Source organism: Vigna angularis, chromosome 10 (genome assembly GCF_016808095.1).
Source record: "Vigna angularis cultivar LongXiaoDou No.4 chromosome 10, ASM1680809v1, whole genome shotgun sequence".
Classification (NCBI taxonomy): domain Eukaryota; kingdom Viridiplantae; phylum Streptophyta; class Magnoliopsida; order Fabales; family Fabaceae; genus Vigna; species Vigna angularis.
In genome coordinates, this window is record NC_068979.1 from 30048948 (window position 1) to 30117216 (window position 68269).

Here is a 68269-nt window from a genome sequence, read left to right on the forward strand (position 1 = left end):
ACTATATGAATGAAAGGAAGTCTGTGGTCACATATACATTAAATAAACAAATACATTATTGAACATAAATTTAAAAATAATAATACATTGATAATTGAAAAATAATAATGCGAATTTGAAAAGCTAATAATTGTTATTTATCATTAGTAAAAAAGAAAAAAATTTAAATGCAAATTTTAATTTTAAATTGCATTTTTTCATTTTCAAGAAAAAAAAATTATCTTAGTTTTAGCCTTTACAGGTAAGACTAACTTGATTTAATTTAAAAAAAAAATCAAAAGTGTTTAATTTATTTTAATTTTAATTTTTTTAATTATAATCAAATTAAATTTATAAAAATAAAAGCTGATTTAATGAGTCTTCAATTTGACAAATAGAAACATCATCTTGAAAAATAATAATTGACATTTATCATGTTAGATAAACAGACTAAACTTTAAATTAAGGTTGGAAACAAAGAAACAAAATTTGTTTCGCATATTAAATCATGCAAGACAGCCACCACAATTTGAAAACTCTCTTCATTTAGAAGGTTGAAACTAATATTTTCTTCTAATATATTATTTGTTTTAAGTTTTTTTGTGTACTAATTTTGTTATAGGTTTTAATTTTTCTTTTTCATTTGAAACCAATTAAATAATAAAATAAAAGAGAGAGAAAGGGAAAAAAGTTCAGTTTCACTAAAATTTAACTTTGAAAATGTGTATAAAACTAAAAAAATGTTTTTACAAAAAATACTATACAAATACTATATAAACAACATATGATAATCTTGTACAAAGTGATAAAATAGAATATATTAAAACTGTGCATGACATAAATAACAATTAAGGTATCTGTTATAATTTTATTTCCCTAAGGACCTTTTGTATTTGGATTGGAGTTCATATGCCAAAAGAAATAAATAAGTTGCATTGTCCACACAATTTATTATGTGATTTTTTTACAAAAAGTTTTTGTTTCAACATACGAACTATTCTATCTATGTTTATGATTTTTCACATCAGTAAATACAATGATAAACCAAATATACAGAATGCCAAATGGATTTTGCTTCATAACTGCTTGAATTCAGAAAAATCGTTGCACATGTTTCACTGCATTGCTCCCTTTGCTTCTCTGTATAGTTGATCAATGTGATCCTGCAAAATATGTTGAGAAAAAGTAGTGTTTATTGAGTAACATCTGATTGGAATTTACAGAAAAACATTTATTGCTGATGCATGGAAGCCAAAAACTGATGCAAATTTGGTAAAAATTGTGAATCAAACTGCTAACTAAAAGGGTTATAAAAATGATGACAACAGCACCTTATAGTACTTGAGCAATTGTGGTCTCTTCAATTTGAAGGTTGGAGTTATTAAATCTCTCTCCACGTCAAAGGGATTTGGGTCCAGGTGAATGGCTTTTAGCAGCTCAAATCCTCTGAGCTGAGAGTGTTTGTTTCATGTCAGATATAGCTAAAACAACCAGAAACTAGCAGCACAGCATAATGAACTACTATTTATACATACTTGGAGTTTCTGACCAGTGCTGTTGAGCTCATCCAAAATGTACTTTCTTGCTTTTAGATTGTCACATAATGATTTAAAATCATCACTCACATTGTGCATTACTGCCCAATCCTCAATGGCCTTTCTTTCAGGGACCACAACAGCCACCAAGAATGACTCAAAGCTGTTTCCATACACCCAAATCTGCATAACAAAGAAGTCTTTTATCAATTATTGGATCACATAAACTTTAAATTTGTGGTAAGATCTTGCTTCGACTAGAAATAAAACAAATTTACAGTATATAAGTAGATACAAACATGTGTATTGATTGATGAAATTTTCTTGTAAATTTATATCTGAACAAAAAATGAATTATGAATTCTCACTATTGTTTCTCTAGTTTTAATGAGTGTCCTGTGAATGAACCAGAATCATACCGATGCTATAAGGGGGCACTGCAAATACTTGTTTTCAATATTCTCCACAGCAATATATTCTCCTTGAGATAATTTGAAGATATTCTTCTTCCTATCAATAATTTTCATGGCTCCATTTGGTTGCCACTCTCCAATGTCTCCTGCAATGATGTACTTGTATTTGAATTCTTTTGCTTATTTACAAATCACTGAATTTTGAATAAAAAATAACAACATTGCTTACCTGTGTGAAACCAACCATCAACCATAACCTCTTTGGTCAGATCTTCACGCTTGTGATAACCAGAGAACAAGGTATTTCCTCTCAGACAAATTTCTCCTCGGGCTACATTGGAAAGTGCATCATATTCCATCTCTGGCACAGATTCAAGCCTGGCTTCAATGGTTGTCATGGGAACCCCAACTGTTCCTGTCATAGAATACACATCACCTATGGCAGTGAAACACCCAGCACAACTTTCAGTAAGACCTGCCACATCAAAATGATAATAAATTAATATGATCATGCACATGTACACAATTACATGTCACAATTATATCAAAATCATGCTAGAATTCTTTTATAGTATTTAACCATCATTTCTAGAGTTGTCAATTTGGCCTAACCCACGGATCTATTCAAGTTAACCTTTAGTCCAAACCGACTCGTCTCAACTTTCTATCTAAGTCGACTCGTTATGATCTTTAGCATGGATTGACTACCTTCCACTTTGGCCTTGATGGTAACCTACTTTAGAAGAGAGATTTGGGGATTGGACATTTTGAGGCCCCTCATTTGGTTGGCCAATAAAATGAAAGTTTCTTTAGAAGTGGATTAGGGCTGGCACATAGGCCATGAGTCTAATTGACACTTCTGCTAATTTCTATTTTCTAGTGAGTCTCTGTAAATTAAGTCCTTGATTCAGAAAGCTTTAATATGCTTTTTCTCTATAGTAGAATATCCATTTACCATACCATATCCTTGTGATAATGTAGATCCACTGGTGACCCTCATAAACTCTTCCACATGCCTAGGCAAAGGAGCAGCTCCTGATAACAGGATGCGAACACGTCCACCCAGTGCTTGTTTTGTCTATCATTGAAACTTATATTTTAGTTTAGAACCAAAGTTTATGAAAACAACACATGATGTTAAAGTGCTATTATACCTTGTCAAACACAAGCCTATCGAACAGAGGTGCTGCTTTGTGTTGTGGAAGACCCTTCTCCAAATATTTTAACTTGCTGTCATTAGACTCCAAATTAGTTTACACAAACATACAGATAATAACTTCACACTTGAGTTTAATGATGAAACATACTAGTTGTAAGCATACTGAAACAATGTACTCCGCAGTACTCCTGCTGAGGCAAGTCTGCTCTTGATACCTTCAATGAAGAGCTTATTTATTGGATAATGTAGTCATACAAAGATCAGAATTTAATAACACTGTTTAAGATTTTGAATCTGGTTTAAATATGGTAGTCACAGAACCAAAGATGATCATAAGAAGCATTCTTGTTTTACCAGCACAAATACGATCATAAACTCTAGGAACACCACAAAATATAGTTGGTTGAAGTGCCTGAACATCTTCCAGCAAAAACCTGACATCCTGCATGAATCAACAAGAAAAATCCCTAAGGGCATTAAAACAGAACATTTAAAGAAAGAGTCAAAAACTAATTCCATCAGGTGAATCAAAATCTTACTCCTTGCCAAAATCCTATTGATGAGCCCTTGGAGATGCAATAGGTTTCCATTATTTGATCATATACATGAGCAAGAGGAAGAAAGGAGAAGTACACATCGTCTTCTGCTGCCTAAAAATATTACATTGTCTTGTCACTGTCAGTTATCAGAACTGGGTTTAAGAAATTATGTTCCATTTGAAAATTATTGTGACATTTGTCAAGATGGAAGCTAAAGAAAGATTGGGGTGACATAGTTCCCTGAGTCAATATTATAATTTATATGTGATGAAACTAATTAAGCTTCAAGGAAAATGGTTCTTACCACTCTGTCTGTTAACATAAGTATGTGATCAACAGACAACACTTCAGCCATGAAAGCCTCATTCTTAATAACGACGCCTTTGGGATCTCCAGTTGTTCCACTTGTGTACATTATTGTGCAAATGTCTGTCTTCTTTTTCAATGGTAAATCCCAATCCAGACATCCCTAGAACAAGGGTTAAAAGGTTAATATCTCAGAATACTCAGAAAAGAAGACTCATGATCTGTCTTTGAGCACCAATTGAAAACCAGATTTAACATCTTACCAACTGGAGAAACTCTTCCCATGAGAAGCAGGACACACCATGCTCCTCAGCTTCCTTCTTTTGTGCAGTTGAAACACTTCCAAAGCTCACAATTGCTACACCAATAATTAAAGCTCAGTCAGCATGGAATGGAGGTAAGAACCTTAATCTATGAGTAAATAAAACATTGATGCTTCACCTACTTTTAAGATTTGAAGAACACTGCACAATACATGACAAAATCTGTGGAAAAAGATGTTAGTTCACTAGGAAGCTTCAAGAAATTCAATGGATAACTTTCCAATTACAACTGCTTTCTATAAAATACAGCATTGAAAAGGACTTGCAGCAGGCATGACATATTTCCAAGACCTGACTTTACATTACTGCTCTAAGCAAGTTGCTGATAGTAACATCATATAATAGCTTATGTATACATTTAATTAATCTAATGAAGTTTTCATCACAGTTTATGAGGAGACAAGACCAAGATAGTTATGTGTTCAAAGTTGCATGCAAAATATGACAAATTAATTGTTAACCTATGTAATGATGATCCTTCTATAGCAAGCATGTGGACTGGGGGGTAAAATATGAGGAAGAACCAGATAAGATAATTCTAGTGAGTTTGAAGGTTCAAGCAAAGCCATGTCATCAAATTATGAAACAGAAAAATTATCTGTCACACTCAATGAATCCAGGATTACTAAGCAAATATGGTAATATTAGAAATAGAGGAATTCAATGTTTTGGAAAATCTAGAAGTAGTAAAAGAAAACTGTGCTCAAAGAACTAGAACATACTGATTGAATTTTTTTTTCCTGAACAAATGCAATTGAAACTTCAGCATGATTTATGATAAACTCCACTGCATTAGGACCTGGTAAGCATAAAACCAAGGCAAAGCCAAAGTCAATTACTAGCTTGCAGAATTACAGTCTGAATGAGTGTTGAGCAAGAGAAACTTGCTGATATATGCTCCAATTTGTGTCCACAAAAATGTTTCAAATGGTAAAAGCAAACTAAAACATTTGTTAAGTCAGAATACACATACCAAGGGTGTCATATAAGGGAACATATGACACTGCACAACTATTGCAAGCCTGCAAAACAGCAAAGTGGAATCAAGTGAAGTCCCATCGGAATATCAACTAAATAGTATTGCAATTACAATTTAAGGAAATTTTACATTGTAATTCAATCTCAATTATTTAGGTAGAATAGTTTGCTTACTTTTATGATTAGTAATTTAAAGCAATACCAATAATGATTTTCGATTGGTTGATGACATACTGGAATAAAATATAATTAGATATTATAGATAATTAGTTATTTAGTTTCCAATATTCTAGATAGTATATGTATTATATATATAATCAATTGTTTAGCTTCTTTCCCTCTTGATATGGTATAAAAGTCATTTAGAGTCTATCCTAATGGAGTTTATTAGGTCTATCATGTTATCACTATTAGGTTGGACTGCCCACAAATATATAGTTTCATGTTTGAGATGTATATGTTTTTGTTTTAAGTGTTTATTAAAAATCTTACATCGATTAAAGATGAGACCAATATACACTAGGTATAAACCACACCTTACAAATCAGTTTTATAGAATGGAGATAAACTTAAACTTTACTTTTTAATATGATGTATCTAAGCAAAATTATGTTATGGCATTGGAGTTAAACTCTAAGATATGAGGCTTTATTAAACGAAAAATAATTTATGATGATACTAAGAAAGTGGTATACCTCCATTGCAATGATCCATTCAGGGCAGTTGGATCCAAATATGCCACATCGGTCTCCCTGTGATTTAAAACCATTAGTTAGACTATCAATTTCCCATTATTCAGTGATTCAATGCAATTATCTTGAAAGAACAAAGAATGTTGCAAACTTACTGGATCAACACCACGGCTCCTCATGGCAAAACCCAGTTTCAAGGCAGCATCATAAACCTCTTGATATGTAAGCCATACATAGGAACCCGCCTGTAAATTCACCTCAACGCTCACATGATGTTTTAAAAAATTTGAGGATAAATTAGTTTTCCCAAATAATTTAGACTCTCAGAGCTATCCATAACAAGAGAACTTGTCTTCATTTCCTCAAGTTAGGTAAAAGGTGACATGTAAGCATAAAAAAGTTTAACAATCAATGAAGAGAGTACTAGTTCCATTAGTGTGTTGTGTCACTTTTTACATAAGGGAACAATGAACAAAAATAGGAGATTTTAATTCTAAGTTCCAAAAAAATGGAGTTGGTACCTTAGATTCTGTCTTCTGACGCCTACCAAGCATTTTGCTGTTGGGGTTCCTCTTAACAGAGTCCCTGCCAAATGAAGCACCAAAACTGAATAAGAATTGGTGTATTGCTTTTCTTTTCTTATATAGAAAATTCACATAAATATTCATTTGATACAATTTTGGCGGAAGAACTGTACATCTAACTGATAAATTGAGAAATTATAGTAAAGAAAATTAAAAAAAAAATACCTAAAATTAGCAACAAGAAAATATACATAAAAATCAGTACTAGCACAGATGGATAAAAGTATAATAATGTTACTTCTTAACATGGGGCAAAAAAAAGAAACACTTCCATTCGAATTTTGCTGCTCTAAACCGAGTAAGGATTAAATAAGTGAACAGATTCATTGATGAAAAAAAAAAACTTTGGCATTCTAACACAGTCATCATTTGCCATGTAAGTGCATGAATACTGTATGTTAATTTTCTCATCAGGGACTATTATTACTCACTTTACCCTCTAAAGTAAGTTACTCAATTTAGAAGAGATTCCCTGAATGTGAGCATTGTGATGTTGATCTATGTCATAAACACAACAAAACAGATAAAATTTTCCTACAAAATGACTTAATGCATCACAGACGACAAATGATTTAAGAATTTGGAGTGTCAGATGAGATATCAAAATGTAGTATTTAGTAAAAGAAAAGTAAAGAAAACTGTGTTTGAGACCTGAAGAAATCCCAAGGTGATTCCAAATGAGAAGGAACTTCCAAGAGAGCATCTTTAGCATAAATGCTCCTATAGACAGGACCTGCAGATGGTTTTCCATCAGTTGCAGGCCTTCCCTCTTCAACTTTCACAGTGAAAGTCTCTGGCATTGTAAGATGGAAAGGAATGTGCAGGTGTGTTGTCTCAGAACTTTGTCTAGGGGATGATGATGATGATGATGATAATGATCAAAGTGGAGTTATATGTGAGGTAATAAATACAAAGGGGTGTGGATAAATCAAATTTCAAAGGAAGAAGAAATGCATGTGAACCGGCAATGTGGGGGTTGAGCCAGAGCAATAAATTCAGTGTTTACTTTTGCTATGCATTTTCTGAACAATTTTTTGTAGCTGGTTTAATGCTACCTTCTTTCGGCTCTTCTGTGACTTTTCTGTTTGCATGTTTTCAACAACACAACCTCTGTAGACATTTATATTGGAAGCAAAAATTTGGTGAAGCTAAGAGACAAATTAGGAAACACAAACAAACAAAATAAAGGGCATACAAACTTTTGGTTCTCCTTAAAAAGAAGAAGAAAAAATGTTTAATATAAGCTTTTTCTTTAATGGAATGTATTTATAAACTTTATAAATGATAAATATCTCTTCTTAGTATAGAAAGAAACTCATGGTAAAAGTTTAACTCACACTTATAAAGAGACTAATGGAATATAAATATAAGCTAAAAGTCTTATAATAAGCAGAAATAATATAAAAAGAAAAACATAAATATTATGTTTTAAGTTTTTATATTGAAAGTAGAGTAAACTTTTTTATGGAAAATTCATATATTAAAACTAGTAAATATGTTTTGGAGGTCTATCCCAGTAAATAAAATTCTAGCTGATATAACTCATTCTCAACTAATTTTTTCATTCTTGAAAACTTGCTAAAGAAATATGATCTGAGTTTTACTTATGGCAGGGAGATGTTGGTTTCATTTGTGTCAATATAAAAGTTTAAAAGAATTATAAAACAGTGACAGGAGTATTTGAAGTTTTAAAATTTTAACTAGATCTTTCTTATTTTTACCTTTTTTAATAGAAAATTGATATTTATACATAAGAAATTTATTTATTTTTATTTCTAGTTTTTAAATATGTTTATACTGTATTGTTTATATGCCTATTGTACTATTTACAATATATATTTCCATGATATTGATAGAAAATTGTTTTTGGATATTCATCATATATTATACTATTAATGACCATCATTAAGCATTTGTCTGGACAAAAATGCACCCTCAAACTATGCATCACCATCTTCATAATTTTGGTCAACATTTAACAGTGTTAACCAAATTTCATAAATGAATGGTTAGTTGGTTATGTCTTCTCAATAAACACTGCCATTTTTCATTAAGTACTCTACTCTTGAGAATTTCTTCAGCAAAGCATAAATACATATATGCACTCAGTTTTACTATTTAATTGAATTATAACTTTGGGCTCTTTAATATTTTATCTACATTTTTTATTTATAATTTTACTCTTTCCATTTTCAAAAAGTCATAGTTTTATTCTGATATTCAGTTTTACATGTTTTATTCCTTTCACTTTTCCCCCAAAGGGGACATATAACTCGTATATTTACTTAAGATATCATCAGGAAATAATTTAAATAATTAAAACAAAAGGTGAAATATATACGTTTTAAAATTTTTCTAAATTTGCTAGTTTTTTAAATGCAGAGATGAAAATAATGAAATTTTTAGAAAAAAAAAAACAAGAAAAGTGACGTTCATGGCAAGAAAAAGATCCCCAAACTCAAAAAAAAAAAACAAAAACGTTAAAAGGTTATTTACATTTACCTTAATGAAATAAATAAGATATATTGACAATCCATTTAAACATATAACCATATATAAAAATTTCCCCTAACTTATAAATTATCTATTTATATTATCATATTATTACAATATAATTGGTAAATAGTAATTTTGATGGTTAAACTATTATTTTTCAATTATATATGTAGCCACAGTAATGCAAATAAGGTGTGAGAAACTTATTTGTTTCAGGTTATTTATTTTTAGTAGAAAAAAGAAATAGATAGAAAGTATAAAAGTAAAATCAGGTAAAAGTAACTTCAATTAAAAAATATATTTAGTTGAAAATAAAGTGAAGAAAAACTAATTAGACTTAGTTATTTTCAATTTTATGATATTGAATTCATTACCACCATTTTCTCTCTCTCTTCCACCAAACCAAACAACATCATTAAGCTTGTGTACTCAATTAATTTTTATTGCCAGCTTTGTGCAACATTACTTCCATTTCCCAATTTGCAAATTCTAAGCAAGTTGGTGAAGATGGATTGAAAAATTAAACCATAATAGAAATGTAGTCATTGGGTGGTAAACCATAGAAGAAGAACAAAAATAAGTTTGTTGGGTAATGTTAGGTTAATGAATAATTTCATGCATGCAGTTGAAAATTGGTGTGACAAAACATAGATTAGGTGGAATATGATATAATTGGATATGATATGAGGTGGGGGAAAAGTTGAACATTAGTTTGGTGGCCAATTGAAAAGATAGCCATTCATAATTCATACCTAACTTTGTGTGCTACCATTAATGTTCCATGCAACATTAATTACCAAAGGCATGTAGCACCACAAGTGGTGGGTAATACTAAAAATTGCTCATATGCCAATTTTGATAATTTTTATGTAAGGATGTCGAAATTATGGAATTATAATTTGTTGATTAAGAAGTTAAAAGAAAAAATAACTACATAATATTTTTTTAATGTTATTGTGGCATGATTTTAATCATTTTTGTAGTTTTAATTTTTTTAGAGCATTCATATTCAATAACTTTTTTGTTTAAAAATATTTTTTGAAATAAATATCTAGACTTTGGTACATTCGTAAAGTGGGTCAAAATAAATCAGATTATGATGTTAATTTGAGTGGTAAGAGAAAAGGACAAAGAGAGGTATGAATAGCGAAATCTATCACTTGGACATGTAATTTGGGTTTAAAGGCCCATGAAAAAAAGTTAATTACTTTATATAGTCCTATGTTTTTTACTGCACTCCTATTTTTCTAAATACCTATTTTGCCCTTTTTTATTTATATATTTTCAGAGCTTAAATTACTCCATTTTTTTGTTGCTCTCCACTGATGCACTTGAGCTATTGGTCTGGACATTGTTTTTGAAAAAAGTATTTTTAGATATGATGGTTTAGCTAATTCGTGTGGTACCATTTGGTGTTTTTTTATTAAACGTATTCAAATAGAAGTAAACCTGTAATTAGTTTTGGAGTATTTTTATGTTGTGTAGTCACGAATTGTGCATTCTAAAGGATGCAATGTATTTCTTATTATACACTCGGTAATCTATTTTTTTAAGTAAATTTTATATTTTGAGTTTACCAATCTAAAAAGTACAATCTATATTCTAGATGTGCAATTATAAATACAATTTATTTATTTTTTGTTTTAGTTTGGTCCATAAAATAAAAGTTACAAGTTCAACATAAATGATTATGCGATGACATAAATAATTATGCGCTTGAATTGTGAAGATAATTATATTTGACAAAAATGGATAATCTTTTGGAATGAAATATCAAGTGAAGTTTATATATTGACCTGTATAGATAAAATTCCTTAAATCATTAAATATGAGACATTAGCTGATAAATAATTAAATGATATTGAAGTACAATCTTCATAACAAATGATGATGTAATTATTTTATCGAAAATATGATAAGTGGCATTTTTTTATGTCTTGTGCGTATAGGTTATTAGTATGTGATATAACCTACTTGAATAGGTATGTGGAATATCTTTTAAACTTGTCATCGTCGTAGTATGATAAAATCCATGAAAAAAAATGTGTTATTAGGTTGTGAAAAAGGTAAAAAATATAGGAGTTATAAAATCAATACATTTTAAACAAGAAATTGCAATCCGATTATATACTTTTATGCAATGGAAGAGAATGAATTGTAAAGTTATTATGTGAAAATCATACTCATGAAGTGATGGATACATTAATAAATAATCTATGTTTAATTAATGTATCAATACATTTGTTAATATTATTATAGCATAATTATGATCTCTATTTAAACTTTATTGATTTAGTATATTCATCATTTTAAGATATTCAAGTTCATTAACTTATGCTTAAAATATTTTTTTAAAAGTAAATATTTAGACCGTGCGTTTATGAAGTGAGTGCAAGATGATTCAGTTGTCCAATATACTTGCATCACATGGCTTACTCTTAAGACAAAAAAAATAAGTTTGAACGGGTAGGAGAATAAGAAAAAGAGAGGTGGGAATAGTAAAATCTATCATGAGAATATGGACTTTGGGTTTAAAGGATAGAATTGAATATGGGGATTTCTTTTTACACTACCATCGTTTTCTCGTGCATCTCATGCTACCACCCCATTATTGCCCTCCACCAAATGTGTTGCTGCTACTATTGTGAAAGGTACAATAATATTTATGTTTTTGGCTTCTCTTTCGAATACGGGTCAACATTAACAGTCTGAGTTGTATTATGTCGTTTAAAATCCAAATGCTATCTAGAAAGTGAATTCTGACGTTTAATAGATAGTAATTAATACAATAGTTAATGTATGTAACCTACAAAGGTAATAATGTCGATTGTGCGTCTTTCTTTGTCTGAAAAGTCTTCTGGAGGAAGCGGTTGAGAGTACAAGATGATGTATTCTCTTCATCGATGTCATTATCAGTGGCCTCTCCAGTCTAAAGATCAACTAAGCGAAGTTTGGGCTTGGTTGGCAGCGTGACTACAACTACAAATACAGATAATGAAACTGACAGCTCTGATAGTGCTAAGCTTGTCACTAAGATAGACGTTAATATTGTTAACGAGGGGGTAAATTGAACCTCCCAATCGTCCCTAGCTACGATTGGGCATTCGCGACGTTTTTTAGTACATAACTCATTTTCGCTGGGGTTAAAAATTGATGGACTGAACCAAGCAAACATACATAATCAAAGTTTCTTCACAAGTGAACTAATCACTTCTCTAATAATTAATTTGCACCACACTTGAATTGATATATACAACATCACCTCACTTCTCAATTTATAGTGAATCAATAAATTATTGTATGGTTGAGCACAATGTAGTCCATCTCAACCAATATTTACAAATCACATTTTTTTTAATTTACATAAATCCAAAGATTTCATATATAGTATATCACTTGTAAAACAAGATAAGATGATCAATATGATATAGACAGACCATATAAGAATTTCTCCTTCCAAATGTCAAGCTCGCGAGACCAACGATCCTACAATGCCGGCAATAAGAGCAGTGGGATCACCTAGCACTGCCGACACCACCACCTGAATAGCCACTCCGGCCACCTCACAACACTTCCTCACCCTACCACCTTTCCCCTTGTGGCAACCACTCTCAACGACACTCTTCAACCCCCTACCTTCATGCCAACTCTCCACCACCATCTCCCTCACACACGCCACATGCAAGTTATACCTCTTGCATGACGACCTATAGCTCCACCCCCGCCCCTTCTGCCCGCACCGGTGACATGTTGAGCTCACCGTCCGGTACAAGAGCAGTCTTACCTCATTTTTATCACTACTTTTCTTATTGTCGTCACTGCCTATAACTGTTGGCAGCTTGGCACAACAAGGATGGAGGTCGAAACCACATGAGAAGCAGTGGTAAAGAAAGCCTTTAACAGGTTTCTCGCAGGCATTGCAATAACGGGGAGTGTCACCAGGAGGATGAGAAAGAAAGTGGAAGGAACATTTAGGGTAAAAAGGGTGGAAAAGTGAAGGAGAAGGAATGGAACAGTGAGTGTGAAGGTCGAAGTCGCATAGGGAACAACTATAGCGTGAGCCTATGCCTAGTTCCTTGCAACCATCACATTGGAAGGGGGATTCGGAGTAGTCAAACATTAGCTTGTGTTGTTTGTGGCTGAAGTGAGATATCTCGTTGAATTTCTTGTTGGGTGTTGTTTCATGGTGATCATGATGGTGTTTCTGGTGTTTAGGGTTTTGGGAATTGGACTTGAATGAAATGTACATGGTTAATTTGAATGTGATGTTTTGATTATGGTTGTTTAGGAAAGTTTTTGGAGTGAAGTGTGAGAGTGGGAAACCTATATATACACACAAGGTATGAAATGCTTTTATGAATGAATTTGTGGTCTTTAGTAGATGAAGGTGATGGTGAAGATAGAAAAATGGTGAGGTGAAGGGAATCCATGCATGAAGGGAGAAAGAGGCGGACATAAGGCATATCATTATTTAGGTCTTGTGCCCCACAAGAGAATATATCCCTAAGTTTTTCTTTTCTTTTCTTTAGAGGATATATATTGATATTCTTAATTAACCATAAACCTAATGTTCGAAAGATTAGGCCAATAAATTTTGTAATATATTATATAATTAATGACCGAGAGAATGAAAGCGTGGATGTGTGATCCTACGAGGCATGATATGCACGCAACATAAAGTTTTGAAAGAAGAAAAGAACGAAGGCATAAATTCTTTATCCCAATAATTTAACTTTTATAGCTTCGAACCTTCTAACTACAATTGGATATATGCTTTTCATGAAGACAAATTTTAATTTTAAAAAACTTCTTTATCGTGAAGCTAGCACTTCTTTTTTCTATACTGTCTTGAAATTTTATGAATATTGCAAAGAACAAAAAATAAATTAAGTGCCAAAAACAAAAACAAAAAATAGTTGTTACGACAAAATATACAATTATTAAGGTGATAGTTTTTTATTTTTTTGAAAATTATAAACATACACATTGTAATCTTTCTACACCTTTCTAACATTTAACAAAATACCAATGTTTTAATTTTTTTTCTTAACTTGATTCCTCTCATATTTTATATTTAAAAATAAAAATGATCTTTTATTAATGTTGAATCGGTGTAGAATAAAATATGCAGTCATTTTTAACGTGGTTTTTCTGAGAAAAAAAAGGGTTACAACTCCCATACACGTATATATATATTTGTTTAAACTTCACAGAAACTGAATTTGAATTTAAGAAATATAATTAAGTTAAATAATCATATAAAAATTTTATTATGAAAAAATGAAAAAGAAACTGTTGACACGTGTCACGAGGAGAGTGGTGTTTGAGTAGTAGGCGAGATGAATGATTGGAGAGAATCTATACACTGTCTCTTTAAGAACAAAGTGAAGAGAATAAAGTAACCTAGCTGAACAAGAATAATTAAGGAGGTTTTTGTTTTTGTTCCTCTTTTATCTACTTTCATATTTTGACCATTGTTTTCTTTTACCTCTCAAACAAAACAAGCATTATGAATCTTCCAGAAAGTGCAACTCATTTGTTTTGATACTTACTTCATCCAATTGCACTTGCAGGAGAATCTTACTATGCTCAGATAGGTTGAAAGGAAATAAATTTTGAGAGTGAAAACAAAATATTTTTTTAATGAATTATTTGTTTATTCCTAAATTATTTTCATTATGTTTAATATAGTTTTTTATTAATTTAACCTATAATAAATTATGGTGGGTACTAGTTGGTTAATTTTTTACTAGATCTTGGTATAATTCAATTGTTAGTTCACAAAATTCATGTTTGAACATGGGACTAACCCATATCTTCTGCTTCATTCTTTTTTCTTTTCCTTTACTATCTTACTCGCCCTATGTAACCAAATATTTGGTTTCGCAATGTGTTATATAACATGGTGAATCAATATTTGTAAGAAAAATTTGTACTGAATATATATATATATAAGACAATATACGTAAAATTATTTTAATTACTTAAAAAAATTTCACGAGACATATATTAATGAAAGAAAATTAAACTGGTCCAAAAAATTGGTTATTATTTGTTTAATAAATTATCACTTCTAAAACAAAAGGTCCATGAATTGATCTTGACCCACGTAAATTTTGTAAATATTGACTTTTTCTATAAGAGACTTTTTAATCATGTGAGTTTTTTTATTTCCAACTCACATGGATCAATGCCAAACTATGAAAGAGAAATCAAATTAACGAGTCTATGAATTAACATGTAAAAAAAAGGAAGTACGTAAATGTAAGACGGACCAAACGGTGGATCAATTAAGCTGTCTTACCATCCCAATTACATATGTATAAGAATATTTTTATATTAAATTGTGGTTTTGACTTTTAATTTTTATCTCAATATTTTTCTCTTTTTTTCCACAATTTTAATTAAGATACTTTAAAAAAAATTGTCAAAACTTTAATTTCACAAATAGTTTATTTTATTTTTATATTTTATTCTATTAAATTATTTTTTATTGTAAAATAATTATTTTAAGGTTAATATTCAATTGGTTTAAAATTAAAAACTATGTAAAATTAGAAATTATACTAGAATACTTAATTTCTAAAAGTGTAAAAATATAAATAAAATAAAATCACATTAAATATTAAAGAGAACCACCTGGGAAAATAACATGATTAGAAAGCTATATAGAAAATGTTTAATATTAGGAATATGTATGCAATGGTCCCATGGTCTAGTGGTCAGGACATTGGACTCTGAATCCAGTAACCCGAGTTCAAATCTCGGTGGGACCTTTTTCTTTATTTTTCACTTTTTTTCTATTTTTTTTTGTTCTTTATAATAAACAAAGAGAGGGCTGTTACACAAACTTTTGGGAGAAATAATTCAGAATACAGAATTTAATAAATAACAATAGCAGAACATTATAAACAAGTATAAAATAAATTACATTGAAAGTTTATTTATCCTTTTTTTCTAAGCTTTATGAGCATCAAAATTTAACGGTCGTTATCATATATATAAACTTCACTTATTTCAAAAACATAGTTTTATCATTTGAATACACATCCCTTTTGTATTAAAAAGTAATATATATTAATAAAATTATAACCATGTACTCAGTATTTAAAGAAAAATTAACTATACACTATTGAGGATAGTTATAAGAAAATTATTCAAGTTACATTGTTTATTTTTAAAATTATACCTTTATTAAAGATTATATATTATATAAATTATCATAAAAAAATATTATTACTGAGACATAGAATTGAAGGAGGCAAATCCTAACAAAAAAAAAAAAGTTATTTTAAAAATTTCTCTTAAATGTAAAGACTAAAATTTTAAAATATTCCAGTTTAAATTATAATTACGTCAAATGCTTTTGTCAGTAGGTGAGTCACACTCCATCAAGCTCAATAACTTCTAAACTTAGAAAATAATGAATTTGACACAAGTAAATACATAGTCTGCTCGTAAGTAAAAGACGTTAATTCTTGAATAGTTCTCCTGTTAGGCATACAACATCAAATCTCTGGTTCCGCAATCAAACTTCACACATATCTAGACTCTCAATTCAGAGTTTATTCAAGCATGAATATTTAGTTCAATTTTTACACTAAAGAAGGCAGGTTTCATTGTTCTTGTGAAGGAAAACTAGAGAAGACGTTTAATCCAAATAGATAAACTCTGCTGTTTTATATAAGGAAAATAACTCATTTGCTTACAAAAAGACCACAAATTTAGATTTAAAAACTGATAGAACATCAGCAGACAAGTTGCAACTTCAAGATGTACAATCGGAAGTTTCAAGAATGATAACAAACTTTAAAAGAAACATATACACTGAAATTATATCTTAACGTTTACAAGAGAAACTAAAAAATGTTCTCCAGTTTATTGGTCATAGATGGTAAATAGAAGATACAAACAACACAATCAGTTATATCAATTCCTCTCTATGATCTTCTCCAAACATAAGTCAGGAAACTGAAAACCATCCCTGCTAAATTTACTCACCAAAGAATGAATTGTGCTTTCTTTTAGTCTATATCCTATTCTAAACATGAACTCTAAAACAACCAAAATGTCATCCAACCTATCTTCTTGTGATAGACTGTTAATCAGGAACTCAAAAGTCTGTTCCTGGGGTTTCAGCTTCCAACTCGGCATGTTTAGCAACCACTCCATTCCCTGCAGAGAATCTCCTTCTTTGCATAACCCAGTTATAATATAATCATGCGTACTGGCTATTGGTTGCAAATGCTTATCCTGCATATCCTTCCACAGCCTAATCGCACCCTGTGTGTCTCCTTCTTCACATAATCTTTTAATAAGAGGATTAAGAGAGGAAACTGATGGCTTTAATCCCTGTGCCAGCAGTTCATTCAATAATTTTCTTGCCTGAACCAGCTCCCCATTATTGCACAGGCCTTTAATAAGAGAATTGTATGTAATCAAATCACGAACAATGCCCTTCTGAACCATTTCTTCAAACAAGCTATGTGCTTCATCTGTCCTTCCATGCAAACACAAACCTGAAATCATTGTGGTATAGCAAACTGTGGTTTCTGCATAACCTCTGCTGCACATATCCTCAAAGATCTTCCTTGCCCCAACAAGATCACCAATCTTAAAATACCGATGCATCATTATATTATAGGTGTATTCATTTGGCTGAAATCCTTTTTTAATCATCTCAAACCACATTTTCCTGGCTTCCCCAGGCATTTCCATCTCACAGAGACCCTTGATCACAGTTGTGTACATAACCCTGTCTGGGAAATATCCTCTGTCCTTGAGATCATTAAATACCCGGAAACCCTCAGAGTTCTTCCTTTTCAGGAGTCCATTTATGATTTCTTGATAAGTAAAGATATCGGGATTGCATTGTCTGGCAATCATAATATGAAGGATCTCAGATACTCGAGCATATTGTCTCTCCTTACAAAACCCCCTAATAAGTGCATTGAAAACAACATTGTCAGGAAGTAAGCCATTTTCCAGAAGTTCCCTAAGAAGTTCATACCCTTTCAAAGCTTTGTTTTCTGCACAGAATGCCATTATCAGATATCCAGCAGTTTCCACATTAATGCTAGCAGCAACACCGGATTCCGTCATCTGTTCATACAATGTCCAAACAAAATCAGTCCTCCCAGCCCTCCAGCAACTCAAGAGACATGCATTCCAAGTTGCTACGGAGGGGCAAAACCCAACCTGTTTCAACATATCAACTGCTTCTTCAACCATCCCAGCCCTTCCGAGACCCTGAATATAACCCTCCAAGGAAGCAGGCTCCGGAGTGAAGCCCGGGTAATCAAGCAATAACTTTGCTGTTTTGCAGGCTCCAGCATCCACAAGCGAACAGAAGAGGGCACTGCAAGATGATTGGTCAGGTGAGAAACCACAAGAAGAGCACAGCCAGTGAAAGAAACGGAGGGAGAGGAAGGCATTGTTCTGGTGGTTAAGATAAAGGAGGAAGAAAGAGGGTTCAGAAAAATTGAAAGATGGATACAGGGAAAGAAGGGTGTCCTCCCATCGGGCCTTTGTTCGTGTAATCCTACAAATTTCATGGATAAAGTTGCAATCTTTAGCATCGAGGTTTTCGGTGGGAAGATCATGATACCCTAGTTTGGTCTCTGAGGAGAGGTTTCGGAATTGGGCAAATCTTCGACAGAAGAGGGTCACAGAAGAATACATTGGAGTTCCCCTCACCATTGTCATCGTCATGAGATTAGTACACGCAGCTCAAAAAATTAGTATAAGAGGAAGAAACAAAAATCAAATGAAAAAGCTTGGTGGAGCTTTTCGATGGACCTGAGCTCCATCAGACTAGCCCCTGCCCAAACCCCTGAACAGGAGGGGGTTATGAGTGTAGAAGGTTCCTCCAACTCCTTGCTACCATTTCATTATTTATGAACTTCAGTGTTCAAACACACAACCATTGAAATTTAATCCATCAGAAGTAGATTTGTTGTAGCAGAGAGCTGAGAAATCTGCTATTGAATTGAAAAAGACAGATTACAGTTCTCAATTCAATTATCCATCTGCTTGACAAGATCAAAGTCAAAATGAAGCATGTATTTAGTCCAGAAAGAAGATAATTTTTCTCAAACTCAATCAGAATCAATTAGCATACCCTAATATTATCATTAAGCCAAATAACTTTTCGGACTCCAAACTAGAATAATTAACAAATTGAAATCTTAGGAATTCTCAAGACCTGAATAGTGTTTTACCCCAAAAATTAATTGCATCACAGAAACCTAAAACTTTGTTCACATAAAGAGGTGGCTGGAAAATTAAAGCCATGTTGATAAATACTGAAACAGCAATGCGAAACTTGCATGAATGAATAAAAGCTAAAATATTTCAAAATCTCAAGGCGTAGAAGGTGGATTGCTAAAAAAAAATGCATTGAATCAGAAATAAAAACACGAATGGATTGAGAGAAGGAAACGAAAGTACCTTTGTGAAAGAGTGAGTGTTGCAGTGAGAGGGAGAGGATCCACCGTAGACACGAATTGCAATGAGAGGTTAACGGCTGAGATGGATTAAAATACGAAGTCTAAACACATCATGGTAGTTTTTGTTTTTGCTTTTTTAATTTGATTGTTGTAAAATGAAAAAGTATTTAAATACAAAAATAAAGATAGTTATTATTAACTCTACTATGTTTAAGTCTTTATTTATACCGTGAGACCTCGGAAAAATGCATCCAAATCAATGCATCCAAATCCTCCTGTCAGTCATTTAAAATGTACCTAAAACCCTTTGCGCGGACGCGAGGTGTCAAGCGAAGTGGATCCGAAATTCAGTTAGTGGAAAACAGGTGTCGACTGAAGAGGGGATGTTCGTTTTAACGAGAGAAGCAAAAACCTGATTTTTCTGAAAAACTCGTTTCACTCACTCTGCATGCACCTTCTTCCCCAGAACTCTGAACTTTCCATCTTCTCTTCCTTTTCACTAGAAACTCTATCTTCTCTCTAAGAAAACTAACATTTTCTCTTCTCCGATCATCATTCAGAGACCGTAGAAGCGTTCCCGGCGACCCAAGCTTCATCTTGAACCGAACAAGTTTCAAGTTTGAGCTGGTAAGATTTCTCCCCTTAGTCGTTCGATCTTTTGTTACATGCAAAACCAAGTTCTGGTTGCATGCAGGGGTGTAGTCTAAGTTATTTTTGATTTTTATGTGGTTCGGTTTAGTTGGAAGAGTTAAGTGATCGTTGAGGGTAGAAAGCTGTAGTCGGACAAACCAAAAACCTACTTTTAGGCCGTTCAATCACGTATCCAGGTAAGGGAAGCTTATTTAATTTAATTTGTATGTTGTTGAACTGCATGAACGTTCGTTTACATAATGATTGGGAATGAATTATGATTGTGCTATGTTCTGATGTATGAAATATATGGAATTTCTATGCTTGGATTGTATGAACGTTCGTTAGTTGACTGAATGAATATGATGCATGATGGTTGATATGCTTGGATTGTATGAAGTATGAAAAGTGATTATGAGATGAATGTATAAAGTTGTGAAACTATATGAAATAAATGAGTTGGAATATAAATGATCCTGATATGATTTCCCATATGAAAGTGTATGTTCGTTACTGAACGGTCTTCGACCGTTCGGTTCTTCTGGTAAACATAGTTGAAATGGGATTCTTTCATTTGGAGAGAATCCTAGTTGAGGACGAGCGTCCTCGTGTGGTAATACTATGCTTGAGCGTTTGGCCAAGCACAGTTGTATCTGGGTGTCTTGGGATAAACTAAATTTATATATATATATATATATATATATATATATATATATATATATATATATATATATATATATATATATATATATATATATGTAATGGCATATTCTCGTTGTTCGTAACACTACTTCGATAGTATCTTATTCTATTTATCAAGCCTTTTATTATAAGTTCATTAGTGCTCGATCTTACACCAAGCGCACGTACTGAGTAGTGCTCGGTCTTACACCAAGAGCTCGTACTGAGTAGTGCTCGGTCTTATACCAGCGCTCGTTCTCGTTTCTTGTATAATCTATCGTGATGAAAATAGCGTTCGTTTAACTTCAATAGAATTTTCTTCTCTACCGTGCTCGGTCATTTACTGGCATTTGGATTCCTTTATGTAAATTCAAATAAGCTAAACATTCATAAACGTTCGGTTTCTTCATGTGAATGCTTCTAAGTATTATTATTGGAATATCTTGAAGTATCTGTATCGAGTGGTTCCAGCATAGAGTCGTAGCCTTTGGCGAGGTCTTTTCAGAGTTCGGTCAGAGTTATCAAGAGTCAGTTCATATAATTGATTCACTTTGAAATGAACGTTCGGTTCATTCGTTCCTTGCTATATCTATTACACTCGGTTTCTCTCTCAAACCAATAGTAAACCTCTCGGTCTTATTCTATTATGGAATTGGAGACCTATTTGTCTCGTCTCAAGCGTTCGTCCTCGTTCTGAGTGAGGACTGAACGTTCGGTATCTAGTGTCTTTATAAATCTTTGAACAAAGATGAAATTTAACTTATTGGCAATGAAAGATGAATTTGAGAAAAGTGATAATGAAAGATGGAATTAAAAATGAGATATGTATTAGTGAAAGATGAAGAAAATGTGATATTGAAATGTTATGGTTTATGGACGAGCGTTCCGGGAAGGAACGACTCATGTATAAATATTGGAATTGGTAAAGTGTGACTGTGGGCATGCTAATGCTGGCTGTTCATCCTGATGTTTCGTGGGTACTCGTCCTCACGTAGAGGAGGGTAGGTCATGTGTGGAAACGGCAGGAGGTCCCGTCCTTAGGGGTACTTTGGATGAATAGGACTAACCTCGGGTGGCAGCTGATGAGAGTATTCCAGTTACTACATCACCCGGGTGCACGAACGCCTGTACCTACACAGATTTCATACAGTCCGGACAGTCAGTCTAGTGATAGGCTTTGTATGATACGTACGTTGAAATTTATCTGGTGTTGGATTATTTGAAATGTATGTCTATGCATGAATTAAATTACATAAGCTTACCTTGTGTTTTATTGTGTGTCTCGTCCTTGTACGTCCGTCTTGTCATTGCAATGATCATCCGGGTGGATGTGAGCAGATAGAGACGCGCTGTTGGAGGATGCGCTGGAAGAAGAAAACTTGATCGAAGTGGAAGTAAAGGACGAACCGTAGTACGTTCGGTTAGTAGATAGTAGTTATTATGAGGTGATCGTTCGGTCACCTCCTCTCTTTTGTTGTTATCTGACCGTTCGGTAATTGTCTTTTGTAAACCGTTCGGTCATGATTTCTCTTATCTTGAATAGTTCAGTTGAAAATCTTATGTAAGGTCGTTCGGCCGCAAGCGTACGCTCGACTCTAGTGTAAGACTGATTTTGGATTATTATTAATGTGATTATTCTAATATATGGTTTATTACTGTATTTTTGGGATGTTACATATACACACAAAATGTATCTTCAATCTAGTAAAATCATAAACAATAACATAAATATCAATTATTATTTTTTAAATATTTAAAAGAACAAATGTTGAAATGGTAAATTATTGTATTACTAAAAGATATCCTTTTCATCCTTTAATGTAAAAATTTCCAGCTACTTTATTGAGAAAAAAAAATGAGAGATATTTTATTGTTTTAGAAAAATTGAACGTGTAAATATATATAATATTATAATTTACAATTAGTTAATTGAATAATTAAATAAGAGAAACTAATGAGTCAAAATATATAGTAATTTTTTCTTAAATGCCAAATTAATTTTATACATAAAAGTAGGTAAGTAGCAGAATAGAATAAAAATACATAAAAGAAATTTATTACTTAAACTTCTTATATCTTGTAAAATATTATCTTGTTCTGAAAAACATTGATATTTAACTGACTGACACATTTATAATGTTTTAAAACAGAGTGCAAAAAAAAATGGTTCACTCTTTCTATGTATGCTTTCTTACTATAGATTCTTAATCATAGGCAATATAATGTTTTCTATAAATTTGAAGTGTGTTTTCTCCTTAATCATACACAATATAATGTTATTGTAAATAATATACATTTCTCTAATTAATACATTCCAAACTTTATCTTCATAAGATTGGATTCTAACAATTAAATTTTAAATACATTTTAGATCATCCTAATTAAATATATTAGTATATATTTTTTCTTAAGACATAAGAAATACATATTATTGTCATCATCTTATCTTATATTATTATAATGACGAGTGTGTAAAAACAAACAATTGAGTAGTAAACAATTAGCATTGCTAGCCTATTCTATTTCTTTATTTTTTTGTTCTCTTACCAATTAAACTGTAAAACACAAATATTGGAACTTATAACAAAACTTGGATCAAACAATGTGCTACACACAAATGTATATATCTCACAAAATAATAATAATAATAAATACATGAATTGGTGTAATATTGTCTCAAAAGAATAAGTTTTAGCTTCCTACACAAACCAAAGTACTACATGTCAGCAATTTTTCCATTATTTACAGCATAAACACAACTTTCATGAATCAATAATATCTGGAAATCATGAAATTTCACAAGAAACAGAAACAGAACCAAATGAACTGTCTTAGAAGCAAGAGTTACTGGAACAGTTGTAGCTTTAAGTGTGGGGAAGCTTTATGATTTTTTGTAGAACCACAGTTCTAGCTCTTATAATGTCCCTGCTACAATTATCAGTTTGTCCTCCTAAATCTTCAACATTCTTCATAAAAACTTCCAATTTCTTCTTGATCTCTTCTATTGCAACCTTCACAGCATCATCCTCAATGGCAAATTTCACATTCTGCAAAAGAGATTCAATCTCAATTTCCAACCTATCAATGAGGACCCGAATGTTGTCCAAGTCCTTTATAGCAACATAGGTTCCAACTTGCATCGAGACAATTACTTCCTTCTGTCCTCTCACAACAGTTTCATAGTTCTTCAACAAGGAGTCAATCCACTTTCCCATTGAACCAATTGGGACTGCAGTAACAGCAGCTAGAGCAGCTGCAACATGTGGAGTAGCAATTGCTGCAGCCACAATTGAACAGATCAACACAGCAGCAACTGTAGCCACAAATATCATACTTGATACTTTCCTCCCGGTGTGGATTTGTTTAGCTTTCTTATCAAGCTTGCTTTGTCTCACTCGCAATTTCTCAAGCATTAGTATCTGCTGGTTGTAAATAGATTGATACATTTGGAAGAATTCTTCACTGAAAGGGTCACCAGCTGCCTTGAAATTCTTCAGTTCCTGTAATGTCCTGATATAGTGCTTCTCTCCCATCTCAGTTTCCTCTTCAAATTGTTGAAGGGCAACAAGAATAAGCAATTGGCTATCCCTGGCTCGTTTCAGGCACTTCTCCAATGCAGTGCAAAAATCTAGAGTCTGCAAGCTGTTATCAAAGTACTCCTCAACAAGTTCAAACAGTTCTCGATTCTTCCATATATCTTTCTTGCAGTCTAAGATCACCTTGACAACTTCCTGATTCATTTCCAGAAGGCACTCTGTGACTTGTTTCAGAGACTCAAACGAAAGGGACCGAACCTCAACTCCAACTGCTAGAGTATTCATGACTTGATTTGCTCGAGCTTGGACTGTGGTATCAAAAGACTGCAAATCAGAATCAAGTTTCCATGCATCCTCATATGACCTCAGTTCAGTTGCCATATCTGTATTGAAGTTAATTCCGGATGATGTTTCATGGGTCTTCTTGCTCACGTGTGACCCCATTCTTTCAATTCAAATGATCTAATAAAGAACACGGAATAACCAATTTCAAACTCAGTACCTGTTTATCAGAAGAAAAAATTAGTTCCATCAAGAAATTCCTTAACTGATAGCTAAAGTTCAAAGGTGTCCAGTTTGTGATTAAAGGTGCACAAATAATTTTGGCCTAATCCCACTAAAATTTGAGGGTAAATCCAATCTATTTCAAACAAGCTAATATAAACATTGGTACATACATGAGAAACCCTAGCATATCACAATCAACTTCAAACAAACCAACTAGTGGATACAAATGCTATTTCAGATATTTGCACCCATAAGAAACATTACCACATCACAATCAACTTCAAACAAACAAATACTCTGTAGAATTTTTTTCACACATTAAAAACTTCCCAACATCACCATCAGCATCAAACAAATAAAGAAACCCTTTACCACACAAATCACAATACTCCATTTACAAAGAATTGTGCACAATTAGAACAAAACAAGAAGACCCAGATGACCAATTTTGCAAAGTACAAACCTTTGAGAGCAATTGAAGACAGGAATTTGCAGGGAGTGATTACTTTTGATCAAATGATAGATTATGGCGTCACCCTTTTGATCTATTTCTGAAAAGGGAAAAGAATTTCAGAGGCTCAATGTGGGGAATTTAAGACCTTGAAGAAAGCTGAACACCTGTTACTTATTTACCACAAATTTGGGAGCTTTGAGATGTGAGCGAAATAATAACTTGCAAGCATAAGAAAAATTCTGCACAAACGCGTGAAGCAAACCAAAACAATGCACCTTCTTTCCTACAAGCTGCTAAGATTGTACTCTTAACGCGCAAAAAGCATTGAAGAGAAACAGTGACAAGGGTTCAGGAAAACAGAAACAAAGTGAGTAGCACAAGTGTGAACGTGGGACTTATTGAGTAACATAAAAAGTGAAACAACACCTGGAATCTTATAGTTTTAGAGTATTTGTTGAGACATGTTTTTGATTTAGAAGACCCCTCTAAAATCTTGTTTTTATCCACGTGACTAAAATATTTTATTATGATAAATACTTTATAGTATACTGATGAAATAATTATAAACAAATTATTTTTATTGTTTTTTTTTCTTTTTCACTAATATAAATGTAAACAATTTTAGACACATATAATAATAATAATTTAATTAGATAATAACAAAATATTTATATTATCAATATTTATATATAATTAGATTTATTTCCTTTTATATCAAATGTCAAGAAAAAAACATCATGTTTGTCAATAAAGTTTGATGAGATTATGTATTATTTCATGAAAAAGACATAAATGTTAGCTTTATCTAAATAATATTTCGTCCCCATTATCTGGAAACAAACAAAAACATTAAATTGTTCATTTAATTCTGGATCTAACCATGATTAAATAAATGGAACATTCTAAGTTATACATCAAAATCTGTTATATTAAGATGGTATTAGAGAAAAAAAGTACTAGATAAAAAGGAGGATAAGATAACATTCCAAATTGATGCAAGACCCGTAGAAGTTGAATTTTGGAAGCATCTCAACTTAGTTACTTGCTAGCCAAGACAAATATCAAATTACACCATACACTCAAATAAAAAGTAAAATAAAACAATAAAGTTTGAAATTATTTTTAAGTTTTTAATTAGCTTTTTATTAATGGTATTTTTAGATTAAAATGAACCTCAAGTTGATAGTTGTTATTTTCTTATTTCTAGTTTCAAGACAGTCCTATGGCTAATAGATGGGTAGATTGAGTCTTAGAAAATTTCATTACAAAAATATTTAACTAATTTTACTTCATTAACAATAATAACAATAATAATAATAATTTTAATTATATATTTATATATTAAAAAATATCATTTTTTACATAGATAAAAAAACATTAAAAATGTCAAATGAAATCCTCTTTGTTTTAATTTTGATGAAAAAAAATAATTACTTTACATGAGTATAAATTTCATTTTTTAAAATTAGATATAGAATATATACATATTTGTTTCCTTCTTATAGCTATTTTTAATTCTGTAAATTAAATTTTTATGTATATATATTTGATTGTTTTTATTTTTATGATTATTTAATCTTTATAAAAAAAATTATTTAATTTTTTATTTTATATGTCTAAAATTATAATTTTGTTTTCGTGATATAAAAAGGAAAATGTATATCATGTAGTCATTGAATACATAATAATATTACATTCTATTTGTATTTTTTTTATTTTTTTAATAAAATTATGTAATTAATATTATATATGGACATACTCGTTTACTATAAAAATTGGAATGAAATAAAATTTTATATCCATTTAAAGATGAAAATAATTTTTTACTTTAAAATTAACCATAAATACGTATTGTAAATAATAAATTTGATATTCAAACAAAAAAATATTAAAGACTTAATTAGTTTTTTTGTCCTTATATTCAACATTTAGTGTCTCGTTAGTATCCGTTTTTAAAAATATCTCTATCGTGTTTTCATGTGATGTAATTGTATCAATTAAGTCTTTTTTCTTAAGTTGATAGAAACGGAGTTAACTCCGTCCTGATGTGGTAAAAAGGTCTATTAATTCTTTCTCTATACATCGATAACTTAGATACAAGTAGTTAAATTAGGTGATAAATATTAATTGAGTTTAAGAAGAATATATCTGCTTTGTCTAAAACCAACAAACTAAAAAATGATCTTTGGTATTATTTATCAACTAATAAAGAGTTATATAAGTTTGCTAAATTTTACATTATTCTTGTCATAGTTTCTCAACTAATAAAGAGCTGTATTAGCTTAAGTTTGTATTAACTCTACATTGATCCCATCACCCTTATATGAATTCACCAATCAAACCTAAGTTGCTCAGATCTAACCAGAGACTTTCACCATTAACAATCCAAATTCTTATGAAATTAAAAACTTCATTCAGCTACTTAAAAAAATTAGTATTATTATTATTATAAAATGAAAAAATATTTTGAATATTAATAAATTGAAATCCATGACTTTAATTTTATTAAATTTATTATTTTTATATATTATACCAAAAAAATTAGTTATAAATGATCCAATATTCTAACTATTTAAAAAGATATACATATTAATTATATATACGTTATGAATAGTTACCTTTTTTTAACTCGAGTTTCTTCTCAAATACGTTATGATAGAGGAGTGTTGAGTTGAATGAATAAGATTTAGCAATGAACATTTAATATTATCATTTTAATCTTATTAGTTTATTATAAAAAATAAAAATTATTTTGAATATTAATAACTTTGAAATCTATGACTTTAATTTTATTAAATATATTATTTTTTTATATATTATACTAAAAAAATTAATTATAGAGAATCAAATATTCTAACATACTCCAACTACTTATATAGATATACATGTTAATTATATATAGGATATGAATAGTTACTTTTTTTTTTCTTAATATTTCTTCTCAAACTTCTCAATGATAAACATCTTCTTGTCTTATATTATTTGCTTTAGTATAATTTACTTTTTTACATTATGTTTTTCTGTTGGAAGTTCTTAACTAGAAGTAAGACAGTTTAAAATATATAAATAAATGTAAATTTTATTTTATCTTTATATTTAAGAGAAACTTTTTTATTGTAAAATTTGTATTATAAAAAATAAAGTAATATTATGAATAAAATAAAAGTTAACTTATATATACATAAGATTAAAAAACCTAGTATATATTGTTACACAAATAAAACATAATCGACTTCCCAACAAACGTCTTTACTTTAATTTAAAAGAAATAAAAATTGAAATTACGTACACCAATTCTTGATAAATAAGTTAAACCATATTTTATAAAAATTTAGAGTCAATTTGTTTATGCTTTTTGAAAAAACATTTTTCTAATAAAACAAGCAAAAATCTTATTTTTGTTTATGTGCCTGCTTAACCTACTTATTTAAAAATTAAGTAATTTTCAGTTTATAATAAGTAATTACTATGTGCTTCCTAAATTAATAAAAAAATTACATATTTCAAAAATACTTGTTTAAAGTTTAAGTAAACTCACCCTTAATATCTTGTCATTAGTGCTTATTTGACATGAGAGATTTTTCTCCAATTATGAAAAAAAAAACAATATTATCATGATACACTTTTACATTTGACACATAATACATGCATAAAATAATCGTAAAAGTGTAAATTTTTATATCTTTTTAAGAAAAAAGAGAATAAAAATAAGTAAAAATAGTGTCAAATAAATGTAAAAAATTTAGGTTGGTCAAATAATCATTTTCTATGAAAAATTGAGCTGACACAGCAATATATCTGACATAGATTAGATTCCCAATCAAAGAAAGATTACAAGCAAAAAGTAAGAAAGGGAAAGAAAAAAGAAGCAACAAAGAGGCATGAGCTTGAACATTCAAAATGAATATGAACAGAAAATTTTGCACTTGAGGAAGTGCACTTGCACAGATAACTGAAAGCAGTAACAATAATTTCTTTCCAGTGATTGAGTTACCAGAAAGGCAATGGATACTCTACAGCACAGAGAAGAGTTACTGAGAAGTGAACTGCTCTTCTAACTTTTGCTTTAGTCTTCCCTTTTTAGACTTCTTTAACTCCCATGGTGGCAGGCACCCTTTATAGTGAGAGTGCATAAATAATGAAGACATTGAAACTTCCTTATGAGGCATTGAGATTGATGACAAACAACTGAAAGCAGTTCTCAGTCTTCTTTTCTCACTATCACACCCTTGAAAGTTTGGATCATGCTCAACAGTGGAAGTTTTAAGAGCATCAGGGAGTATGCAGTTGCAGAAGGAACCTGCAAGGAGGACAAAAACTCAGTTCTAATAATGCATATGCTTTGCAGAACAAAAAGTGACACAATCTGGAGTATAAAAATATGCCACATACCTATTCTTGCCAGACGATTGACCCATTTTGGTATAGAACTTCCTGTTAGCTTGTAACAAATATCCTCACAGAAATGGTTGCAGTTCTTGACAATCAAATGATAAGTATCACCATTGTAATTTGCAGACTGACGTTCCATGAACTCTCTAATCTGGAAGGGATCTAAATTAGTAGTTCCCATGAATATGGACTTCCTAAACTTAAAGCCAGGACACTGCCGAGGTTCAACCTCAAAGACACCACTTGTTGGATAGTCATGAGCGCCAAATGCATATTCTACTCCATAAACTGTCAGCATAATAACTTCATTTTAAGAAGCTTTCCGGGAATCCATGACCATAGTCTTTATTTCTCCAAATAAAGCTTAAGCCACAAATATTCACATAGAAAAGTTATATGTACATGCATAAATACTGTTAAGAGTTCAAGGTGAGTTTGAATTCCCCCATTATGTAAAAATGAGTAAAGTGACTAATACATGTTGAAAGTCTCACATCGACTAAACCAATTTAGAATATATAAGTGGATGCAAACCTCGCATTTCAAGCTGATTTTGTGAAGTTGAGTTAGGCTTAAAGTCTACTCCTAAATATGGTATCAGAGCCAGGTTAGAACCTATGTTAACGATATTTGTTGTTTGTTGAGTATATATCATTTCATCCGCTATCGGACCACCCATTAATGTCTAATCTCATACTCGAGATGTATATACCTCAGCGTGAGGGGGTGGTTGGAAGTCTCACATTGACTAGGCCAATTTAAAATATATATAAGTGGGTACAAACCTTATTTTACAAGCTAATTTTGTGAAGTTGAATTAGGCTTAAAATTCATTTTTTAACAATATATATAAGTAGAAGGACTCCTATACCCATTATCTTAAAATTTTAGGTTTGAAGTGATATTTTAGTCTCTTATATAGGTTTGTTCATAACTTCTTGGTACCAAATCTCCTGTTGTCTCTTCTCATGAAAAACCTCACAGATATAATATACATAACCCCCTTCCTCAAAATATGAAGAAGTATCAATGTATTATAATCTAGCAAAACTCTAGGCACATATTCTTTTCTAAAATAATGAAACAGTTTTGGATTTTTTGAAAAGGTTTTAACAGTCAGCTAACCTTCAACACCAGAGTGGAAAATACCAAGGCCAGCCCAATACATATAACCATTTACTGTTGTCAAATCATAGACATTGAGATAGACAGGTGTGTTCCCTGGTATGTTGCCGGCGGATTTCACTTTAGAGAATATGCAGAAGGGGGTCACTGATTTGTCTCTAAGACGAAGACGCACAACAGAGGGCCAACCATTTTTGAAACCTGATTTCATTGTAGGAGTGAACTCAGAAAGCAGTCAATATCTATATCCTACCTGCATAAACATAAATACCAACAAAAATTCATTTTCACAAAGACCATGTTATTGACAAAACATCAAAACTGAAAGCACATCATTTTACTCTAGACAGAATGCTTTTACCATTGAGCTAGGATTTCAACTGATAACTATGTATTACAGCAAAAAAATGGATGACACTTATTTTTTCTTGAACACATTAACTGAAAGAAAATGGATCTCTTCAACCATATAGTTTTCTCCAGTTAACATCATTCACCAATCTGTTGCAATGATACTTTCACATGCATGTCTTCCATTCATGAAAAATGTTCATAACACTTTCTAGAGCATGGACGAGACTCGTTTTTCCCCCTTTTGCCATGTTCAACATCTTTTAATCAAACTGACATCAGTGAACATTCTACTTACTGAACATAAAAGAATTTGCAACTTTTTCTTCATTTTCTTTCATTGATGCTGTTTGCATTAGGCATGAATGAAGAAAATAATCATTTTCGTCACATTTTCTAGTTTAAGGTTTGTTCTTCTGTTCTGCATGTCACTTTTAAGCTATGGAGCAAGGAGGAGATTACAATTCAAGAGACAAAATATAACATTCAAACATTGAGACATGCACCACAATGGATAAAAATAATTAGCATCAGGAACTCGGGGCAACCATGAAATTTATATTTGTTTGTGTTTACAGACATATATAGATATCAGAGATATCAGTTAACCAGTAACAATTTAAAGGATATTGCAACAATAACAATGCCTTTTCTTTCCCACTGAGTGGCATCACGTAAATGAATTAAATGATGCAATAATGATTACTATGAAATAATGTATATGGACAAACCATTAACCTTTATATCCTTCCTAATGGTTCTTCACTTGGACGTTTTCTTAGTCTCTTTATACCTCTATCAATAGAACTACTTTCCATAAACACTTCAGAAAAGAAAACTAAGAAGAACAAACGAAGTGAATGCCTCCATAAAAGCTTTATGATAGAACTCTTACAAATTAACTAATACATAAACTAATCTGAGCTCACCGAGAAACTCATCCTATTTTCCTATTTTTTTCTCTACTAAAAGTGTTTATGGGGAAGTCTTCTGAAACAAACGTTTTATAAGTCATCTCCACACATGCTCAATTTTTTCTCCAATGCATTGATTCTCAATCCCATCTTGTCTAATATAACTAATACTCTCTTCTGCCACATTGAGCTGATTCTCTTGTTGGCTCCTTTTATGAGAGTGTTAATGCCTAAAAGGTATAGTTCTGGCTTAAAGGGAAAACTGGAGATGTCTTCTAGCTGGTTAATTTGAGGCTTTACTTGTCCACAAGCTGGTGAATCTTCTTCCTACTTTCATTTAAAAAGTGGTCCAATTCACACGCTTTAAACAAATGATATTAATGAGTTAATAACAAGAATAATAAAGTTTAGTTAAATTGAAAAAAAGAGAGGATCTGTGAGGTATAGATAAATGTACAGGAACAAGTATGAGTGTGATGAATCTGACCAACATTGAAGGACAAGACACTCAAAGTGAACAATTTCAAGATATTGGTCAATAAATTAAAGTTAAGTTGAGAAATAAATAAAACAGAACTCATTCTAACCAATTCAAAATAGATTAAATGGAAATCTGCGGGTTAACAGTAACAAATGTGCCTGAATCTGCAAGGATTGCATAGATCTGATGTGACTTCTGCGTTTTATGAGCATTACATGGACATTTAATGTACTTCTACTAAGAACAGCATAAAATGCAGCAACATAACCAATTCAGAAGAGCTATCAGCAAGAGAGATCTTCCATATTGAAACACCATAACAGCTTCCACTCGTCTCTGAAAGCCTCCACAAGACTCTCTTTAAAAACATAATAATAGCATTAGACAAATACCAGTACATTAAGTTTGAGAAATATTCTTAATGGGAAGACCATCATTATCCAGAGGTTATGCATTGCCAACTATACCTGATACTTATACTACATAAAGTCAGTTTGAGCTACTAACTACTTTAATACAACCCATTAGCACCACCTATACCTTATTATCTCTTGACTCAATGCACACTATGAACCCTGGTTAATCTTAACAACAACCTTCACTGCTTGTCCACTAGTTACAACCACTTTATTTTTTCAGGGGGAAGCTCATCATAGGCTTTACAAGGGGAGATGCAGAGGGGATAAGGAAATGAAAAACGGGGAGAGCCTGTTGCTAGAGATCGAATCCAAAAACCTTAAACAACTAAATCTACTGGAGACAACTTACCATGTTTTGAACTGAAGCTATAGGTTCTCCGGGCTTGTCCTTGCTTCAACTAAGACCATAACATTTGAACTTATCTAAGAGCTTTTGGAACAACAACAAAACTTATGTATGTAGCAACTACTAAGAGTATGGATGTAACATCAAGAATAGAATACAAACAAGTCAAGGGTTCAATTTGAGCGTTTTCATCGGATATAAAGTGAATTTGGAGCAAATACTACATGGAAAAAAAATAAGTAATTTTAAAATCAGCTCCAATCTGACAACTGATGTAATGTAACAAATACAGATAAACAACCTCGTTAAGCCATCCCAGATTCCACAAGAAAAATGGCAATAACCATTTTTTTCCTTTTAAATGAAGCCAAATGATGGATTCATAAATCATAACATGTTAAAAGTTCCAACTTTCAAGCAGACAAAATAGGAACAAACTGATGAGTAAAGTTTACATCTTTGAATATTAATAACATAACTGAAGATCTAACTGGCATCTGAGGTCAACTTCAGTTACAGGAAAGTGGTGGGAGAAAAATTTAGCAGAATACAAGGGAGAAGGAAAACCGCAGGCCTCATATCAGATTCCAAAACCGAGTAAAAAGAGAAAAATAAAAATAGACAAGGGTATGAGGTATGTATGAAGTAGCTGATCTTCCATAAAACAAAAGGGAAAAATAAAAGAATTCAGCTTTAAACAAGGAAGGAGTGAGTGAACAAAGTGGACCAATGCAGGAAACATGGAAAGAAGAGAGGCAGAAACAAACCTTTTGTGCAGCAAAGGGTAGCTGAAAGAAGAGAGGATGAAGTGAAAACTCCTTCAAGTTGAAAGTTTGAAAGAGCCATTGGTTGTCTGAGACAGAAAAAGAGAAAGGGGGAGAGAATGGAACAATGTTTGTGCCTGAAACTCACACATTGTCTTGGCTCTGACAGAAGTGAAGGGTGTGTATGTATTGTAGTGAAGTGAGAGTGCAGACACAAAAACTGGTTTGTCTGTTTTTGGTGCCTAATGAGGAAATGTAATCATTCATAAGTAAGCCATTTCTTTTGGAAAATGGTAGGAAGTTCATGGTGGGGTTGGCTTTGGGTTCATCAAACCCATTTTCCAATACAATTAATAGTGGGTTGGATTATAATCAACAATTGAATACTCAAAAAAGAAAAAAAGTGTTTTCAAATTTAAAATTTTCTCTGTTATTTCATTTCTATAACTTTCAAATATTTATAGTCTAAAGAAATCAAATCAAATTTTAAATGTAAAAAATTGAGGCTAAGATGATAAGATGTAAAAAGGCCTTCATCTGACATTCTAATAATATTAGTTTGTACTAACATTTTTGAATTATGTTTGTTACACAATAATTGTTTCTTCCCCAGAGTAAAGAAAACCTTATTTTCTTTTTTATATAAAATATTAAGCTTGTAGTAAATTTATTATTAGAACAAAAAGTGGATAGAAGTTTTAAATATGACATAAAAAAACTAGTATTTTAAGAATGGTTTAGAAATTCATAAATGAATTATTTCTTATTTAATGTGTGATTTTTTCTAGTTTTTATTTTCTATAATCAATTAAAATTAAAAATATAATATATAATTACTCAATAAATAATAAGTTAAATTAAATTTTACTTACACTTTAAAATGGAGATGAATAAGTAAAGTAAAAAGATAAAATAAAAGTAAGAAGCAGGGAATTTTGCAACCAAAAAGTGGGAATAGTGAAAGAAATTGTGACCAGACTTGACACTTTGACATTGACTGAATCATGGCAATGCTTTGAACAATGGAATGATAGATTACAATCTTTCTCTCTCCTTATTCATTTCCTTTGTCAATAACTTCATTGGTAACACAAAAATATTTTTTAAAATCAATGATTTTTAAATCCTATTAATATTTTATCATTTGTTTGCATAGGTAAAAGAAAGAAGAGTGAGAAAAAAATAGAATAAAATAATATGTTATTTAAAAACAGTCCAAATAAAAACTATAAATATTTCATTAAAAATATAAGGGTCAAAATGAAACACAAAACCTCCTAAATATTAAGTATTTTTATAATAAGCTATACATATATTATTAAAATTTAGAATATAATTAATAAGGACTGGTGACTTTTTAGTCCGAATATCTGGTATATTAAAATAATAATACTTTTTGTGTATTATACATATAATTGGGGCTTTTTGTCTGTATGTACAAGTTGTAATAAAAAGTATTTGAAGAAACAGCTGGAATATGATTAATTTATAAAATATATTCAATCGTCCTTTTAATAATATCTTATTCTTCTATCCTCCACATGTTGCAGGGAATCCTATGATGATAACAACCTCACCAATTTAAATACAATTGGTTTTTCAATAATTCACCATTCAAATGCATAATTTATTTCTATTACTTTTTTCATGTGTTTGTGATATTTTATTGTAACCAGCACAAATTAAAAAAATAGGATAGGATTATTGATTTATGTTATTTTTTTTAGTTTAAGTTATGATTTTGAATTATTATAATTATCAGTAATCTAATAAAGCAATTTTTATTTTTATCGTGTCCAAAAACACAAGGTTACTAACCTGTTTACGTTACTTTTGCAAAAGAGTTACAGAGATTATTGAGATACAAAATCTTTTTATCATATTTTACTAATACATCAAATAAGTTAGATAATTTTTTTTTTAATTTTATTATTACAAAGTTTTTTGTTTCAATTTTGTCAAATTATTTCAAATTTTTTAATTTTATTTTTAAAAGAAAACAAGTCAATATAATTATCATTAGTGAAATTGATAGTGCCAAACAGTAAATGTTATTTGTCTTTATATAATATTGTGAACGTGAATGTAATACAATAAATTATATTAACTCGTTTAAAAATAACTATTTAACATAAAATAATAGTTGAACTCTTTCAATATACTATATAATTTCATTCATTACGATTTTTTAAACTTACCAAACCTTTACTTAATTTTTTATCGTGTGGAATTATTAGAAGTTTGTTTAATTGTTGTGATAAGATAATAGAATATAATAAAATATAATAAAATATAAACTTGATAAATATTAATTATATTTACGTGTAGGAGAGGACTGATTGAAGTTATCCTTTGTGATGGAAATAATCTTAATTCTAATTAAGGACACTACTTAAACATGCATTACACAAATCTGACCATAACTATGACTTAAAAAGGTAAAACGTGTATTAATAAGCATGTTAACTAGGTTGTTTTTCCATAATTTTAATAAATATGAACACATAAGTTTCTAATGTAAAAATAAGAGACATCATCTAAAACTAACAACAAAGGACTCAAGAAAATTTAGTTACCAAAAGAGTTTATTTTCACAAGAAAATAATATTCATCAAACAAAATTCTAACAAATGGATAAGTGTTATGCACAAAGGACGAAATGTATTTTGAACCACATGCCTAAGATTATAATTTTTTACTACGAAGGTGAAATAAAAAAAAATCTAGGATTCTCTAAATTATATAGTACAAAGCACAACCTAGATCAATTCTCAAAGGACACATAATAAATTATATTTAATTTTTAGTATTTTTTTCGTACAAAATAAAATTAAGGGTTTAGGAATTTAAAATTGAAAAATGTAAATTGAAAAAAAAAATAAGATTAAAAACAAAAAGTAAAAAATAGAACACAAATTAATCCACAATTTCAAAGAATCAAATAGTCTAGAAATCATAGTCTTCTAAATATTCAATCTTAGTTTGAACACTTAACTAATTCAACCAATTGACTAAATTGATTATATAAATTAAATTACAATATCATTCAATTCAATTCATATTTGCTTATAAACTCAAGATTCACTTTATTCCTAATTTGAATTCTAATTTCAAAAACACAAGTTGATATCACATAGTAAAATCAAAATTAGCGAAAAAGAGAACAAACTCGATGCAAATAATAACGATAGATCCAATAACTCAATTCATATTGTTTGATCTTGATTTTTCTATCTTTTTTAGGACAAAATTTGACTTCTAATAGGATTTTACCTAAACCTTAATTTAAAAAAAAAAATCTGAACCAGTTATGGGCATAATTTGGACTTTGATCAAGTTAGAAGTCCAAGGGTTACTCCCTACACCACCCCACTTTGCTCCCTGCACCACCACATTTTTTTAAAATTCCAAAACTATCCTTTATATTTTAAAATATCCTACACCCACACCCCTTTTTTTCAACGGATGTCAACATCCGTTGAAGAAACAATTCTTCCACGAACGTGCTACATCCGTTAATAGATGTGGTGACATCCGTTGCCTTTTTTTGTTTTTTAGTTTTTAGTTTTTTTATTTTTTTGTTTTAAATTAATATATAAAAATTATTTAATTATTTTAAAATTATTACTTAATTATTTATAAATTAATTTTATTTTATTTAATAAATAATTATTATTAATTTTAATTTATGTATTATTATTTAAATAATAATTAAAAAATTTATTATAAATATATTAAAACCGATGTGCCATAACGGATGTGGCGACATCAGTTGCTTTTTTTGTTTTCTAGTTTAGTTTTTTTATTTTTTTGTTTTAAATTAATATATAAATATAATTTAATTATTTTAAAATTATTACTTAATTATTTATAAATTAATTTTATTTTATTTAATAAAATAATTATTATTAATTTTAATTTATTTATTATTATTTAAATAATAATTAAAAAATTTATTATAAATATATTAAAACGGATGTGGCGACATCCGTTGCTTTTTTTTTATTTTTAGATTTTAGTTTTTTAATTTCTTATATTTTAAATTAATATATAAATATTATTTAATTTTTTAAAAATAATTATTTAATTTTTTAAAAATTATTATTTAATTATTTATAAATTAATTTTATTTTATTTAATAAAATAATTATTATTATTTTAATTTATATATTATTATTTAAATAATAAATAAAAAACTTTTTAAAAATCTATTTCCGTTAACGGATTTGGCCACATCCGTTGAAGTTTTTTTTTTAAAATAAAAATAATAAACTAAAATATAAAATATGTAAATGGATGTTACGGATGTCAACATTCGTTGAAGGTGAAACAGATGTTGACATCCGTTTTATAGAAAAGCAAATAAGGTATAGGGAGGTGTAAGGAGCGATTGGTGGTGATGGAGGGAGCAACTATCTAGAAGTCCAATTACAAAAGTCAAACCCATAAGATTTCATTACAAAAGTTTAGCAAATCAATCTTAACTTTTAAAAATCATAAAAAATAATAGAAAAGTCCAATGGAACTAGAATTAACAAAAAAATAATAATCTTTACAAAAAAAAGTTGTGGTTAAAATAGTAAGCAAATGTTAGATAACCTAAAAATTACAGATTTAAAGCAATTATTAAAAATGAACTTAATTTATTACTATGACATAAAATAAACTAAAAAAAATAAGACAAATAGAAGTTGGAATCACCATATAATAAAATTATAATTGTGTGTATGAAATATGTTTTTTTATCAAATCCCTCCACAACATTCTATAAATTCAATACCTGAGAACAAGTTATTTGTATAGCAAAATGTTCTCATTAAAGCAAATATTTTTTAAGTCAATTTGACTAGATGGAACCATGTCTTTGTAGTAGTTATTATGTTAAGTTTGTATAATTAAAATTTAACATATTATTATTAAAATCATCCAGCACCCTTAAAAGGTAGAGATAAAGATTCAAGTTTCTCAAACTCATCGAAAGAATAAAGTTACAATCAAGGAGGGGAAACATCTATCTTTTGGTCTAAGGTCATCTTTTGATGATCCTCGTATGGAGAAAGGATAAAAATAAAGGTTAAAATAATATAAAACTTGATGATTTTGATTATGCTTAAGGAGAGCTTGGTTAAAACGAGGAAAAAAAAGAAGAAGAAACTTAAGCTAAGTGAGTTCTAGTAAAAGTTTTCAGAAAGTTCAATAAACAATATATGTGACGAGGAGTTCAAGAGAAGAAGAACATTTAAATCCCTTTGTTTCTTTTACCTTATAGTTCATTTTCTTTATCTTAAAAGTCATTTATGAAAACATGATATGGTGAAAATGCGTTTTTAAAAATACATGTTTAAACTTTATTGTTAAGCACCATGAAAAAGGCAAATATTGTTAAATCCAAGTTCAATAGATTATTTGTTTAATTTTTATTGTGTGATTAAACAACCAAGTGTAAAATATAATTTCTTAAAAGTACTTAAACTAGCCTAACAAATGCAAGTTGTGTGGTTTGATATACACACATTATTTAAAGTGTATTTTGTCTTACATACTCAAAAGTTATGCTGCCTTAAGCATTTCATAACACGTCAAACTTTAATCAATGCTTATTTTATGCTTGTAAGAGTTGTACACTTCTTCATTCTATTGAGAGTGTTACACCTACGTATAACTTTAAATTGACATTATCTCGAAGTGAGACTTCCAACACACCCCTCTCACGCTTAGGTATATACATATCGTAAGAGACTATACATTAGTGAGTGGTCCAATAACGAGTTGAATGATATGCCCAACAAAAATAAATCTCACTAGGGTAGGTTATAACCCATTACTTACTATATTAAGAAGTGGACTTTAATCCTAGCTCAACCCCATAAAATTGACTTGTAAGGTGAGATTTACAACTACATATATACTCTAAATTGGTCTTATCTCAGTCGATGTGGGACTTTCAATAGATAGTATCACACAATGTATTGCCATCATCAAGATATACCGAACCACATGTTGAGAGCTACTTCATGTAAACATTTTTTATGGAAAAAAGGAAACACGACAATGTTGTGAAGTCAGCTAGTTATGTCAAACCCTATGCTTTACTCGAAAAAAGAAGAAATAAGATACTTGCCAAAGTATATAAAGCTTTATCGGGCTTTAAAGGTCTTGCCAAATAAGTCACACACATTCATTGCCAAGTCAATAACATTTAATGTCCTTAAAGCATGCTCATATGCAAGAACAAGTCAATAGAAAAAGAAGACCTTCACAACAATTGCAAAGGGTTTGCAATAACTATTTTCTTTTAAGCTCTTTATATAGAAGATCTTTGTAAAGAAAAAAAGCTTAAGTATTGGAACAAAAGCGAGCATAGTATCTTAATATATCCTTAGCCTTTGTAGTTGTGAGAGAGAACATTGTTTGTGTTTGGAAACAACCTATAAGACTGAACCAAATATTATATTCGTCTTAAGACATAACCTATCTTCTAGTGACGATTTAGTCATATTTTATATCACTTTCGTTATAAACATTTTAGGTTTTTAGTTATGAATGACTATTGTCCAAAGAATATGCAATTTAACCAACAATGGATGTTGTCTAAAGAATTCTCAACCTTAGCCAAGAGTCATTGTTTTTCAAAAAAGTACTTAGTTTTAGTCAGAAGTGGTTGTGTATTCAAATAAAACTGGAGTAGTTTTAACCAATAGTGATTGTCTTTAAAATAATATTCAATCTTAATTAAAAGTGATTACATTCCAAACAATATTTTGTGTTTAACCACTTAGGCTAAGGTGCAAATGATAATTATTTTTTATTTTCACAATGTTAGTCTTTTTAGTGGAACTTGATAAGATGATGATTGAGAATTGAACATAATATTACACTATCATATGAATCAATATAAAAATAACTTGCATAAATATTTTTATCCTCCATCTCTTTATATTGCATGTCATTTATCTATAACTGGTATTAGAAAGCAATATTTGTTTAAATTTTTTTTGATTCATTTGTGTACTGTATAACCGTTCGGACAACCACAAATCGAGCGGTCGATCATCCAACAACAGTCGACCGGTCAGGGGGCGATAATTAATCGATAATTAATTAGAGCAATAAAAGTCATTAATGAGCAATAAATGTCAATAATGGGTAATTAATGAAAATAATAAAAGTCATTAATTAGTAACTAATGGGTCAGACTTATTTGGAAACTCATTACAAGGTTTGTAAATATAAGTTTGACTTTGAAGTAGATGATACTTTTTTTTTATAATTCATTTCTTATCACAACATTATTAAACAAAGTCACTAACTTGAGGGTTAGAGTGCTTCCTAAAGGTAACTCCTTAACAGACCGAATGACTCAAGAGGGTTCAAAGACTACTTGACAATCAAAAGTTGGAATCATATGATTATTTGGATAAGGAGGCAGTCTCTCGATCTCCTAAACCGAAACAATTTGTTAAACTTACAGTTGTGTCTAAGATCTCCTATTAAATCCTCTTAAGAAAATTGACTTAATACATATTTTGATATCTATTTTTGTGAGTTTTGTTCAAAGTAATCCTTAACTTTTTCAGATATTTAATGTTATCCTAAACTTTTTTGTTTAATTTGTGTTATTTTTTTTTCAATATATATATATATATATATATATATATATATATATATTAATTAATTATTGTGTGTTTATTATTAATCTTATACCAATTCTCACAAAATATTTATTTAAATCTAAAATAAAGTAAAAATAAACGTATTTTAAATAGATACACAAATTGTTTGAAATAAGTATAACGTAAAAATTAATTAAACATACAATACAATATGAAATATTTTAAAATAGTAAAATAAAACAAATATTTCGTATACTAATATTAATATGTCGAACTATATCTCGAAGTAGTAAAGTATATAATATAACAGATAAAATAAATTATATAAACTAAAGTTTATTTAAATTATAATATAAGTAAATGCATTTGTGCAATTGTCAATATTTTACTTATTAAGATTAAAAATAAAAATTTTACCTTATATAAGACAACTATATAATAAATAATAAAGTTACGCTGTATGAACAAATGAAAAATAATATCTTATATATGAATTTATTTATAACCTAAACAAGTGGCCGTAGATATTATTGAAAATGACGGTTTGATTTTCGCTCAATTGTAAAAGAAAAAAAAATTATTTCATTATGAAACAAATTTTAATCCAATTAATGAAGAACCATATAATTTTCTCTACAATTCAAAATAATAAAACAGTGCTTCCGTTCTATTTTTCTATTTATTTATTAATTAATACAATATAATACACTCACTCACAACACACTAGTTTGTGTTTCGCGCCACACAGGTCTTCGTCTTTCCCTTTCTTCTTCTTCTCCTTCTTCTCTCTCTTTCTCTCATGCGCTACTCTTTCAGTTCTGCTAGATTTGAAGCTTTCATTTCACCTTTTTAGATTTTAATTGCTTCAATTTTTTAATTTGTTTTTGTTTGTTTCCCCTTATTGTTATTGTTCAATGATTCAAACGTGTTTGTTATGTGCTTTATCTTCTCGTCTTTTCTATGCTATCTTTTTACCCTTTTTCGTCTTGTAGTTTGTAGAATTTATTTTATTGGAGAATTTCCGACAGTGCAATTTTCATTCTGTGAGCATCTTTGCATTACAAAAATTTGGGAATGTGTTTGCATTTATGTTCTTGGTTTTTTATGGCAGTGCAGTGTTTATTCTTTGTACAGAGGGTTCCCTTATTATGCCTGTCCGTGTTGAATTGAAAGGAACAAAAGTTTGGGGGCAAGGGAGAGAACATTTTCAATTTTATATTTTTTAAATGGAAATTAGTTACCTTTATTATTTGTTTGGATATTATTTGGGAAGCGTTTTGAAGAGTTCATTGGGCCTATGGAAATAGTGTCATAACCTTGTAAATTTTTTTATGCTTATTTCAAAAATTAAGATCCTTAATTTATTATAGGAAGCTTCGTAGTTAAGCTTATAGTTGTTTTATAAAAGTTATGTTTGGATTAGCTTCTCCATAGATCCTTTTCGGGAAAAAAATGATCAATTTGACTTATCCATAAGCTAAATTAGCTTATGCACAGGTTTTTTAAAAAATAGAGAAACTACAAACACACAAAAAATAGAGAAAATATATATGAGAAAAACTTTCACAAATTAGTACATGTTGTATAAGCTAATTTTTCTTTTCATTCTTTTTATCTTTAGAGAGCTTATTGGGAAGTTCGTTCAAACTAGCCTACAAGATTTTTCACATAAGTACTAATGAAACAGTTATTCTCTTTGTTTCTTGAAAGTTTGAATGGATGAAACTTGATCATCCATTATCTGCCAATGCCAATTTGAGTGGGTGTGTTCAATTAATTGATGAAATTCAACTTTCAATCTAGTTTACCAAATATTTCTTGACAATTATCCTTCTGTAGAAAATGCATTCGAAGAAAAAGGATCGTGGTCTTATGTTGTTTGTATTTTTCTTTAGCACAGCTTGCTCACATGTTTAAATTAACCCGTCCATGTTCATTTATGGATTCTCATTCACTTGGTATTTTATTTTTAATTTAAAAGTGGTTGTTCATATTGAAAGGTACTGAGTTAGAAGCTTCTCAAGCGTGATGGGAACACAAAAATCTAATATGTTTGATACAGCTTACAATTATTTGGTGCCTGAAGATGTCAGTAATCATGCCAATGCCATCTTAACCAATTTTCTTTTTCTGCAATCTGATTTTAGCTAACATTCTAATTTATTTTATTCTATTTTTTGTTTCTAGCAGGAAATTCTTGACAAGCCAACACACTGGACTCCTATGCAGGTGAAAAACATTTTCCGGTTGGAACCAATTTGTGTTAGTATTTAGATCATTCATACTTGGTGTTTGTCGCGTATAAAAAAGTTGACTGTGTAAATCTCTTTTAAATAGGCATATAACAATTCTGCGTCTACTCCGATTCCCTTTTTATATCAACACGCAGCTGGTTACATGCCTCTCTACATGTGGCCAAACCAGGTAGTGATATACGTAATATTTTCCTATTATATCAGGTTTCTTTCTTTGCCTATGACAAAGGGACACGTTTCTCATAGGAACTGAGATACTAGTTAGTTAATAAAGGGGCCATTTATGAATTGGCTAGCTAATTATCAGGAAAATTATTGTTTTTGTACTAGAGCAGTTCTGTATTAGAAATTGCATGATGGCAGTTACGCATAGAAAATAATTGTTGACAGCTATTTATTAGGAGTGTATATATATGTGTGTGTGTGTATTTCATAGTAGGTTTTGTAATTAGGAAAGGTGTAGTTATTTGTGGTTGGTAGCCACTCTCTATAGGAGACCGTAGTCTCCGGAATAGCAAGTGTTGTACTGAATTGTGTGTTATTTCAGTGTTCAATACAATATTTTATCAGTTTATCAATTGGTGTTCTATCAGTTTCACCTTTCATTTTTACATTCTTTGTTGTTTGGTCCAGGCAAACAGCACAGTACTTCAATCTAATGTTTTGCAGGATCCAATGAAGCTCTCCAATAAACCTACAGTATCTGAGGTAATCCTAAATCTTTCAATAAATTTATACGGAGTACATAAAATATTTTTTCCAACCATAATTTCTATCAAATTCTAGTTTGCAGTTGGTGCAGGTTTAATAGAATGTGTACTCACACTCTTGTAGGATTAAACTTAATTTTTCCCTCTTACAGCAATTTCCATGTTGATCAAGTGTATCTTTTCATATATTCGCTGATGCATACAGTACAACTTCTTTTTCATTTCGGTCAGGATGCTGTACTGGCCTTTTCAGAAATAGTACACAGGACTTTTGGCGAGCAAAACCTAAATTCAATAAAAAAATGTGCTAGAAACTTACAACCTAAAAGTTTAATACCTAAGGAATCAAGAGGAGATCGAAGCAAATCTTCGATACTGAAAAACAAGGATAGAGTGTTGTGCAGGTACGTTTTGTTCTAGGACTATTTTTATCATATTTGTCCAAACCTAAATAAAATATAAAATATTATTTGTGCCACAGTGAAGCATATGGAAACAAGGGATCACTACATGAAGACCTTGTCACTGCTAATGTATGTCGTCCTATTTTTTTTTATTGAGGTATATTTATATGGCTGAGGAATGCAATATGTGTTCTATTACTGCTACGATTATAGAACATTTGAAAACTGGTTACTTAGTAAAGCTTAAAAATTCACTTTTTTATTGTGTAGTTCAAGATGCTTAGAATCTTTGGCTGAGAAAGACTGATGATATCCTTTATGTTGCAGGATTTTCCTTCAACTAAGAAGCAAGACTGTAATTTGATGCTTGAAAATGGTATATATTTTAAGACCATAATTTTTTCTCTTGGTTATTTGAACAATGGAAATTCATGTTTTATTATCTGATATTTCAAAACAAGGAAGATGCATAGAAGGTTTTTCTTAATGAAATTCATATTAATTCTTAGAATCTGGCTTTTTGACCCAACGCGACTTCACATTTAACTTGTAAGGTGAGGACTGCTTAATCCCTATTATAAATAATACTTTGGTCATATCATTAGGTGATGTGGGACTAAACACATTCCCTACCCAGCACAATAAAGGTGCTGGAGGAGACTGCAACGAAGGCAGCCCAAAGAAATGTAACTAAGGCAGTTTTCCAATACTAACAGTCCTTCTCATTACTCTGCAGCAAGTTCAATCCAACTGAATCAGGATTTGGAGACGGGCCTAGATGCAATTGGCACTAACACTGAACTAGTGAAGTTGGTAAGCCAAACTTATATAGATTTTACAGTCTGTTTGATTAACTTTTATTTGTTAGATTAGCAAAAAGCAAGAACAATCAATTTATTAATATAAATTGCAAAATCCCTTTTAAATTATTATGCTGAAAATATATGCATATATAAAAAGGTTTTGTTGATGTAATTGTGCTTTTGTATCTTAAACTACATATTCAATGTTGAAATATATTATGAGCGAAACCAAAAGAAAGAAAAGGTTATCTTTGACAACCCCCTAAACAAGTGCCCTTTAAGCTTGAAACATAGACAATTCGTCGGTTGATTCTACCATGTGATCGGAAGATATCATAATGTCTTGGATAAAACTCAAGCATTTAGACAAAGCCACATGAATGTTTTTTCACCTCTAACATTGATATTCCACACTTCATTCCATTCAATTGAGCCTTTCATGTGAAAGGCTATTTCCGTATTACTATTAGCATTCTAGCTGCAAATGTGCATGTGTTTAATTCTTGACCATGTTACCGTGTCTACTATGTCATACAGAGGTGTCTTTCTTTTGACAGGAAGAGGATGAAATAAGAAGAGAAAGAAAAAGACAGTCGAATAGAGAATCTGCTAGGAGATCAAGGATGCGGAAAGAGGTACATACATACTACTAAAATATTGTGGATATAAATTATGGAGATATGGATAAATTAGAAATGTTATATCTGTTCAGATTTGTTGGATCAAGGTAAGAGGAACAAATATGAATCAGATCAGATTTATTATTTAGCAATATCTTTATTATTTTCTTTTTTGTAATTTGTAGGATATTTGTTTCCGGTTAATGTGTGATTTATTTTTCTTATTTGTAGCAGATTTGATCTGCTTAAATACAAGTTGTATCTTTTGTTATTGGGATCAATTAAATAAGATAATATTTAATTACAGATTTTGTGGATCTGTTGTTGCTATATCTTTAGAATTACAGAAAAATATGACATTGTTCTATGAATTCAAGAATAATTGAAAAGGTAAAATGAAGTTTCTGGTTCATTTCCTATGTTTTTAACTTAAGTATTGCTTGGAAGTTTTTCGTCTAACCTCTGTACCCTTTTCTTTTATATTCCCTAAATAAATTAGTATCTTTTGTAATGATCTAAGCATGATTAAGTAATCGAAATCAAATACAATAATTGTTTTAATTTAAACAATTTGTCCTAATCTTTTTGCCTACTTCACATTTTATCTCCATCTAGTTTCTTTTTGTTTTGTTGTTTTACTTGTGATCATAGTTGTCAAATTTGAGTTAACTCATAAATTCCTATAGTTTTATGATTCCAGGTAGCATAAAACGAGTTAACTTTCTGTCAAACTCTTTTTTGGATAAAGTCTTGTAAATTTTGCAAACTCATGTAAATTTGTATAAGCTCTCGAGTCAAGAAGTGAGTCAATAGATTTCAAATCTATTGTAATTTTTGCTTACCATGACTCAAAGAAAATAAGTCCTTCTAAAAAACTTCAACAACTTATGCTTTTCTGAATTTATATATAACTTGGTGTTTTATGTAGTTTGGTCTTATTTATTACTGATAAACTATTACACTTTATTATTGTGATTTTATATTTTGTTTTATCATGAAATTGAAATGTTGAATTATTAGTCATGTTAATAATAGTATTTTTTGTTAAGCCTATTAAAAAGCTTTTTAATATTATTTCTTCTATTATGTAAACTCTTCCGAGTTTGAGTCAACTCCACGGATCTAGTTTATGGAAGCTTACAAGTTCATGTAAACTCTTGACAAAATTACAAAAAAGAACCCACACGCCTTTACAAGATTCATAGGTTATTTTGTATTTTTACAACCACCCCACTTGTTAAAACGTGGGACAGAACTCTTCCAAACAATATTTCTGAGCTTTCTAAAAGCCAAATCATATCTTCAATACAGAAGTAGCAATTTTTTACTTGTGCTTTTAACTGACTTTTATTACTTTTTTTGTGACATAGTATTGGTTTCTTTCTGGAAACCTTACTGTTTTCTTGAAGTTTGTATTCAATTTCATCTGCATTTTGGCAGAGAGAATGTGAAGAGTTACAAAAGAAAATGGAAATTCTTAAGGATGAAAACTCCATGCTCACACAAAGGCTCAAGAGTCTTTCTGAGGAATGTCTGGAAATCTGCAATGAAAATGATGCCATAGAGGTCCATCACTTAAACTTCATCGCCTATTTGTTGAATTATTTACCGTTCATTCAAATGTAGTATTTAGGTCCTTTAAAAGACTGTGGTCCTTGTTTAGTTAGAAGATCCAAAGTCAATGAGATTGGCCTAACACTACATTCCTAACTCATTTTAAGGCAATGAAAATGAGTAATTTTCACTTTTTTGGTTCTTGCAAATCTCGTTTCGTTATAATGAATGCGGGACTTTATGACGTGAATTTCCTATATTCTTTTCCCTCCGGTTGACTTACCATTAGTATACTCCCAGTCCAGCGGGAGCTTTTTGAGTATTCCCAAGATTACGAACCAAGAATTAAGTCTTGGCTAATGATTTTTCAATATGGTTAAGCACCAACCAACCAATGTCTCCAAATCTCTATCTAGCTAAACCATTATCTTTAATATCACTTATGAACCCAAAAGCCAAAAAGATGTCCATCATGGGGCTTAAGAGAGAAACCATGATATATCTTGTCTAAAAGCCTTGTACGATGATGAGTCTGTATTTTTATCTTACTCACAGGGTCTTCACCTAACCTCTGCAATTTTAAAAGACCAGTTATCTTGCATTATGGTCGTGCTCTTTCTCGTGACTCTGGCTGAATTTGCCCTCGTGATGATGCCCACATTCAGTTAGTTTCTTAGATAACAATTATTTAATCACCAGCATTTGATCATTGTTTGCAAGGAAGTTAATTATGAGTCTTGAATTGATGACCATGTTGGTATATTATTATTATTATTATTTTGTGCATTTTTTTCCAAGATTACTAATTTGATTGTGATATGGTGAAACAGGAAGAGCTGGTTAACATGTATGGAACAGAATCAATATCATATCTGTTGGACATGAAGCCACGCTGACTCTGTTGCTGGTTAAGGATCATTACAATTGGTCAAAGTATATTGTTTTATTTTATTTTTATTAGGGCAAGTTTTGAGTTCTGACCCTTCTTGTCTACTTGGCTTAAGGAAGTAAGTATGCTAAAAATAGGGATTTCTATAATAAGAACACAGCGTAGGTGGAATAAGGTATCAAAATTCTTGAATTAACTTCGTCTAAATTTGTTGTTAAATAAGCTAAACCACCCTAATTATTTAATTTTCTTTTTATTTAATATATATTTTAGGTTTTATCTGTATTCTTAAGTTGGTCTTTAGACATTATTTTTTTTAAAGCAATCTTTATACATGATTTGGTTTGTATCGTCACCCATTTCTACACCTATAGTACATTTTATTGTCTTTCATAACTGAATAAACCTATGTAGATGCAAGCCTTAAAAAAGGGAGGTGTAGGAAGAAAAAAGAGTGGTGTAGAAGACATCCTAAAAGTGGGTCTTAAAAGACTTGGGTTACCAAGTAAGAGAAGTGGTTAATTTTCTAATAGTTTTTTGTGTCATTTTGTTTGGGTCAGAATCAGGTGAATGATTAAAGGGTGTATTTATCGAGAAAATAGAGATGGTATGTAGTAGCTTCATATGTTTCCTCAATAGAACGCCCAAATTGCAATCTTTTTTTACGTAGTCTGTCTGAAGTTGTTTTTCTGTTAAATAAAAAATAAGTAAGATTGTTTGGATCCACTTCCAAATGGACAACTTAAATATTAAGTTTTTTCTAATCAGAGTATTTTCAAACTAATCTTAAATATTTCTCGAAGAGAAATTATTCATTAAAACAAAAACAAAGACTTTGCTAACAATAAAAATAACTAAACTAAAAAAAAAACTTAAACTAAATTAAATGTATATGCGTTAGAAAAAATTCTCGTATGCCAAATTTGATAAGTTGTCATTGATGCTATCAAATTAATACGAAATTAATTTTCAAATACGACTCTTATAAAATGCAATGCTTAAAATTAAAAGTAAAAATCTATCATAATGAAGAATGTTGTTTAATGGAAGAATAAATAAGAGACTTTAAAACAAATATAATAAAATAGTCTAATTTAAATGTTTTCTCAATATAGATTTATCATCGATTATCCACAAATTATTGTTTATTTGATCATTGTTTGAGTTTCAAATTAATTAAAATACATTCTTAATTAATTTGAAGGCGATCTTACAATTATCCAAAGTAAATTCTCAATCAAAAATGAGATTATTCACAAAAAATTTAATGGAAATACATTGTCTGTTAAATCCTGTGTATAATCATGTATATTCTTTAATCTCCTAACCAAATTAAAAGTGAATTCTCAATTAATTATTATTAAAGTTTTTACCATTAATGAAAGTACACAGATAGCATTCAATCATAAAAAAGTTTCTAAATTTAAATCAAAGTACATTCTTAATCAAACCTAGAAACCATTAAACTTAAAAATCATTACTTTTGACGTGATTGAGAGATGAAAAACATATAAGAAAGACAACTTAAATCAATAATCAAAAGAAACAAAAACATTAATTCAACTTAACCTAAGAAGAAATTAATTCAACTTAACCTAAGAAGAAATTAATTCAACTTAACCTAAGAAGAAATTACCGTGGAACAACCCTAGAAGCTTAACTCTCTGTAGATGGAGTGAAATACATGATGAAAATAAAGGTGGAAGGAATAGTAAATTTGCTAAGTATAGAGTGCTGAGTGTTTAGTTCCCTTTTTGTTTTTCTTGTTCTCTTTATATAAGACTTGATTGAACAATATTTTAATTTTTCTATTAATAAAATCTTTTATGTGCAGTATCTTTTAAACAATTAAAAAACTTAGATAATTATAAAAATATTTGAAAGATATTTTCTATTGATATTTTCATATTTAATTATCTTTTAAAATATCTAAAAGATTTTTCACACTTAATCTTGTTTAAAATTCTAATTTAGCTCTTCTGATTTCCAAACTCAATAAATTTACTTATACAAATTTTATTCAAATCAATCATTTAAACCAAAATTCTATAAAAAAAAATCGAATTTAAATAATAAATATGCACTCGTAAACATTCGTTCCTTTTTCATTCCTTTATGTCTTTTGTTGTCTCTATCCCTCAAAAGTCATAACCAGTTTTCGGGATCCAAAAATACGATATCGCACTCACCAAGTGATCTTTCCAATCACATTCATTCCATCCACTTGCTCCTGCTCTAAACTAGATGTACACCATACAGTGACATGGTCATCTGTTGCATATGGTTGAAAATATCTTGAAGGCCAATATTTTACCTTAGAAGAAGCTGAAAAATCATATACTATATTATCCATTGCCCAAGATATCATCCAAGATGCGGATTGGTCCCATATGACCCAATTTGTTAAAGAAGCCTCGTACTAGCACATTCCAAGTGACAATATTGGGAAATATTCCACTATTTAACATTTTATTTAGATAAACAACTGCCTCTTCAATGCTTAACCAATTGCATATGCCCCACAAGACGCTAGTGTGTGCTATTATGTCGGAACAGAATTCCTTTTCCGCTGTTATTTTATCCAAAACCTGGATGGCAGTTTTAACCTTACCCAGTTTGGAGTATGCATAAATAACTATATTAACCGTAACTGCATCTGGCTCCACACCAGTTACCAACATTCTCCCCAAAACCTGCAAAACCAATTCCTGCATTCCATGACTAGAAAATCCACACATAATAGTGTTGTAAGAGACAGAATTTAGCTCCACCTTCCTCTCTTCCAAATCTCTAATAAGCTCGCAAGCTTCTCTAAAACCCTTTGCGCAAAACAGGCCATCCAACAATTCGTTATAGGATCTTATATCAGGAAAACATCCATAACTCTGCATCTCATCAACCACACGCAAAGCCCATTGCACTCTCCCTCCACGACACAAGGCCTTAATAAACGTGTTGAATGTAACAACAGTAGGAGGACAACCATCAGAAACCATATTATCAATAAGCCGATAAGCCTGGTCAAACATAGAATTCTTACAAAGAACATCCACCATGGAGGTGTACACCACCACATTAGGCCGAACCCCACGATCTATCATCCTGTTCCACGTTTCAGAAGCGCCCTGCAAATCGCCAGCCTGCGCAAACCCATGAACAATTGTACTATACGTGGTCACGTTAGGCCTGCAAAACCAATCCTTCTCCATCTGATTACAAACCATCACAGCCTTATCCACATTCCCATTACAGCACAGCCCATACAACAGCGTGTTGTATGCAACAACATTCGGCCGAACCCCCTCCAAAACCATAAACCTCCACAACCCAACCGCCTCCCCCACTCTCCCTCTAAAGAAATGCCCTTTCACCAAAGAACTAAAAGTGTGAGCATTCGGCCTGCAACCTCTCCTTACCATCTGCCCGAAAACAGCGAGCGACAACTCAACCTCCCCAATATCCGAAAGGCAACTAATGACACTAGAGTAAGTCAAAACATCAGGATCAATCCCTTTCCCCACCATCTCATTCACCAAACCAAACACCTCCCCAATTCTCCCCTCCTTGCACAATCCACAAACCAAAGCATTGCAAACAGACACCATATTCTCCACCCCATATCTCTTCGCCGCCTCCCACGCCTCATCCACCCGACCATCCCTACACATCCCCGCCACAACAGTTGTGTAACTGACCTTATCCGGGACACACCCTCTCTTGGACATTTCCACAAGCAGCTTGCAGGCACCATCCACCTTCCCATTTTTACACAGTGCCTTCAAAAGAATATTGTAAGTAAACACATTAGGCTCCAACCCTTCACCCTTCATGTTCTCATAAACAGCCCCAATGACGTGAAACCTGTTTTCAGCTTCACCAACAAGCGCATCGAGCAAGTGGTTGTAAATTTTCACAGTGGGCTTACACCCAAACTCCTTGATCCTGTAAAACAACTTCAGAGCCCGCTCGCCCAACCCAGCTCTCTTGTAAGAGTTCAAAACGCATATGAACAAGCCCTCAGAACAGGGGACGCCTTCGATTTTCATCTGCTGAAGGAGATAGTGAATGCTGTCGATTTCGACGTTGCTGCTTCCGAGTTTCTCGATCATGATGTGGTAGGTTAAAGGCGTGTGCTTGAAGACCGTGGAAGTGGCCACGTGCTGGAAGTATTGGAGAGCACGCGTGACGTCAGACTCGCGGCGAAGCGCTTGGGCGACGTGGGGCTCGGGTATGGGGGAGGAGGGTGGCGGTTCGAGGTGGCGCGTGGGGAGCACGAAGGGGATTGACGGTTTGCGATGTTTTAGTAAGAGGGAATAACCGTCTTTCAAGTACATTGTATGTTTTTTAGGTTAATGAAATCGAAGAAACCATAGAGAACAGAATGCAAACTTGTGATCGGAGACACTATCGCGGCTGCGTTTTTATGGCAGGGAATCTTGGAGAAGTGAAGCACCCATTGTTACTCTGTTGCTGCACCTTTTTTTTTTTCATTCGAATATGTTTATTTAATGCAAATATACTTTTTATTCCTAAAACTTTTTTATTATTTATAATTTTACTGAATTTTAAGTGGTTATTCTTTTATTTTAGACATAAGTGAGCAAGATCAGAAGAAATTGCATGATATTTATGAAAAAAATAATTATAAATATGCAACAAATTATTGTACTGTAAAAATATGTAGATAACTTGTAATATTTGATGTTATTAAGATACGGTGCAATCACTTTCACTATTTAGATACTTTATTTTTATTTTCTATTTTTTAAATTTAAAATATAATTAAAAACAGTATATATATATAAACACGAAATAATGAAATTCTCCTTTACTACAAACCAAAGCTGTAAATATGGTAAAATACATGAACTAAAACTAAAATTGAGTATGTACATTAATTTAATATTGGATCGAAGAGAAAAATATCTTTCATTAATTTCTTTAATCAATAACGATTTAAGATTTATCTAGACAAACTTTTCTGTAAAATCTTACTAAAAGGGAAACAAATAAAGTTAATTTATGTATTAGCTAAAGCTAATATAGCCCTCTCATAATATACCAAATAAAAATTAATTTAAAAAATAAACTTGTGAAAAGAATTATTTTCTTATTATTGTATTCATAGAAAGGTGAATGCTGCATAATTATTAGGAAAATGGTCAACATTAATGGTATCAATTTCCTATTGAAAAGCAGAGCATTTTCCACGTGTTTGGTCGCAGATGCAAAGTTCTAAAAGTCACGTGCTAATTCAGAATGCTAGAATTTAAAGGGCTGGAATTTCACTCCGGGATACCAACGTCTGGAACAAAAACATAAGCGGAATATGAAAAAAGAAATGTCCTAGGAAGAACAAAGATAACAGTAACAATCTCAAGCACCAAGCTAAATTATCAAACATTGTCTCACATGGAATGAACTCTCGTGTCTTCAAAAAAACAAAAAAATATGACCCAGTTGGGAACACAGAGCCAAAACTTTGACTACAGTATAATCTCACCTTGACATGCACCATGTCGGATCTAACTCTTATTTCCATTCAACAACTACTTCCATGGCTACAAAATGAAGAAACTAAAACCTTAGGCCTGAAAATATTGGAAAAGAATACAACTTCCATCTGCTCCTCTCAAAGGGCTGCCAGACTGTTCGTAGAAGTGGTTGACATGGCTGCCAGAACTTCGGTCACCGACGCCATCACGCTGAGTGCCGCCTTCAAAACCTCCTGAGGACACCCTGGTTTTACAATGGTTCGGACCTGAAATTTTAAGTAGAAATTCGATCAGAATGAGAAAATAGTGTTACCTATAATGATAACTATCATACTGTCATATGAAGATTTCTGATGGGTTGATATAGTTTTTAAAGTGATGCAGCATAATAGAAAGTAAACTCTAACAATGTTACACCTCATACCAACAAAACATGCAGATCAAGAGTTAACTTGGTACTCAAGAACTAAGGTCCTAACTCCATAAAAAGGTAGCAATGAGCATCAGTTAGCAGTCATAGGATTTGAGGTTTTGCACAATGAGTTTTAATTCACTACTTAACATGAAAATTTTGGCTTGTCCTCTAGTTCTGTTAAAATGGAAAAATTTTAATAGGCAAGACCTGTTCAAGGTACTCCTGAAGCTTTTTAATGCGGCCCATGTAGTCCTGGTCTTCAACAGAGAGAGTTATGACTTTGGCATCTGCACCAGGACCATCAAACTGAAGTGGACCTGGATTTCTGTAAATATCATCCATGAGAAAGCTTGTTGCATTTTTTCTCAACAGCCTGCAACCAATTAAAATCATGCATCAGAGAAATGCCCTTAATAGAAACACTACCAAGAAATGAGACCAAGCAAGCTGAGGTGAAAGAAAACAAGTGTTGCTATTATCAAGTACATGTTTAATCAAGTTATGTGAATTTACTGATTTGCATATAAAATCTCAGCAAAAGTCTTATATTCCATATGAAGGTATATATGAACACAAGCATCACACATGACAAGAAAACTTACTCATAAGCTTTGCCTCTCAAGTCCACGGTAGCTGGATGAATAGCAGGTTTTCCAATTGATGTGGCTCCTGGATTTGGAGACCATCGTTTCACAGTCATCATAGCCTAAAGTTCACCAGAGGCAAAATAGATTAGTCTCTACCATGGAAAGCATTGATATATTACACAAAGCTATCATAAACAACCATAAATTAAATAATACAAGAAAAATAATGGTAAGAATGACATACTGCTATTGGAGCAGCCCCACATCGCCACTTGTTTACAGGATTCTTCAGGTTAGTTAGGGTTGCCATGTACCCATTAAGACCTGCGGCAAGTATATGGTAGCAGATGTGTCCAAGGACCTGCAATGATATCAAAGGTTATTAACAAAAGTGGGAATTGGAAACACTTTCAAATGAAATTGACTATAAGAGCTAATAAACAAAGGGAGATTACTGAATCAACATACATATGCGTAATCACAGTCAAATTTTGATGGAAGAGATCCACGAGCTTGATAACCAAAAAAGTGGCAAATGGCATTGAACTTCTTTCCCTTGTATGTACCTTCTTTCTGTCAAAAGGAACAAGAAAATATTTTAAATATCAAAGCAGCAGTGGAAAATTTACCATCAACAAAATGAAATTAATCAAGATAGTAATCATATAAAGTATGGCTCAAGATTATATCATTCATAACTGATAGTTGACCCTTCATGATAATTTTCAAACAAAACTAATATATTACAAAAATGACCAACCATTTGATGTAACAGAAAATGTTCTTATTTCATAAATATCAACAGGAATAGAAAAGAAATAAAAAAGTTTCATGGTAAACTGTGACAAAGCACGTGGTCAACAGAGTGGGTTGCCTTCTAAATCAAACTATGCATCACAGAGATCACAAACAAATAAACTCATTATAATGATCATTAGAAGTGCAAAGATGATGGAGAGTCAAGTAAAAGGGTATTGGGGAGAGAATGGGACAGAGATTGAGTGACCATACCAGGCGCTTGTTTATCTCTGCTTCCACAAGATATGCTAGTAATTTCTCAGTTTCAATCTGTAAATCATTACAAAGAACAAGAGACATAAATGAAGGAATCTGAAATTCCCTATCAATTCATACAAAGAGAAAAGTATCTTGTTGTGATTATTACCTGTGATAACTGTGCCGAGTCATCGGATTCAGGGTAAAGGAGCAACTGCAGCATTGAAGATCATTGTCAGATTTTCTATCATACACTCTAGAACTAAATTGACACAATGCCCACCAGTGTTCAGCATGGTAAATGAGTTTACCTGTCGCCGAATAAAAGGAGGCAAAAATTCAAATAGAGCAGATGCCCATGGTGAAAGCTGAGAAGATATCTTGTCAACAGCAACACCTTGTCTGAGTAAGCCATGAATTTCCTGAGGTACAAAAAAGGTATCGGTAGGAACAGATTAGATTAAGGTTAATCTCTTCCACAAGAGATGAGAATTGCAAAACTAATATATAAAAGCAATGAGAGAAACTGTCATTTTATGATACTTCAACAATCTACAATGTATACTTGACTGACAGATATCATTCTGCTTTGTGCTCAGGCGAAGCTTAACCATCGAGAAAGAGGAGTTTTTACCTTCAAGAGTGCATACACTTCAGGAATGCTCTCTATCAGCCCTTCTGGTAGGAGGATTACTCCATGGTATTTGTCTGAGAAAAACAGAGGAATGTGACATTAGACCTCATTACATACACATATATAAAGAGGCAATTCAGATTGTTCAAACCTTGCTCCGCCCTGGTCTGAACTGCATCAGTAATCTGTTTTGTTATTTCAAAAAGGGTCAGCTTTGATGCAGCAACCTCCTCACCAAGAATTACCTGCATAAAACGTATGAAAGATAACTGTCAGCATGGAACTATAACACAATACGCATAAATCATGTGAGACAGCAATACTCACCATGTTTGGATGGGACTGGAGAGTGCATTCCAATGCAACGTGTGAGGCCTTGCGCCCCATAAGACGGATAAAATAATAATACTGGAAAAGAAAAGTCATTCAGAGAGGTACATGAAAAGAAAACTAATGAAAGTAACAATGCCTACCTTTTACAAATTTATACACACGCGCACACACAATGATATCAAAGAAAATCATGCAAGATACATTAGACTCATTACCTTCTCTGCAGAGAGTGCATCAGTGCAGACATTGCTGATGAGCTGAGAATTCACCTGAATAAACAGAAAATAAAATTTTACTGCCACTTCAATTGCTCATTATTTCATAGCATATGCAATCATTTTATCAAACAAAATGCCCAAAGAGAGGGGAAAACTCCTAACACACATGGCCGTGTCATGATGAAAATAATCATGCCATTACCAATTTTAATGATAGATGGTATACAGTGTCAACATTACCAGTTACATAAAATCATGTTTTCCATACAAAGTATTTAGAATAGTAAGTATGCCGTGGTCCACCACATGCTAATGCAAAAATAATATTTATATTATAAATAAAGGTCTTAATCACAAGAAAAATACCTTACAAATTGTATCAAAACCAACATTGGTCTCCACAAACTGGTTTTTAAGATCTCCGTTAAGAGTCACAGGTACACCAACCACCTGCAGAATCCAACTAATCAATAAATTGAAAATTTAAATGAAATTAAATGATGTAAACAACAGCTCAATTTTAAACAAATTAAAAATTAATTAATTATGAATATAAAAAAGCAATACCAAACGTAAAGCTTCGGTAAAGACCACTCCAAGAGAACATGAACAAAATCCAAAACAATTACTAAAAATACCTTTGTGGAGCAGTTGGCTACAGCAAAAGTTTCTGCAAGTTGTGCAGCATCCGTGTTTGATGTCACCCCTGAAAGATAATGTATTTCAGCATTTAGAAACCCCTCCTGAGGATGTGATGATAATGATAATAAAGGATACATGAAGGTCCAAGATGCTTAAGCATACCTCCGATTATGACAAGGCCGTCGAGTTTCAAATTTTTGCATGTAGCAAGCGCAGCATTAACCTGCTCTGTAGTCCTAATTTGATCTTTTGTCCGACCAAGTAAATCATAACCACCTGTGAAACAACAACCATAGAATGACAACAAGGAGCTAATAACACAAATGACAAACTAGTGGCTATTATCAACAATTGCACTTGCCACAATTGACCAATAAGGAGCTAATAACACAATAAATTAACTAATGGCCATCATCCAAAACTTCACTTGCCACAACCAACCTTGGTTTTTGTATGAGGAAAGAACAGTGTCCGTTATCTCGAGAGTTTTCTGGGCGAACAGACCTTCTGAACCACCTGTAGATGGAAGAAATAAGGAAATGCAGACCTGGTTATTAATTTGTCAAACAAACAGCGGCATTTTATGGTTAATGTAAACACTTTTGTTGTGTGTAATACATAGCATTAGATATAGGAATATTCAAAGTAAACTAAACACAGTTAAGACGCCCAATTACAATATTATTTTACCAAAAGAAAAGCTGAAGATCCATCGAGCAAATTAAATTCAATTACCAAGAAATCCAAGCAAAACACTGTTGGGATTGTGAATTTTGAGAGCATTGTGGAGACCCCAGATAACATTGTGTCCTCCAGGAGATTGTCTCCCACAAAAGACAACTCCCACCCTACAACAACACAATCAATATTAAGAAATTCATGACAAAACAGATTCACAACAATGGCTAGGAAACATAAACATGATAAGCAGACACAGACCTAATAGGAGGGAACTCGGTTATGATCTGAGCATCAGGGACTTTGGCAGTGGCCCTGAGAAAGTGAGCCAAAGGGTGTCCGTAGGTGTGAGGAAAAGCCCTGGCGATGGTGAGGGCGTCAGTGGGGTCAGCAGTGGTGGTAGCATCACCAAATTCAACCCTCACAGTGGTTCCCTGCACAAAAAGCCAAAAGGGTCATCGTCCAAATGAAAAATAAAAATCAAAACTTTACAAACCCCACTGCTCCCACAACCCCTGAAACCGACAAGATCTGAAACCAGCCAGCACCTGCAGGCAAGGGGGAAGCTCCGGCTGGTACAAAGACCGAATCCTTTGGAGATCTGAAAGCTCCCTGGGAATACCATAATCAGAATCCATGGATTCAACCCCTTTGACGCCTCAACAGAGAGAACAAAAAAAACGTATGAAACAAACACACTACGACGTTGTTGTTGTTCTAAGCTACTGTGTGAGTGTAACTATTGTTGTTTGGTGCAGTTGTTGAGTGGTGAATGTTGGGTGATGGGTAGGGTACCCTTTTAAGTGCACCTACCAAACTCGTTTTTTTTCTCTGATTCTTCAAAACAAATGACTCCTCTATCCAACAAGAACTGACCAACCAAGCCCACCGAATTCGGGTCTTTTTACCATATAGCTATTCGAATATTCTCCTTATTCTCATTTTTTTTTCTTTTTTTCTCTTCTTTTTTTTCAATAAATTACTCTAAACAAGTTTGGTGAAGATAAACAAAACAAACATAACCTCTTTCTGGTATGTTTATCTTCACCCTACCTTTCTTTTGTTTAAAAAACACTACTTTTTGCCTTAACTTTTTCATTCTTCAACAAAACCTTTTATTATTTAAAGATATAATTGCATTGTGCTCTCTTAGAAAATTATTGTGAAAGTGAATTAGGCAACTTCCTTTTTTAAGAGTAATAGAAGTAAATTCCATTTTCACCTCATAATTTGTTTGTCTTATAATCTACCTTGTCTTTTTAATGTTCATAATATTTTTTCTTACAAGCATATAAAATGATTATTTTGAAACAATTAGCAAATGATTTGTTATCATTGAAGTTTACTTAGATATATGATCATTTTATAATATACAAGTAAACGTAAACTTCATCTATAAATTTATTTATGAAATTCAATTAGGTATAAAATTAATTTCTTAAAGTTATATATATATATATTGAATGATTAGATTAATTGTATGATAAAACAGTATATAATTCAAGAAATGGTAGATTCTTATCTCTTCTAAAGAAGAAATTTTGAAAAGTAAAATTATAGTTTCCAACTTTAAATTTCGGAAAAAGTTAAAAGAAATTCTTGCACTGGGAGTAGAAGAGATAAAAATATCAATGAATATTTAAAAAAAAATACGTGATTAATCTATATTAACATTCTTAATTATTTTTAATTGAATAATTTATATTTTATTAAACTAAAATAACATCATTATTTGATAATATGTAATCAAAAGTGATTATTTACAAAATTTTTATATTATTTTCATATTAAAAATGCAGAGAAACAAACACTAAAAACCTAATTTAGGAAAACTCATTAGAATCTATTTACTTTTCATACCATTTGGCCATTCATGCAAAGCCACTCTTAAATTTTGAGGTTTTTTTTTCTTACCTTTATTTCCCACTGGGTTGTGCTTTTTGTCATTTTCCATGTACAAGAAAAAGTAGGGAGAGAAACCAAATTTACTTTATAGTTTTGAAAAGTAAAAAGTATGATTAAAAAGCGTAGGCATTTAGATCTGAAAAGGGTTGTATTATGCAATTTATGTTAGATTCAGATTCCTTATCTTGAGAAGGAATAATGGGTAAAATTTGGTATTTACTTATATTTTACATCAAAATTTCTTCTGCAAAGTTAAAAGGTGGTGGCTATTCTTGAAAACATATAGAATAGCAAATTTGTACATTTGCTAGAAGTATAGTATTATTCTATTATTCTAGTTTAACAAAAACATCAAACTATAAAAAAAGAAGCAAAGGACGGTCCATAACTATATTAATGTTTTCAATGACATAATGAATGAAAAGGATGTCAACAATTTTATTTGAATAAAATAAAATAAAAACTGTTTTAGCACTGAAAAAATAAATAAAATATCAGATAAAACTAAGAAATGATGAAAATAATAATTTATATAATTAAGGCTATATTTTATAATGAATTCAAATGAGTATTTGGTTTGAAAGAATTCAAATCCAACGTGAGTGACCGATCAATAGTGACACCAACGGAAAGTGAAGAAATAAATGTAATTTTCATGGTGTTGACTTAAAATGATGGATTAGGTGCATTCCTTCTCTCACAATTTTATATTGGACTTTTCCCATTAAATGTTGATACTTCTTTTTACTATTTATAATGATTTTTCTTATTTAAATAAAATGATATTTTATAAAAAAATACAGTTAATTCATAAAAAAATAGAAATGTACATTATTTTATTTCACAATAAATGGTGTGTACTTACTAGTATTTCAGATATTTATAATTTAAATATGTTATACATTGGTTATTATTAAAAAATTAATGATAATTATGTAAAAATAAAATATAATAAATCAATATATATATATATATATATATATATATATATTATAACTAACAACAATATATATTACTGACAAAATTCTACTAATAAATAAAAAATTTGGATAAAATAACATAAGCTAATGAATGTTATTGATGAAAAAGAAATTATTAATAAAACAAAATTTATCGATAAATTTTATTAATGAATGGATTTGTTAATAAAATTTATAAGTGTTTAAATTTTTTATTATCGACAACTATTTTCATTATTAAATTTTGTGGATAAGAATGAGTATTAAAGTTTCTACGTTAGGCTTTAATCATGTGGTGATTAAATTTGTTGGTAATAGATTTTTTAAAATTTGTTAATAAATTTATTGATAATTAAGGTTTTTGAAAATTCATCGACAATTATGTTGGTAATTGAATTTTGAAATACGATAATTGTATTTTTTAAAATTTGTAATTTATAAATCTGTCGATAAAATGGTTGTAATTTTTCATTAAATTTGGTAAAATATTAGTTATAAATGAAATGAAGATGGATGAGAGTAAAAATAAAAGAAAAGAAAAAAAAGATAACGAGGAATAAGAGGTGATAACAGTGAGGAGAAGAAGAAAAAGAGATCATAAAAAAAAGAGGATAAAAAAGTACAATATTTACTTATGAATTTTACTAATGAAAAATATGTGTTAGTAATTATCAAATTGATGAATTTAGGTCATTAGTAACTAATGATATATCATTTTCAACAAATTTTTTATTATTGAATGAATTTTTCTATTTGTCAATAAAATTTATTAATGAACATTTTACTGATGATTTTTTTACAGTGAATAATTTTACATTGACAAATTTTTGTGAACATCGACAGACAAAATTCATCAATAAATTTCATTCTTTTTGTAGTATAAGTCTTTATTTTAAACATAAAAATATAACTATTGTAATATGTTTCTTCTTCTTATTTTATAATTTGTTCCATTGATATTTAGTCCCTAAAATAAATATTTCATTGTTTTTCAATATTTTTTTACTTGTTTAAAATTGCGCAATGATAGTCCTTATGTTAAATTGATGTTAATTATGTTGGATGAATATTATTATCTTAAATTTTTATTTTTTGTTCTTTTACTTTATTAATTTTGTTTTTGTTTTCAAATTTTATTTTTCATCCCTTCATTTCCTTCTCTCCCTGTATCATTCCCATCTCCTTCCTCCTCCACCCTCACACCATCATCGTTAATATATACTTAAGAGATCTTGAAAATGTAATTGGCTTTGTATACTAGGCGTGCTCACAAAATACATATTGGCATAAGTGATTTTTAAAAATTGAAGTGATTTTTAAATAAAATTAAAATTCAATTAAGTAAAAAAATTATTGAAAACGACATAAAAGTAGTAATAAATTACTTACATTACTACTTACCAATTTAATCTATATATTTTATAATTTTCTTTAATGTTATATTTCACAGAAGCTTGAATAATGAGAGTTACATGCTTGAGTTTCTAGTCCATGGTAAAGTCATAAACGTGCTTTTTTTGACCACTTTATAGATTGATATGCATTTTGGCGTTCTGAAAAAAGGACAACAATTTCATCTTCTCCTTTCTTAAACCAGAGAAAGAAATATTTGTTCAATCTCTCATTTTCAAATCATTTCAATGGTCAAAGCATCTAGAACAACAAAATTTATTATATATATCTTTCCAATGTTTTCACTTTCTCACTAGTGCAGAAACGGTTTTTCACGTCCCCGAATAGACGTCCGTCCAACGAATCCCCAACGTATATAATTGACCGGTGGCATAATAGTAAATAAGTGGAACTATAGACGTCCGTCCTAGGTCGAGACGGACGTTTATAACATTATAGACGTCCGTCACAGGGGACGGACGTTTTAAAGGCTGCCGTTGTCAATCTCTGAACGTTCGTCCTGGGTCGAGCTGGACGTTTATAACATTATAGACGTCCGTCGCAGGGGACGGACGTTTTAAAGGCTGCCGTTGTCAATCTCTGAACGTCCGTCCTGGGTCGAGCTGGACGTTTATAACATTATAGACGTCCGTCACAGGCACGGACGTTTTAAAGGCTGCCGTTGGCAATCACTGAACGTCCGTCCTGGGTCGAGCTGGACGTTTATAACATTATAGACGTCCGTCACAGGGATGGACGTTTTAAAGGCTGCCGTTGTCAATCTCTGAACGTCCGTCCTGGGTCGACCTGGACGTGTATCACATTATAGACGTCCGTGTTGAGGGGCGCGGACGGCTATAATATTATAGACGTCCGCGCCCCCCAGAACGGACGTTTAGAGGACTTTAAGTAATTATTACCCCAGCCACTCTGTCAGTCCTCTGAACGTCCGTTCTGAGGGGCGCGGACGTCTATAATATTATAGACGTCCGCGCCCCTCAGAACGGACGTTCAGAGGACTGACATGGGTAGTTGAATCGTTTAGGTTTTCATCAGAATTATAGACGTCCGTCTTGGGACGGACGTTGATAAAATTATAGACGTCAGCGCCATCTGAACGGACGTGTAAAGCCCCGCGAAATTCAATTTTAAATTCATTACAACGTCATATTAGTGGTGGGCCGGACGTCTATAATATTATAGACGTCCGGCCCACGTGGGACGGACGTCTATGATCATTAAAATGGGAAGCGCGAACCGAGACCATTCACTGTTCGTCTTCTTCCCCGCCGTTCGCGACTCTGCTGCTGCGCCATTGATATTCGAGGTTGGTTTTCTCACTTTTGGACCGTTTAAAATTACATTTAATCCGATTACATTGCTCTGTGATGAAATGTCTTTGATTTGAACCGATTAAAAATTGTTTTGGGTCCGTTTTTTTGCAGATTCTTGCGTGTTCTTGGGCGACTTCCTTGACTCTTTTTGGACTGCGTGTTAGGCCGTTTACTCCTCCACTTCCCTCCTTCTCATTTGGAATCTACTTTTCAGGTTAGCTTGTTGGTTGAAAATTTTGTGTATGCATGTATGTGGATTTTGTGTATGGACGTTTTTTACTATAATGTGTATTAGTTATGTTATTGTGTTAAACGATTAATGCGAAATGTGTATTAGTGTATGGATGTTTTTGACTGTTAAATTTTGTGTATGCATGTATGTGTTATTGTGTATTAGTTATTGCCATACATTGAGTGACACTTAGTTCCCGTTTGAAATTTAAGACAAACGATTAATCTTTTAATCGTTTGTGTTAAATTTTGAATTGTCCGATTGGACAGTTTGAGAAAATTAATTTTCATAATTTGCAATACCATGACAACTGGAGTTTAAGGATAAGATTGATGAAATTTCGGTTCAGTACTTGTGTTGTTCTCCGGATGCATATTTGATTGTGGTCATCGTTGACTACTCTCATTTCGTGTATTTTGGAGACCAATGCGAAATGCTGCCGAAATTGTATCAATTTTATGACGTAGACTTCAATGCACGTGGCTGAGCAAATTATGAAAATTATTTTTTTTGAATGGGTAGGGCCTAACCTTGTGAGAGTTAAAACACTTGAACTGATGATTTTACGAACATAGTATGGATCGAAGATGGATGAACGAACGTCGCATGAGTGAAGAATATGACAAGGGTGTTTCGCAGTTCTTGCAATACGTTGAACAAAATGCTAAGTCTGTCAACGGGACATATTTTCGCAGTTCATAATTATATGGTTTTGTTCGTTGCACAGGAAGATGAAAAATGACTTGAGAACCATGCTTCAAGGGTAAGTGTTTCTCCAAAAAATGACTTCAATTTGATGTTAACCTTCAACTTTTATGATAAAATAGTCATATTAATTATACTTTGTGTTTTCAATCTGTACAGAGTTATTGGTAAATCTCGTGGTCAATTGGTTCAAATTTTGTATCCAAAGGTTGTAAGTCATTTATAGTTTCTAATTCATTTATGTTATTGAATGATCAAAATTTTTAACTATTTAGTTTGTTATTTTAGTGTAACCAGCAGGTAGATTCATGGGAATGTGGCTTCTATGTGATGTGTTGGATTAAGACCATCATTCGAGCTGTCATTACAGATGACTGGAATGAGGTAATGATGTATACCTTCAATACATTACAAATTAAAATCATCTTCAACTATATATGAAACAATAATGAATCTTTGTTGAATTTTGCAGCGCTTCAAGACTACATCGCCTATTGCAGAGGACACAATTAACCAGATAAGGCAGGAGTGGACCGCTTATCTTTTACAAAGATGGAGTTAGGAATAGTTATATTTCTTCTTGATTGAACATTGTTTGGTTTTAGTTTTATTTTTATGTTAATAGTTTGGTAGTAGATTGAACATTAAGTAGAATTTTGTTTATATAAAACGCATATTTATGTTATTGGAGAATTGTTCTGGGACATTTTTCTGTTTTTCAGGTGTGGTTCTATTGAGAAAACAAACAAATTTTTAAAAAAAAAACGCCCACTAGACGTCTGTTAGTGTACAGTCGGACGTCTATAGACGTCCGTCTGTGCACATACGGACGTCCCACCCCCAGCGCTACACCAAAATAACTCAGCGAGGATGACGTCCGTCTTCAGACATCAGCGAACGTTTATGTGGACGTCCGTCCTGATGCAGCGGACGTTTATATAAACGTCCGTCCTCAGGCCACGGACGTTTCTATAAACGTCCGTCCTGATGCAGCGGACGTTTATATAAACGTCCATCTTCAGCAGAGCGGACGTTCACATAGACGTCCGTCCTCAGGAAGAGCGGACGTTCGTATAAACGTCCATCCTCAGGCAGAGCGGACGTTCACATAGACGTCCGTCCTCAGGAAGAGCGGACGTCTGAGGGACGTCTACCGCATAGACGTCCGGCGTACGCCGGACGTCAAAAGGCCAAAATATCGGACGTAAAAAGCCTTTTTTGCACTAGTGTCTCAAACTCTCGTTTTATTATATTTTAATATATAAACAAACAAGACTTTGCACTTTGCAACGTTGACTCTACGGTTTCCTTTTTATTCTAACATTTCTTTTCAACTATTTGCAAAATTTACTATAATAATAATATTGACAAAAATGTTTTCAGAAATTTGTCTAATTAGAATCTTCGCAGCCCAAAGAAAACAACTTGAAGAAAAATTCTATTCTCTAGAAGAAAAACAAAGCATAAAAACATATTGTGACGGAAGATATAATGACAAGAAGGTAATTTTTTTTAAAATATATTAAGTATAAAATTTATATACAATAATTTTATAATTTGAAATGTTTTAAAAAATATACAATAAATCATGTATTATTAAATATTTAAAATAATAGATGATAGTAACCAACGTTAGGTGTTATTAAGCATTGACTATAAAGTTAAGTATTTGTTTATTAAATATTTTTGACAAAAATTATTATTAATTATATTTTTTTAAAATTAATTTGAATAATAAAAAATATGATACTCATTAAATATTTTTAGAAAAAAATAGTAACCGATCATAACTAAAAAATACTTTGTTTTTGTGTAGTTAGAAAATAGAAGAGGAAAAATATTGTGTATTGAGTAAGTTGACAACCTTAAATTATGGTAAACTTTAATATATAATTTCTTTACCTGAGATATCCATAGCTCTTATATCTTGTATGTGCATTTGACCCAGAAAAAAATGTAAAAGCTTTACAAAGACAAGAAGAAAAGCAAAGAAAATATAAACTAATGGTAAAAAAAGATAAATTATTTGTTACAAGAAGTTTAATTGGTTAGTTTACTCACTAAAAAGAATATATTTAAATAAACAATACTAATTTAGATATTATTTTATAAACTAAAATTTTTTAATTTCTAAATAAGTTATGATAATTAAAAATTATAATTAGTGAATAATTAAACTCTAAATTAATACTAACATTAATTAAGAAGATTTTGACTAAAAAAATTAGTATATAAATTGATCATTAATTAATGTAGGTTTAAGTCATCCAATTTTTAAAATATATACATGTATTCAAATATATAATAATATCTCCTTAACGGTTAAGATAACATCATCTAAATTATGTTGGTAAAGACAAGATTGTCTAAACATTACGTATTACGTGTTAAGAGTAAATATAGTTTTGAAGTTTAATAAAATATCTAAACGTAACAACGTGAATTGTCTAAAATATTAAATGTAAATGCCAAAAGGTTATATTAAAAATATTCTAAACGCTCTAAATTATTCAAATAAACAACGTACACTTATAATGTACAAACACTTAGATCCTCTAACGATTTATTATATGTACATTGTAATACTATTTTAAACAATATATATTAACATAATTTTAAAATTTTAAGAAGAGAAATTTAAATAAAATTTATTATATATTTTAAATTTAGTTAACCTGATTTCATATTCTGAATTTCCTTTTAATATAATTTATAATTAACCAAATTTCATTTTAGTGTTATTTTGATATATGTTAATTGAATTTTAAAATCCAGTTAATATATTTTTAAAATTTTGTTTATTAATTATTTAAAGACTACAATTTGTCTTTACGGATGAATTTC

The 68269-nt window shown here is 31.1% G+C and overlaps 8 protein-coding genes and 1 non-coding gene across 18 annotated transcripts; 2 read left to right on the forward strand and 7 right to left on the reverse strand.

Moving 5' to 3' along the window:
- Positions 1–772: 772 nt before the first annotated feature.
- Positions 773–7598, reverse strand: LOC108335174 (probable CoA ligase CCL6). Its single transcript, XM_017571125.2, has 19 exons — positions 7160–7598; positions 6446–6509; positions 6080–6169; positions 5928–5984; positions 5228–5276; positions 4977–5053; positions 4377–4416; positions 4195–4289; positions 3930–4094; positions 3626–3736; positions 3441–3528; positions 3235–3301; positions 3082–3157; positions 2888–3005; positions 2157–2402; positions 1934–2073; positions 1515–1697; positions 1311–1430; positions 773–1142 (listed from the first exon to the last, which is right to left on the reverse strand). The coding sequence occupies exons 1-19, from the start codon at positions 7306–7308 to the stop codon at positions 1095–1097; spliced, it is 1983 nt and encodes a 660-aa protein (XP_017426614.1). The 5' UTR covers positions 7309–7598; the 3' UTR covers positions 773–1094.
- A 4649-nt stretch (positions 7599–12247) lies between these two features.
- On the reverse strand, positions 12248–13400 carry LOC108335448 (uncharacterized). The gene has a single exon (XM_017571469.2). The coding sequence runs from the start codon at positions 13251–13253 to the stop codon at positions 12468–12470; it is 786 nt and encodes a 261-aa protein (XP_017426958.1). The 5' UTR covers positions 13254–13400; the 3' UTR covers positions 12248–12467.
- A 2308-nt stretch (positions 13401–15708) lies between these two features.
- TRNAQ-CUG (transfer RNA glutamine (anticodon CUG)) lies at positions 15709–15780 on the forward strand. The gene has a single exon. It is a non-coding gene; the product is annotated as a tRNA-Gln (tRNA).
- Positions 15781–16817: 1037 nt separating this feature from the next.
- LOC108335633 (pentatricopeptide repeat-containing protein At5g18950) lies at positions 16818–19533 on the reverse strand. Its single transcript, XM_017571677.2, has 2 exons — positions 19454–19533; positions 16818–19032 (listed from the first exon to the last, which is right to left on the reverse strand). Exon 2 carries the CDS (start codon positions 18713–18715, stop codon positions 16934–16936), a length of 1782 nt encoding a protein of 593 aa, XP_017427166.1. The 5' UTR covers positions 18716–19032; positions 19454–19533; the 3' UTR covers positions 16818–16933.
- Positions 19534–23388: 3855 nt separating this feature from the next.
- Positions 23389–25701, reverse strand: LOC108335634 (UPF0496 protein At4g34320). Of its 4 annotated transcripts, none has more exons than XM_052869012.1 (3): positions 25536–25701; positions 25270–25357; positions 23389–24761 (listed from the first exon to the last, which is right to left on the reverse strand). In XM_052869012.1, exon 3 carries the CDS (start codon positions 24741–24743, stop codon positions 23628–23630), a length of 1116 nt encoding a protein of 371 aa, XP_052724972.1. In that variant the 5' UTR covers positions 24744–24761; positions 25270–25357; positions 25536–25701; the 3' UTR covers positions 23389–23627. The 4 variants fall into 4 exon arrangements, with proteins under 4 accessions (XP_052724972.1, XP_052724970.1, XP_052724971.1 ...); XM_052869010.1 differs by having other exon boundaries at positions 25440–25701; XM_052869011.1 differs by having other exon boundaries at positions 23389–24801; positions 25536–25700.
- A 3341-nt stretch (positions 25702–29042) lies between these two features.
- LOC108335636 (deSI-like protein At4g17486) lies at positions 29043–34337 on the reverse strand. 4 transcript variants are annotated; one of them, XM_052869015.1, is made up of 5 exons: positions 34056–34329; positions 32630–32881; positions 30778–31030; positions 29653–29940; positions 29126–29560 (listed from the first exon to the last, which is right to left on the reverse strand). In XM_052869015.1, the coding sequence occupies exons 3-5, from the start codon at positions 30986–30988 to the stop codon at positions 29292–29294; spliced, it is 768 nt and encodes a 255-aa protein (XP_052724975.1). In that variant the 5' UTR covers positions 30989–31030; positions 32630–32881; positions 34056–34329; the 3' UTR covers positions 29126–29291. The 4 variants fall into 4 exon arrangements, with proteins under 4 accessions (XP_052724973.1, XP_052724975.1, XP_017427177.1 ...); XM_017571688.2 differs by lacking the exon at positions 32630–32881 and adding an exon at positions 33292–33340 and having other exon boundaries at positions 34056–34328; XM_052869013.1 differs by lacking the exon at positions 32630–32881 and having other exon boundaries at positions 29043–29560; positions 30778–30978; positions 34056–34337.
- An 8040-nt stretch (positions 34338–42377) lies between these two features.
- On the forward strand, positions 42378–49185 carry LOC108335635 (G-box-binding factor 1). Of its 4 annotated transcripts, none has more exons than XM_017571684.2 (12): positions 42378–42413; positions 43666–43753; positions 43853–43894; positions 44003–44089; positions 44554–44628; positions 44862–45034; positions 45112–45163; positions 45362–45410; positions 45771–45847; positions 46395–46472; positions 47898–48023; positions 48842–49185. In XM_017571684.2, exons 2-12 carry the CDS (start codon positions 43694–43696, stop codon positions 48905–48907), a joined length of 885 nt encoding a protein of 294 aa, XP_017427173.1. In that variant the 5' UTR covers positions 42378–42413; positions 43666–43693; the 3' UTR covers positions 48908–49185. The 4 variants fall into 4 exon arrangements, with proteins under 4 accessions (XP_017427173.1, XP_017427175.1, XP_052724976.1 ...); XM_017571686.2 differs by having other exon boundaries at positions 43856–43894; XM_052869016.1 differs by lacking the exon at positions 42378–42413 and having other exon boundaries at positions 43146–43753.
- Positions 49186–50944: 1759 nt separating this feature from the next.
- LOC108335632 (pentatricopeptide repeat-containing protein At3g48810) lies at positions 50945–53381 on the reverse strand. Its single transcript, XM_017571676.2, has one exon. It carries the CDS (start codon positions 53232–53234, stop codon positions 51246–51248), a length of 1989 nt encoding a protein of 662 aa, XP_017427165.1. The 5' UTR covers positions 53235–53381; the 3' UTR covers positions 50945–51245.
- An 881-nt stretch (positions 53382–54262) lies between these two features.
- On the reverse strand, positions 54263–59759 carry LOC108335964 (pyrophosphate--fructose 6-phosphate 1-phosphotransferase subunit alpha). Its single transcript, XM_017572207.2, has 19 exons — positions 59447–59759; positions 59160–59332; positions 58956–59068; positions 58662–58736; positions 58383–58496; positions 58217–58284; positions 57945–58028; positions 57576–57629; positions 57355–57435; positions 57179–57272; positions 57028–57101; positions 56705–56815; positions 56563–56607; positions 56409–56465; positions 55866–55970; positions 55642–55758; positions 55413–55516; positions 55018–55183; positions 54263–54661 (listed from the first exon to the last, which is right to left on the reverse strand). Exons 1-19 carry the CDS (start codon positions 59534–59536, stop codon positions 54533–54535), a joined length of 1854 nt encoding a protein of 617 aa, XP_017427696.1. The 5' UTR covers positions 59537–59759; the 3' UTR covers positions 54263–54532.
- Positions 59760–68269: the final 8510 nt, after the last annotated feature.

Bases quoted from the DNA above. Each gene is read 5' to 3' on its own strand.
- LOC108335174 (XM_017571125.2), bottom strand. From the start codon at position 7,308: ATGCCAGAGACTTTCACTGTGAAAGTTGAAGAGGGAAGGCCTGCAACT. The intron at 3,737-3,929 runs GTAAGAACCATT...TAATATTTTTAG, and splicing joins TTATGTTAACAGACAGAGTG to GCAGCAGAAGACGATGTGTA. The intron at 3,006-3,081 runs GTATAATAGCAC...TTTCAATGATAG, and splicing joins ATAGGCTTGTGTTTGACAAG to ACAAAACAAGCACTGGGTGG.
- LOC108335448 (XM_017571469.2), bottom strand. From the start codon at position 13,253: ATGTACATTTCATTCAAGTCCAATTCCCAAAACCCTAAACACCAGAAA.
- LOC108335633 (XM_017571677.2), bottom strand. From the start codon at position 18,715: ATGACGATGACAATGGTGAGGGGAACTCCAATGTATTCTTCTGTGACC.
- LOC108335634 (XM_052869012.1), bottom strand. From the start codon at position 24,743: ATGGGGTCACACGTGAGCAAGAAGACCCATGAAACATCATCCGGAATT.
- LOC108335636 (XM_052869013.1), bottom strand. From the start codon at position 34,134: ATGGCTCTTTCAAACTTTCAACTTGAAGGAGTTTTCACTTCATCCTCT. The intron at 30,979-34,055 runs GTTTGTTTCTGC...CAATGAAATCAG, and splicing joins TACCCTTTGCTGCACAAAAG to GTTTCAAAAATGGTTGGCCC. The intron at 29,561-29,652 runs GTATGTGGCATA...TCCTCCTTGCAG, and splicing joins CAATCGTCTGGCAAGAATAG to GTTCCTTCTGCAACTGCATA.
- LOC108335635 (XM_017571684.2), top strand. From the start codon at position 43,694: ATGGGAACACAAAAATCTAATATGTTTGATACAGCTTACAATTATTTG. The intron at 44,090-44,553 runs GTAGTGATATAC...TGTTTGGTCCAG, and splicing joins TCTACATGTGGCCAAACCAG to GCAAACAGCACAGTACTTCA. The intron at 44,629-44,861 runs GTAATCCTAAAT...CATTTCGGTCAG, and splicing joins ATAAACCTACAGTATCTGAG to GATGCTGTACTGGCCTTTTC.
- LOC108335632 (XM_017571676.2), bottom strand. From the start codon at position 53,234: ATGTACTTGAAAGACGGTTATTCCCTCTTACTAAAACATCGCAAACCG.
- LOC108335964 (XM_017572207.2), bottom strand. From the start codon at position 59,536: ATGGATTCTGATTATGGTATTCCCAGGGAGCTTTCAGATCTCCAAAGG. The intron at 59,333-59,446 runs GTGCTGGCTGGT...CTTTTTGTGCAG, and splicing joins AGCTTCCCCCTTGCCTGCAG to GGAACCACTGTGAGGGTTGA. The intron at 56,466-56,562 runs GTAATAATCACA...AATGATTTACAG, and splicing joins ACTCGGCACAGTTATCACAG to ATTGAAACTGAGAAATTACT.